Genomic DNA, 72089 nt, shown 5'->3' with positions numbered 1-72089 from the left:
ACACCTCCCCCTCCTGAGGGGAGAGGAGCTGCCATACAAATGAAACATAAGCTTATCCATAATCTAACTAATCAAGCAAATGGAACCAAATTTGGCATATGAAGGTTTTAGGAGAGCAAGAAATGAAGTTTCGACACTCCTCCTCCCTTTTTAAGAGCGAGGAGTCTCTGCAAAGTGCTAAGCGTAAAACTTGAGGAAGGAATCGTCCGATTTGAGATGTCATCATTTCTTTATATTTTCTTTATCAAACATGTATTCCATGTAAGGGAGAAACATATTATTTGGAAGTGATTGAAAAATCTTGTAAAATTTATAGTAAATGGAAATAGTAAAGGGCCAAGATTAATCAATGAACAGTTCTGCGATTGGGCCCATGAACGTTCGCTTCAAAAGAAAACGTGAATGTATGAAGGTATTGATAACAAAAACTCCATTCTTGACGAGACGAAGTTTGCCGGGTCAGCTAGTAAACAATAAATAGTTGTAACAAAAGGGAAGCACAACGCTGACTATTTGGTTGTATGGAGGTATTTTTCCTGCTTGTTACGGTATTCTTGAGCTGTTGCGCCATTTTCTATTTTCAGTGTTTCAACAAAAAAATAGCATTGATTGTAAATAATGTCTGATAAAAATAAGACATGGATTTTAAACGTGTAAACGTAAAATAACAAGAGATTCAGCGATACTGCGTAGTTCGGCGATCTGGAGAAATGAACACAGAATATGGCGCAAAATTATGCTCGAACGCACTTTTGACTTTTGAAATACCTTTCATCAAGTTTTGCATAGTAGCTGTATTCCTGGATATTGCTCTCCATTTTGACGTAGAACTACGTCTTTCAGGAAGGGTGCAAAATCAGAACGGTCAAGGTCACGTTTTTATGAAATAAAGTTAACGTTAATTACTATTTTCACTGTGAACGAATTCACATGATTTGCATACCAATCGAATCGGAAATTCTCTAAGATTCGTATGATATGCTATACATTACAATTTGCTAATCTCTAAATGGTTTAAATTCAAGAAAACTGGAAGTACCTCCCTTTCCCCATACATTTGTTATGCCGATTTGTGTGCTATCCCTACCCGTATTTCGAACGCTTACAACTCGAACATTTCTTAGCAGATTGGAAAGTTGTTTGCATCAATTGATAGGAAATATTTCTACGCGTCTATCACAATTAATAAAATGTTATTTTCCATGAGATGAACAATTGAAAAACTGTAAAATGACAAGCGTTATTTAAACGCCATAACTGCCAAGTTTTGATTGGCCCGATTTACGGTTTCCCCAACACAGACTTCAAAATCTATGTACCTGTAGAAATCCGCTCTTTCGAATATACATGCAAATCGGGGGTATTTTTGTTCCCATCGTGCTGTGTTTCCCTAACACAAACTTCAAAATCAATGTGCCGGGGGAAATCCGCTTTGTCAAAACATGCAAGTCGGGAGTATTTTATGGTGTTGAGTACTTTTGTTCTTGCTTGTCGTTGTGCAGACCGGAATATGTATCCCTAAAACGTACTTTCAAACTGAGAATTCTGGGAAAAATCGTCATTTCAGATACTAGAGGTGAATGAACTTTCGCAGTTCGAGAACTACGTAAACATGAGGTTTGCAATAATTTCAGAGGGAAATGTAAAATACAATGATCGTTTGACAATTCTTCCGTTCAGATATTTTGGTAGTCCTATGCATCATATCAAACGTAAAAAGACGTTCATAAAATTTATTTGTAACGTAGAACATAATCTATTACACAATAATGTTCATCAAGGCAGATGCTAAATCGGGCCAGAAGAGAGGGGGAGACTGATTCTTTTTATAGAGGGGCAGCATTTTTTTCTTATTCAAGCATTCATCTTTGTAAATTTGAGCATTGACTGTACCTTTTATGAAGCAAAAAGGAAACCGCAGACCACAAGTACAAATAACTTGCCAAATTAGAACCTTCTCACCAATTTTTTCCAGCGCAATCGTGCATTCAGCATCGTCCACCTCTTCCTCCGACAATTTTGTCTAGAATCGCGACCCTGGAAGCGTTCTTGAATCCTGTTTGATGTATGTTTCTTGGTCCGTCAGGATGCACTGGTTGCTGTTGTCTAGTAGCCGGTTATACAGTTTTCGTGCCTTGTTTTGACTCGTTGTTCTGCGGTTTTCCTAAGAACCTTCCGCTTTATGTATGTCTTCAAGGAGGTCTTGCCCAGATGATTTGAATCATTCCAATGCTGGCTTAAAACTTTTTGGCCAAATCACGCGTTGATACCGATCGGTGTCGTTTGATGTAAGTCACTACTGTACGATCCAACATGAGTTAACTGGAATCAGGTTTTCTACCGGATCTAGGCATATCATTCAAGGAGAACTCGTTGTCATACTTGTGGATGATATTTTTTTTTCACGCTTGTGTGGTGCACTTTAAACCGTTTTGCGATTTAGTAGAAGATAGCACACTTTTCAGCACACCAAGTGCGCAGAATTTTCTTTCTTGTCTCAAGATCAATTCTAGTCATAGCGAAAACGAACAACTTAAACGGAATGAATCGATTGCACATACTTTTATTGACAGGCAAACAAACTTTTGCTTGCATGCACACTAATACAAGTTCACCCATTTTTGAGTAGAATCATTATAATTCTAATATAATGATAATACAATTCTTATAATAGACATGAACCAAATCAACTAATAGAGAACAAATTAAAAGAGTCGTACTGCACAATTCAATGCTCGAAACTCAAAGGCGCAAAAACAAATTAGAATTACCCTCTGTTATATATTTATTTAGCGGCATCTATTCAAATTTGCAATTTTCAAACAATCTTTGCTTGAAGAGATGCGTATTCATAAGCATGCATGAGCCCTGCAATGATATCCTTGGAATGTCGTTTCCCTTCTATTTGTATTAGCCATTAGAGACATGAATGGCATCCGTCGGAGATATTTTCTAGCTGACACGTTGTTGTCTCCAAATGCGTGCTTTATTGATGTCAAAGTCAATTATCTTCACCTACGACGCTCGAGGGGGCTTCACCCGATGGCGAACATCTTCAATACCTACGTCATCGTTTCGGCATTCGAAAAGAATGACCAGTTTGACTGATGTGATGCCTATAGGACTTTTGATTCGTTTTGCTAAACGGAGCTAGAGTATTCACGAATCGTCTCCACAGTGGTCAACTGGAAGATCAAACAGCACGTGACAGGCGTCAAATAACTCAATTATAGCCCCCTTCGGGATGAACATCGGATGAAACTGATTTAATTGATATTATTTATGTGTTGATATCAATTACTGCTGATGTGCTTCATTATGCTTCATGATTATATAATCAGTATAAAGATATTTGGTTTTTGATATCTTGTAAGAAACATGTTGGGATTGCATAAATAATTTAACCCGAAATGGATCTTGACCCGGATGTATTCTTTTCTAGTTAAAAAATCAACATGGTTACAGCATTTGTTGATAGTACCTGTTTTGTCAAAATGATTGCGTTTACGATTAATTGAACTTGTTAATCGGAATGCGCAATTTGTCTGATAAAGTACAGGTCTTCTTTTTCTACTTCAAGAAGACAAATGGGATTAACTTACTAGAGAAGTTAACGCAACGTGGCATAGCTGTGGAATTTTGATTGGTTGTGAACTTTGGTAGGGTTTCCGCTACTATATGATTGAATGAAATTTTGAGTAACAAGCGATTGGACATCGGAGAGCTTTCTATGAAAAAGAAACCCTTCGCTTAGAACTTAAATCGAACCCGAAGCTTACATCACGATAGTTGTGGTTAACACTGACCTCGCTGACCGCACAGCCATGAGAGCCACATAAGGTACCGACATTCCTCGGCGAAAGAGCCGTTCTAATATCTCCCGGCTGTTTCACACGCTCACCGGCCACCGAAATGTAAATTAATCACTATAATAAAGCAGATAATATGCATGTTTAACAACGTTTTAAACATCCGCCACTCTTCAAAGCAATTCTTAACGAGAGATGAGCAATATTTGAGAACATCGTTAACCTGACCGTGGCAAATCGTCAGCGAATATGAATATTTTATCTGCGCACCACACTCTCTTTATTAAAAATATCCCCAAAATGTGATGCTCACGGTGCGTTTAAAACCACAATCGAACCACCAAACGATGCAAAAGTGCATCCCAGACGGCGGCAAGTCCCACTAGCAATACGTGTAATTTTCAGTGTTTGAGTGTTTGCAGACTATTCGTGGCCAGAAGGGAATTTATTGAAAATATGGCACAACACAAACTCTGGTTTGCAACAAATGCTTATGAGCGTAAAATTTGATAAAGCAAAATACTTGATAAAATCTGATTAAAGTCACAAAACATACCGAGGGCATGAACATTTGGTGTCACAGTCGCATGTTCATGATTTTCGCTCGTTTTAGGCTGGAAAAAAAGAATACGAGTATAATAATCTCTTCATGACGACACATACCACACAGATTTATACCCTTGAGGGCAAACAACCACTCCACTTCTCAACCACACAAGTGCTGCAAATAGGGAACAAAGTGGTTGTGTCGGGGAATAATGTTTATCAAGTCGGGAGCAGCGCCATGTATGACTAATTTTACCGCAGGCTTTTGTAAAACATGAACCTGAATGATGGTATTTATCATAATGAATGAACATAACATAAACAATATATAAAATGAATGATAAGATGAAAGCTGACATCTCAGGTTACATTTTTTTTGTAAACAAGCTTTCGCTATTCACTAATCGTGTCAAGAGTTATATTGATTTGAAAATAAATTTCTGAAGAAATGCGCTATACTACATGGGCTGAAAACTCCCGAGATTTTTCAACAGATGACGCCACTACAAAATGAACAAGATTTGTTTCAAGAAGTTCATCTGTCACTAGCTTATGTGTAAAGTTTCACGAAATTTCGTTTATTTGTTCACAAACTACAGTTGATTAAGTGTCACTACCTGAGCATTTGTACAGACAATTGAAAAACAGGAATATCGTATTTTGATTAAACATTGTTTTTTTTATGGGAAAAACTCCTGAACAATCAATGCAGCGGTTGATGAAATGTTATTCCACTTCTGATCTTTCGAGAACAACAGTTTATTGGTGGTTTAGTGAATTTAAAATGGGCCATACAATCACCGCAGATGTACCCCGCTCTGGAGGACTAAAAGAGGCTACGAATCCAGAAATCGAGAAACAAGTGCGTCGACTCATTTTGAACGAACGTAAAGTGAAGTTACGCGAATTAGCTGAGGCCGTAGGTATTTCAAAAGAACGAGTGTAATACATTTTGCACGGTATTTTGGACATGAAAAAGCTAACCGCGCGATGGGTGCCGCGTTTGCTGACCGTCGATCAAAAAAAGCGGCACGTTGATGATTCAACAGCTGGTTTGGCGTTGTTGAAGCGTAATCGAGTGGACTTCGTATTGTGACAATGGATGAAACGTGGATCCATTACCACACTCCTGAGTTCAATAGGCAGTCTGCAGATTGGCTGACAAGCCACGAAAGCCGGTCAAAGCGGCCGCGGACGGTCGGCCGGGAAGGTTTTAAAGGGTGTGTCACATCAAATTGCATCACGGAAAAAAACGCTGTAGAAATTTAATTTTTAGGAATTATATCTTCAGCTTTCGCTTATAATCAGATAATGTGCGTATAGATCACGTTGGCCATGCTTCACTGTCAATTTTTCGTAAATTTGGAAAAATGTCGTCGAACGAAAAAGAGCGTCGTGAATTAATCCTGTGCACTCATTTCGAGAATCCGGAGTTGTCACATCGGGACATCGGTAAGATGCTGGGAATCGTCCAATCCACGGTCTGTAGAGTACTATCGTTTTAGAACCTAACCATCGACCGGAAGGTGAAGAACGGCAAAAAATGGATGCTCCGTCAGTGAAAAAGATCACAAGCGCGTAGTTAAGCAGTTTAGACGTGATCCGAGAAGTTCGGTCCGGGATGTCGCCAATAAGCTGAATTTGTCAAGTTCATTCGTCCAGCGGACCAAGCAGCGGGAAGGCCTGCGTACATACAAGGTTCAGAAGGCTTCTAACCGCGACGAAAGGCAAAACATGGTGGGGAAGACGCGAGCCCGGAAGCTGTACACCGAAATGCTGACGAAGCCGCATTGCCTGGTAATGGACGACGAAACCTACGTCAAAGTGGACTTTCGTCAGCTGCCGGGCCTGTTGTTCTTCTCCGCAGAGGACAAATTCAGCGTTCCGGAGGAGATTCGCAAGCAGAAACTATCCAAGTTTGCCAAAAAGTACATGGTGTGGCAAGCGATCTGCTCTTGCGGAAAGCGGAGCGCCCCCTTCGTGATGATCGGCACGGTAAACGGCAGGTTTACCTTAGGGAGTGCCTACAGAAGCGCTTACTACCACTATTGAAGCAGCACGAGGGCCCGACCATCTTCTGGCCGGATCTCGCTTCGTGCCACTATTCAAAGGACGTGTTGGAGTGGTACGAAGCCAACGGGGTCACCTTCGTGCCAAAGGAAATGAACCCGCCCAACGCGCCGGAGCTTCGCCCAATAGAGAAATATTGGGCGATTATGAAGCAGGCCCTCCGGAAGAACCCAAAAGTTGTCAAATCGGAGGCGAACTTCAAGAGAAAATGGATTTCTGTTCAAAAAAACTACAACCTGACGTTGTACAGAACCTTATGGACGGGGTAACGAGGAAGGTGCGAGCATACGGGCTTGGGCTCGAAGTATGAATAAAAAGAAAATGCCAAAAGTTGTTTAATAGTTTTTATTTTACTGTCTAAAATTTTCAAAAGGATCGGTCTACTGGGCGAATTTCTACAGCGTTTTTTCCGTGATGCAATTTGATGTGACACACCCTTTAGTCTCCGTTTTTCGGGATGCGTTTGGTATAACCTTCACCGTTTACCTGCAGAAGGAAAAAACAATTAGAGCTATGAAATAACATAAAAACGTATTTATCGATTTAGATTTCATTGGTGTAAGAATCAGAACATATCATAACTGTGTACTCGAGACAAACATATATTTTTACATTTCGTACAGTTGTAGCTTGTTTTTCGGATCTTTTTTCGATGAGCAGAATGTATAACGACCTTCTAGATAGTTACCAGATGATGAAGGTTCTGGAATTTCAAGTTTTCATATTTCTAATATTCTTTGTCTCTTTGTTCTTGGTTAACAAAAACAAAATGTCTGTTCTTTGATGATTTCTAGGAACTTCCTGTAACTGTAACTGTAAAAAATAACCATAAGTCACCGATTAGTTTATAGCTTATAGTTTACAATTCTTCCACAACTATACACAACAACTATACGAAAGTCAAACATTTTTCTTCTTCCTTTTGGATTTAAGAGGGTTTGAATTCAGTTCATTCGCCTCTAGATAGTTAAACATTTGTATTTTACTTTTGGACGTATGAATCTAACGATGAATATATCGACGAATAATATATGAATCAGTTCAATCCGGTGACAAAAAGGACTAAAATCAAATAATGTCCGTAATCCGTAATAAAATCAATAATAAAACCAAATAATAGTCCAGTAATGATTCTATGCATTATCTATATAAATAAAAATGATTTGGTGTCCGTTCCTCACGATTTAACTCAAGAACGGAGCAACGGATTTAACAGTCAGTGTCAGGATTGATGCGTCTTAGTCTGCGTCAGGTTTATATGCCAAAAAATCATAAAAACCATTCGGAAAGTTGGGAAATTTGAGAGTCATTTTTTTAACAGATTTTGTAAGGAAGTTGAAAAACTGGAAATCACTTTTTAGCAAATTCGATGATTTGATTTGAAAAATCATTATCAGGTTTGATCTGCATCAGGTTTATATGCCTCAAAAGTAATTCTGTACCACGAATATAGATCGCGTACAGAAAAATAATTTTTAAGGGAACTTGAGTGTTCGAAATTATTAAAATGAAAATATCAATTGTTGGTGGGACGAAGTTCGCCGAGTCAGCTAGTATTCAATAAATATTACACGCCACTAACATTAATTTTTTCACATTCGGTAATCGGTAGTCATTCGTATCGGATGTATTTATTGATAGCTCCTGCGGTGGTTAGAACGAAAACGTCCATCATCGTTCTTTCTTAAGTCGAAGTGGTTTCTTTTGTTGTGGTTTCTTTTCTTTCGCATCAGACTGTGTTAGAACAATTGAGTTGGTGAATTGAGTTAGCCAGTGGTGCGTTCCGTACACGAAAGCGAAAACGCGCCCCGACTGCGTGCACCGGACCACATACGTGAATAAGTGGAGTGCGCAAGCAAATCTAAGTCAACGAGAGGAGAAATTATTCCACAGCGAGCGCTGTAATCTTTTGTTCGTGCATCGGCATTGTGGAGAGCGTGGTCAGCGGAAGCAGTCATTGAATCATACGCACTGTGTGCAAATTTAGGTATAGTCATAAAAAATTAATTATAAGATAGTTTTTTTTTTTTTTTTCATTATTTTTATTTCATTATTATTTTCTATATATTATATACAAAAATCATAATTAGAATTAAAGTTCCACGTAATGGCAGAGGGTGGTGGGGAGTCTCCTTATATGGAGATCTCCGACATGGAAACAAGTGACTCCTCATTATGTATGAAAAAGGAAACAGGAAGAGCACTCAAACGCGATAACTCTTCCGGGGACGAGTCAACTCACCCTACTAAGCCCCCCTCGAAAAAACTCGCAAGTCTCCCTCCCCAACTTTCCGATTCTCCCACTCTCCCTCCTCAGCCCTCCAATACTCCCACTCTCCCTCCCCCTTCCTCGGTTTCGCTTCCCCCTTCTGATATTACCGTTACAACTCAATCCTCGTCCTCGTCTTCTCCCTCTGTTGTCTCCGCTCCACGTATCAGAGTCTATCCAGAAGATGCACCAGGAACTGGCCCGTGGGTTGTTTTCTTCCGGCCAAAACCAAATGGAAAAGGCCTTAACGTGATTCAGATCATGAAAGATCTGACCAGATACACTTCCGTAGAAGAAATTTTCAAGGTCAGACCGAACAAATTACGAGTTGTCGTGTCTGAACGGAAGGATGCAAACGAGATTGTTGCTGATAAGCATTTCATCCTCGAATATCGCGTATGGATTCCCTCCAATGACGTAGAAATCGGGGGGGGTGATAACTGAAACGGGTCTGACGTGCGAAAAAATTAGAAGTGAAGGAGTTGGCAAGTTCAAAAAGCTCCCTTCGGCGGAAGTCATAATCTTGGACTGTCGCCAACTCGGTAAAGTCTCCCAAGAAAAGGAAATAACAAAATTCACGCCGTCCGACTCGTTTAGAGTAACTTTTGCTGGTTCCGCTCTCCCGGACTACGTTATGGTGGACAAATTAAGGCTACCGGTGCGACTCTTCGTGCCAAAGCCCATGACTTGCCAAAAATGCAAGTCAGTCGGCCACACTTCAGCTTATTGTGGCAACAAGGAGCGCTGTGCAACTTGCGGAGAGCAACATGTGGGCGAATCTTGCAGTGCGACTGAGCATAAGTGTCCATATTGTGGGGGGACTCCACATGTGCTCTCAGCTTGTGAAACTTACAAGAGTCGCTGGGAGAAACAGAAGCGCTCTTTAAAGGAACGCTCGAAGCGCACTTTTGCGGAAATTTTGAAGGGCGCTTCTCCACTGGCCCAACAACAACAACAATCAATATCGACACACAATACCTTTTCCACGTTGCCAGTTGACGAAATGGAAGCGGATACAGCTAGCGGGGGCACACCGTGTATTTTCAAAGGGAATCCCCGGCGCAAAAATGTGACCACTCCCAAATTTCAAGAACAAGTCCCACCGGTGAAAACCCCTGTTAGTTTGCCTAAAAAATCGAGTGCAGCGGACAAGCCAAATCAGGTTCCTCCTGGCTTCCGTGGGAATAGTTCACCTTCGAACGACCCAGCACTCGAGGGGACATCAAAAACCCAAACTGTCCCTATTTGTCCGTCCAGCTCAACTTCCCAATCGGGATTTATAAAGTTGACTGACCTTGTGGATCAAATCTTCACGTGTTTTAATGTTTCCGACTCCATCAGAACCATTGTCATCTCAATGCTTCCAGTATTAAAGACAATTCTGCAACAATTGATGCAAACATGGCCCCTCCTTGCAATGATTATCTCTCTTGATGTCTAATTCAAATAGAGAGGTCGGAGATATCACTGTTTTACAGTGGAATTGTCGTAGTCTTATACCTAAATTGGATACGTTCAAATTTTTAATTCATAACTTCAACTGTGATGTTTTTGCTCTGTCCGAAACTTGGCTCTCTTCTCAAAATGATCTCTCTTTCCACGATTTTAATATTATACGCTTGGACCGTGATGACAGATACGGAGGGGTGCTATTGGGGATCAATAAGTGCCACTCATTTTTTCGAATTGACCTTCCACCTATTGGAGGGATCGAAGCTGTTGCTTGTCATGCAAACATCAGAGGCAAAGACCTCTGTATTGTCAGCTTGTATTGGCCTCCGAGAGCTGCGGTTTGCCGCAAGCAACTTGCTGACATGTGCTCACTCCTTCCTGAGCCACGATTGATATTGGGAGACTTCAACTCTCACGGAACTGCCTGGGGGGAACAGTACGATGACAATCGTTCATTGTTGATATATGACCTTTGTAACAGCTTCAATATGACCGTTTTGAACACTGGGGAAACAACACGTGTACCTAAACCTCCTGCTAAACCAAGTGCTCTTGACCTCTCGCTTTGCTCGAATTCACTATCGTTAGATTGCAAGTGGAATGTAATCCAGGACCCCAACGGTAGTGATCACTTGCCAATCAAAATTTCCATCACCATTGGTTCGAATTCTTCTGAATCTATAAACATGGCATATGACCTCACAAGACACATTGACTGGAAAAAATATGCGGACGCGATTGCTCTAGCCATCAATTCCAGAGATGGTTTGCCTCCATTGGAGGAGTATAACTTCATTTCTCGTTTGATATATGACAGCGCGGTTCGCGCTCAAACGAAACCCATCCCAGGCTCCACTATTCGTCGAAGGCCTCCCAATCCATGGTGGGATAGCCAATGTTCCAAGCTTTATCAGGATAAATCGAATGCATTTAAAGCTTTTCGGAAACGTGGAACCCCTGAAAATTTTTAAACGTATTTAGCCCTTGAGAATCAGTTCAAAAATTTGATCAAAGGGAAAAAACGTGCTTATTGGCGAAATTTCGTGGGAGGTTTATCACGAGAAACGTCAATGAAAAAATTATGGAAAGTGGCTCGAAACATGAGAAATCGCTCTTCATCGAATGAAAGCGAGGAATATTCACATCGATGGATTTTTAATTTTGCACGGAAGGTTTGTCCTGATTCCGCACCTGTGCAAAAAATTGTTCGAGGTATACCACAAGATAGGTACGATCTTGATTCCGAGTTTTCGATGGTAGAATTCTCTCTTGCTCTCCTTTCTTGTAACAATTCTGCTCCGGGATCGGATAGAATTAAGTTCAACTTGCTGAAAAATCTCCCTGATGTGGCGAAACATCGCTTGTTGAATTTATTCAATCAGTTTCTGGAGCATAATATTGTTCCAGATGATTGGAGACAAGTGCGAGTTATAGCTATTAAAAAACTCGGAAAACCCGCGTCCGACTTCAATTCGTACCGCCCAATAGCAATGCTGTCTTGTATACGGAAATTGTTGGAGAAAATGATCTTATTTCGCCTTGATCGTTGGGTTGAAACGAATGGCCTACTCTCAGATACACAATATGGGTTCCGCAGGGGCAAGGGGACGAATGATTGTCTTGCGTTGCTTTCTTCAGAAATTCAAATGGCTTACGCCGAAAAAAAACAAATGGCTTCAGTATTCTTGGACATAAAGGGGGCCTTTGATTCTGTTTCAATAGAGGTTTTGTCAGACAAATTACACTCTCGGGGTCTGCCGCCTCTATTGAATAATATGTTATATAACTTGCTTTGTGAGAAACATTTGAACTTTTCTCACGGAGATTCGGCAGTAAGTCGGGTCTCTTACATGGGACTCCCCCAGGGCTCATGTTTAAGCCCCCTTTTGTACAACTTCTACGTAAGCGACATTGACAATTGCCTTACACAAAATTGCAGCCTAAGACAACTTGCAGATGATGGAGTGGTGTCTGTCGTAGGATCAAACGAATCCGACCTGCAAGGACCCTTACAAGATACTTTGAACAATTTTTCAACCTGGGCCATTGGGCTAGGGATCGAATTCTCCACGGAGAAAACAGAGATGGTGGTTTTTTCTAGGAAGCATAGACCAGCAAAACCAAAGCTTCAACTTTTGGGTAAACCGATCACTCATGCTATGTCATTCAAGTATCTTGTGGTCTGGTTCGACTCCAAATGTACTTGGGGGGCCCATATTAGGTATCTGAGTAAAAAATGCCAACAAAGAATAAACTTTCTCCGTACAATTACCGGCACCTGGTGGGGAGCCCATCCCGAAGATCTTATAATGTTGTATCGAACAACTATTCTCTCAGTGATGGAGTATGGCAGTTTCTGTTTTCAATCAGTTGCCAAAACACACCTCATTAAACTCGAGCGAATTCAGTATCTTTGTCTCCGTATCGCGTTGGGATGTATGCCCTCAACGCATACCATGAGTCTCGAGGTTTTGGCAGGCCTACTCCCACTAAAAGATCGCTTCAATTTATTATCTCTTCGGTTCTTCATCCGGTGTAAGGTCATGAACCCATTGGTGATCGGAAATTTTGAGCAGCTGATCGAGCTAAATTTTCACTCCGGATTCATGAGTTCATATCATGAATTCATCTCCATGCAGGTTGATCCTTCTTCGTATATTCCCAACCGTGTTTGTTTCCCTGACTACATCAATTCCTCTGTGCATTTTGATCTGTCCATGAAGCAAGATATCCATGGATATTCAGATTACCAACGATCGAGGATCGCTCCAACGATCTTCGATGAAAAATATAGGGGTATCAATTGTGATAATATGTACTTTACTGATGGGTCCACTATAAATGAGTCCACAGGATTTGGAGTGTTCAACGAATTTTTTAGCACCTCACACAGTCTTCAGAATCCTTGCTCAGTGTATATTGCTGAATTGGCAGCAATTCATTGGGCGCTGGACAGCGTCGCCTCACGACCTGTTGAACACTATTACATTGTAACGGATAGTCTTAGCTCTGTCGAAGCTATCCGTTCAGTGAGGCCGGAAAAGCACTCGCCGTACTTCCTTGAGAGAATACGAGAAATTTTGAGTGCTTTATCCAGACGCTGTTATGTCATTACCTTTGTCTGGGTCCCTTCACATTGCTCCATTCCGGGTAATGAGAGGGCTGACTCATTAGCAAAGGTAGGTGCAATTGAAGGCGATATTTATCAGCGTCAAATCGCCTTCAATGAATTTTATTCTTTAGTCCGCAAAAATACCATCGCTAACTGGCAACGCAAGTGGAATGAAGATGAATTGGGCCGGTGGTTTCACTCGATTATCCCTAAGGTTAGCCTCAATCCGTGGTTCAAAAGTCTGGAATTGAGTCGGGACTTTATTCGCACCTTCTCCCGACTCATGTCCAATCACTGTTCTTTAGATGCACTACTCTTTCGTTTCAATCTTGCCAGCAGCAATCTCTGTGTTTGTGGCCAAGGTTATCGCGACATCGAGCACGTTGTTTGGTCGTGCGAGGTGTATCTGGTCGCCAGATCGAATTTAGAAAACTCCCTTCGGGCCCGAGGAAGACAGCCCAATGTGCCGGTGAGAGATGTGTTGGCTCGGTTAGACCTTGATTACATGTCCCATATATATGTTTTCCTTAAAGCTATCGATCTTCGTGTGTGATTGTCCCTATGTCCTTATACCCTCCTTTCCTTCCTTTGCGGGTAATTCGTCCCCTTGCTATAAATAGTAGAATAAGTTGAAATGTAAAAACACTATAGATATACAAACAGATTTAAGAATTGAGTGTTCATCAACATTGTTACAGTTTCCTTATACCCCATCCTTCTCCTAAAAATATGTCACCCTTCTAAACTCGAGTACACCGCGAGTAATCGGTTTTCCACCTTACTAACCATAGATGTAAGAAAATTGTTTATATATATATAGTTTTAAAATTATATTTAAGAATTCGGCTCCTTTAAACTTAAGTTACTGAGCCTGCAAAAATAAACGAATTAATAAAAAAAAAAAAAACATTAATTTTTACATTTCATTGAACAATATTCTAAAGTAGGAAAAAAACTAGGAATGTGTTATATCTTTGATATGACCGCAAAGTGGACGTAGAACCAACGGTGACTTAGCAATAAATAAGTAACAAGCATATAAATCTTAGACATTTCATCTTTCGAATAAACTGATTATCATACCCCTTCATTTAACCGGAAAAGAATTATTAACGTTTAAAGGGGGAATCGATTCCTCCTCGGAAATACCCAGCGCAAATAATTCCCACTCCTCGAGACCCGACAATTGGAATCATCGTTGATCCGAGGCAGGATTACTAACACTTGATAAGGAATGGAATCCTCCTCGGAATTACACAGTAAAAATCCAACCTTCCCAACAATTCCAACTTCCCAATAACGACGATCGATTGCAGCATTCGTAAACAAATTTTGATATGTAATATAATATTCACTTCGATAATATCCATAATTATCATCGATACCTCGGTTTTCGCTGAATGCTCCGTTAGGTCCGACTGCAGAGGAGAAATGGAATTGAAAAACGACAAACGGGAGAAAGAGATGTTGAAGGTTGAAAGGAGATTGGCAAAAAACTTAAGCATTTTATCTTTCGAATATTGTGATTATCATACCACTTCGTTTTGCCAGAAAGAAATTATAAATGCTCAACGGAGGAATCGAGTCCTCCGAGGAAATACCAAGCGCAAATTAGAATCGACTATCGATTGCGGCATTCGTACACAAATAACGCACAAATAATTGGAAAAGAAGACCATAATCCATAGGCGTCTGGGTGCGACCGTCCTCATCTCACATCGCCGCATCAACTGAATGGATTTCCAGAGCGTATGCGAGTTTATATACGGTTTCAATAACCTGTTTTCTAAGCAATTTCAAAGCTATTGGAACAAGTTTTCGGGCCAACAATTAACAATCATATAACTCGTGGACATTTTGTGTTTCGAAATGAAATGATTATCATACCACTCCGTGCAGCCGGGGAAGAAGTATTGACGTTCAAAACCTTGTGGTCCAGCGTCACTCTCTCGTTTTCGAAACTATGAACTTACACCCCGGTACAGAAATGAAAGACATAATCCTACGTCAAAAATCACTTGTCCAAAAAAGTTACTCCTATACTCGCGTCGGTGTCTCAGACCGAAAATGGTAAAAAGTGATACACGTCCCCTTCGTACCAACTCATAAGATATGCTAAACAATGACGAACGACAAATGATGAAGCTAGAGAGAATTGCAAGGCCGAATTATTGGTCCATAGAAGGACTCTTATTTCAGGCTCTTTACTTTTGATGAATATCTCCATTTTCCTCGTGAACGTGCAATCGAATCTTAGCAGTTGGAATGGTAGTGATATTTCGTATCGTCTTCGACTTTAAAAGCAGTACAGACTTAACTATCATATTTGTCTTATTCTATTTCTAAAGGTATTTTTTGCAATATTGAAGTCAAATTCGTCTATCACTTCGTTGAATAGCCTGCTTCTAACAATCAGAGACTTGAAATAGGCGTACTGAGTAATTTGAGCAGAAACCCACAAGAGGACTCGAGTCCGGAGATTTCGCACAGGTGCATGGAAGTACAAGTTCTCTAGCAAGTAGCAGCAATCTATACGGCAGATCAGATCGATTATAAACAGCCTGCGCAAAATTATCCGCCGCTTGGCTAACGTCTCTAAATTAATCAACTTACATCGATCCTCATATGCCGGTAATATTACGGGATCGGTCCAGGGTAAGCGGCGCAACGCATATTTGATGAACGCTGGACGTTTTCGATTCGAGTAATTTGCTCAATGGGGTATGGTGCCCAAACTTGTACTGCATATTCTAGTGTGATTCTTACTTTCTTTTGTTCTCTAAAATAGGGTCTTCAAAGTATACACATCGTTGAAGTCGGATGTAGCCCAGCAAAGCGTACGCTTTAGCAGTAATCGCGGAGATGTGCTCGTTAAATTTCGCTTTGGAGTCTATCAGTATGCCTAGATCTCGGATTTTCTCAACGCGTTCCAGGTTGCTCGCGCCCATTGTGTGAGCGAAATCGATTCGAGAGCGCTGACGAGTGAAAGACATGACCTTACACTTCGAAGTGTTGACCTGCATGCCATTTCAAGAGCACTAGTCTAGTAGTGAGTTTAGATCTTCCTGAAACACACAGCAATCCAGCGACGGGGACACGACACGGTAGATCTTCAGGTCGCCCGTATACATCAAACTATCGCAGCCAGTGTTGTAAACGGTCGACATTTCTCATACTGCTCTTGTGCGAGAGTCACGGCTCAATATGTGTTGCGAATGTGACCAATAATGCGTTGCTCGGTTCCAACAGTCACCTCAGAAATAAACGGACAGCTGCAAACACGACCATCAATTGAACGTTCATATATTCTCTCTTTCTGTCGAACGTACCCAGAAGAGCAGTGAAAATATGTTATTTCCATTCTACCATTCGTGCTCGTAACCATCCTTTAATTCCGGCTAATATGACTGTAGTTTTGATGTCATTTGACATTAAAACTGCAGTGGTATGCATTATTTTTCGCTCTTTATTCTGCATTCAAGCGTAGCTGCACGCATACATCCACATTCTCACTCACACATCCATACACGATGTATGATTAGACGAATTACTTAGATTAAAGCAACCGAAGAACTCTACCCTATCAAGTGCGAATGTGTTGAATGAACGTTTTAAGCGGTGAGCGTTCCCCGTGAACACTGATGTTTAATTACGGGACGAGGAATAGCTAATGAATAAGACGGGAAGAAAACGAAATGTCATATGACATTTTTTGGTCGACGGCACTTTGACTGTTTTTTTTTCCGGCAGACTTATCTCACTTCTTAACTAGGCGAACCTAGCCAGAATTTTCACCTGCCCCCGGGCTTCTGAATGCCAAAGGGGGACTAGGCTCTGCGGAATGCACGTATCTGCATGCTCGTGCTGTTTCAGTCCTGACCGAGAAATTGTCGGACAATCGCGCAGGTGCTAAGGATGACCGACTTTTGGATGCCGGCCAATTCCTTCTCGATGTTCAACACCTTTAGCGCTTCCAGAAGTGTCTTCGGGATAATTCCAGTTCCAGAGAGAACGACTGGAACAATTCTTGGGACCTCCCTTAGCCCCCACAGTTCCTTGAGCTCCACGGCCAATGGTCGGTACTTGCAGATTTTGCGACCGTGGGTCTCCTCCAGATTCTGGTTCAGTGGAATAGCGACATCGATGATGGTGACTTTGCGGTCGCTCTTGTCGTAAACCATTATATCTGGGCGGTTGTGGTGGATCGAGAGGTCGGTCAGAACAGTGCGATCCCAGTACAGCTTGAAACGGTCATTTTCCAGGACAGGTGCAGGCAGGTACCGGTAGTTTGGTACGTTGTCTTCCAGTAGAGCACATTGGAGCGCCAGTTGTCGATGAACAATACGGGCCACGTTGTTGTGGCGCTCGGTGTAGGCTGCGTTGGCCAAAACGGGACAGCCTCCCATAATGTGTTCTATGTTTTCACCTGGTTGATGGCACATTCGGCAAATGTCATCAACGTCTTGATGCCAGACGTACCGCCTGCAGTTTCTCGTTGGCATTATCCTGTCCTGGATGGCTATCATGTCGGCTTCTACTACTGAAGAGAGTTCACCACGCGTTAGCCACAGATTAGATGCGGCCTTGTCGACGTGTGGCCGATCCAGTTGATGGGGGTGGGCACCATGCACTGCCTTCTGCTTCCAAGCTGCAATCTTCTCCTCCACTGTCTGCAGATTGCAGTTGAGTTGGTACTCCGCTTGCGCCAAGTGCAGAGCGCTGTATCCTCTGTCGGCGGCGCAGACAGCCCGGTATAGCGCGTTTTGGTTGGCGCGTTCTGCGAAGTACTCGCGCAGTTGTCGTACCTGGGTAACACACAGTGCAGAAATGTCGACGATTCCAAGTCCCCCTTCTTTGCGTGGTAGTGAAACTCTCTCCAGTGCCGATTGAGGATGGTGCATTCCGGCCTCTTTGAATGCTTTCCTCATCCTCATCTCAAGGTCCTCTAGGTCAGTTTTGCTCCATTTGACTACACCAAAACTGAAGGTCAGCAGGGGAACCGCGAATGTGTTGATCGCGCGTACCTTGTTCCCCGCGTTGAGGAAAGTCCTCAGGACACAGTTCACTCGACTCAAGAACTTGTCTCGCAGCTCCGTCTTGATGTCGGAGTGGCGAATCCCGGTGAGCTGTCGGAATCCAAGATATTTATAGGATTCGCCACGAACCATGTCTCTTATAAACTCGCCGTCATAGACCTCGTAGCCTCCGGATTCGGTAAGTTGTCCTTTCAGCAGGTGGACACAGCGACACTTGTCGAACCCGAACTACATACAGATGTCCCTGCTTATGTCTTCGACAACCCGGATAGCTACACCTAGACGCTGACGTGAATCAGCGTAGACCTTGAGATCGTCCATGTAAAAGGTATGGGTCACTTCTTCGTGGGCGCCGTCGCCATACCTTATTTTATAGCCATGACCGTTTCTATTGAGCGTCCTACTGAGGGGGTTCAGTGCCAGACAAAACCAAAGCGGGCTGAAAGAGTCGCCTTGGAATATCCCCCTCTTTATCTGCAGCGTTCTAGACTGCAACACATTTTCCCCATCACTAAGGTGCAGAGACGTGCTCCACTGCCTCATCGCATGCTGCAGGAACCTAACGACGACGGGATCAATTTTGTAGAGCTCCAATACCCGGACGAGAAACGAGTGAGGTATGGAGTCATAAGCCTTCCTGTAATCGATATAGGCCATGCTTAGGTTCCGCTGATTATAAACCGCCTGGCCGACTATGGTTGCGTCGATGATGGCCTGGTCTTTGCAGTCATGCGTATTTTTTCTGCATCCTTTCTGCTCTTCTGCGATGATATGGTGTTGTTCGCAGTGGGCAGAAACTTTGGCGGTTATGATGCTGCTTAATATCTTGTACAGACTCGATAGGCACGTTATCGGCCTGTACTTTGATGGGTTCAATGTGTTGCTGTCTTTCGGGAGGAGGAATGTGACGCCACGGGTGGCGAATTCAGGAAGGTTGTGTGGGTCACGTAGCACCTTGTTGAAGCACTCAGCTATCTTTTGATGTGCGACGGTCAGCTTCTTGTGCCAGAAGTTCTGAACACCATCGGGGCCCGGTGCTGCCCAGTTCCTCAGGTACCGCGAGGCTTCGCGGACATCGTTCTCTTCGACGATGATAGCTGGCATCTCTCCAATTTCACCACAACTCTCCTCCTCCCGTCTTAACCACATTTGCCCGTCGCGATGTTCTACTGGGGTCTCCCAAATACCAGCCCAGAAGTTCGTCACATCGCTAATATCTGGCAAACCTTCGCGGTAGTCGGGCTTCTCGTCGCTAATGTGGTCGTAGAACGCTTTTTCGTTATCTCTGAACATCCGATTTTGTTCCTGGCGCTTTGCAGAGTCAGAGTAACGTTTCAGCCGTTTAGTTAGGACGCTCAATTGCTGTACCAGTGTGTCGAGTTTTTCCGTCAGCTGGTGAGCTCCCAGCTGGCGAAGTTCAGTAGGCCGCACGATCACAGCAACTTGGCGACATAATTTCGCCGATCTGCTGCCTCTTTTGTACGCCATCAGTCTTCCAATTGCGGCGCGCTTGTTTAGGATCCGTTGCTCCAATCTCCTTCGCCATGGAGGCTCACGCCTTTCACGGAGATGTTGGAGCAGTCCGCCTCTTGGCCTAATACGGTATCCTAAACTTTTGGCGGTCGCCACAGCAGCACAGTAAACTTTCAGTTGCAGCTCCTCCATGTTCTCAGCATCAACCAAGTGCAGCGGAAGAACGTGCTCGTTCATGAGCTTTACTGCACTTGTCAGCCTGCGGGAATGCTACAACTTCGGAATCCTGGGGCGCGACAATGGGTCTGTGTCGCGGAACTGTGAGATCGCCTCGTCGTAGTGGAAGACCAGATCGCGTAGTAGTTGTTGATCTGGCTGTGGGTCTTCCGGCTCAGGGGGTTGTAGTACTGTGGCCTCCACTGGTGCTGATTCGCGTGCCCCACTCGCGAATGAATTGCTCAGCCGTACTGAACTTCGTCTCGACACATCGCTTGCTCTGTTGTTCCTGGAGCTTATTTCTCTCTGCACCTGCTGCTTGATCTCGTCGATTTGCGTTTGGGAGAGCATGTTGTTGCGTACTATCGCTCTACGCCTCGCGTTCATCGCGTTCTGATCAAGCCTCCCGACGAACTCTGGATACGCTTCCTCGAACATTGTTAGTATTCGAGGGCGACCGCTCATGTCCGTCTCCAAAGCAGTGCAGATGTAATAGGCGCGGATCACGAATTCATTCATTTCGTGTGTCCACATGATCCGGCGCCTAGTGGTACCCACAAGTGTGGACGACTGTCGTCTGGCAGTCGCAACACGTCTCGTAGGCGCAGCGTTTCTTGGGTGATGTCGATGGCTGCTGTTTCCGTGTGGCGGTAGCTCTTCGGGTTGAACCCGGCTGGTGGCCCGCTCTTGCACATCGCCCTCCAGCCGCTGGCCGCTCGCTCTTACGCCCGTTCCAGGACCAGCTCCAGTTCGGGGACCCTCCTCGGGTGATCGCATTCTAATTACTCTTCGTGAACGTAGCTCCATTTTCTGGGTGTATCTCCTTTGCCCGGGAGACAGCGGGTTGGGAAGACCTCCATGACCCGGGAGGCCTTCCCCGGGAGAGATATAGCGCTCTGACTCGCTCGCACCCCCTCACTTAGCCACTTTCGACACCCGTTCTCGGAGCCAAGACCAGGTGTGTGTTTCCAGTTCACGCCCGATCTAAAAATGTCGTCATATGATCTTCGTGGAGGCGTGAGATAGGAACATTTGAGACCAACAGGCAGGCTCCTACCCTATGTTGATCCCCATTTGAGAACCTGAGATTTTTTTTTTTGGCAGACTTATCTCACTTCTTAACTAGGCGAACCTAGCCAGAATTTTCACCTGCCCCCGGGCTTCTGAATGCCAAAGGGGGACTAGGCTCTGCGGAATGCACGTATCTGCATGCTCGTGCTGTTTTAGTCCTGACCGAGTAATTGTCGGACAATCGCGCAGGTGCTAAGGATGACCGACTTTTGGATGCCGGCCAATTCCTTCTCGATGTTCAACACCTTTAGCGCTTCCAGAAGTGTCTTCGGGATAATTCCAGTTCCAGAGAGAACGACTGGAACAATTCTTGGGACCTCCCTTAGCCCCCACAGTTCCTTGAGCTCCACGGCCAATGGTCGGTACTTGCAGATTTTGCGACCGTGGGTCTCCTCCAGATTCTGGTTCAGTGGAATAGCGACATCGATGATGGTGACTTTGCGGTCGCTCTTGTCGTAAACCATTATATCTGGGCGGTTGTGGTGGATCGAGAGGTCGGTCAGAACAGTGCGATCCCAGTACAGCTTGAAACGGTCATTTTCCAGGACAGGTGCAGGCAGGTACCGGTAGTTTGGTACGTTGTCTTCCAGTAGAGCACATTGGAGCGCCAGTTGTCGATGAACAATACGGGCCACGTTGTTGTGGCGCTCGGTGTAGGCTGCGTTGGCCAAAACGGGACAGCCTCCCATAATGTGCTCTATGTTTTCACCTGGTTGATGGCACATCCGGCAAATGTCATCAACGTCTTGATGCCAGACGTACCGCCTGCAGTTTCTCGTCGGCATTATCCTGTCCTGGATGGCTATCATGTCGGCTTCTACTACTGAAGAGAGTTCACCACGCGTTAGCCACAGATTAGATGCGGCCTTGTCGACGTGTGGCCGGTCCAGTTGATGGGGGTGGGCACCATGCACTGCCTTCTGCTTCCAAGCTGCAATCTTCTCCTCCACTGTCTGCAGATTGCAGTTGAGTTGGTACTCCGCTTGCGCCAAGTGCAGAGCGCTGTATCCTCTGTCGGCGGTGCAGACAGCCCGGTATAGCGCGTTTTGGTTGGCGCGTTCTGCGAAGTACTCGCGCAGTTGTCGTACCTGGGCAACACACAGTGCAGAAATGTCGACGATTCCAAGTCCCCCTTCTTTGCGTGGTAGTGAAACTCTCTCCAGTGCCGATTGAGGATGGTGCATTCCGGCCTCTTTGAATGCTTTCCTCATCCTCCTCTCAAGGTCCTCTAGGTTAGTTTTGCTCCATTTGACTACACCAAAACTGAAGGTCAGCAGGGGAACCGCGAATGTGTTGATCGCGCGTACCTTGTTCCCCGCGTTGAGGAAAGTCCTCAGGACACAGTTCACTCGACTCAAGAACTTGTCTCGCAGCTCCGTCTTGATGTCGGAGTGGCGAATCCCGGTGAGCTGTCGGAATCCAAGATATTTATAGGATTCGCCACGAACCATGTCTCTTATAAACTCGCCGTCATAGACCTCGTAGCCTCCGGATTCGGTAAGTTGTCCTTTCAGCAGGTGGACACAGCGACACTTGTCGAGGCCGAACTCCATACAGATGTCCCTGCTTATGTCTTCGACAACCCGGATAGCTACACCTAGACGCTGACGTGAATCAGCGTAGACCTTGAGATCGTCCATGTAAAAGGTATGGGTCACTTCTTCGTGGGCGCCGTCGCCATACCTTATTTTATAGCCATGACCGTTTCTATTGAGCGTCCTACTGAGGGGGTTCAGTGCCAGACAAAACCAAAGCGGGCTGAAAGAGTCGCCTTGGAATATCCCCCTCTTTATCTGCAGCGTTCTAGACTGCAACACATTTTCCCCATCACTGAGGTGCAGAGACGTACTCCACTGCCTCATCGCATGCTGCAGGAACCTAACGACGACGGGATCAATTTTGTAGAGCTCCAATACCCGGACGAGAAACGAGTGAGGTATGGAGTCATAAGCCTTCCTGTAATCGATGTAGGCCATACTTAGGTTCCGCTGGTTATATACCGCCTGGCCGACTATGGCTGCGTCGATGATGGCCTGGTCTTTGCAGCCATGCGTATTTTTCCTGCATCCTTTCTGCTCTTCTGCGATGATGTGATGCTGTTCGCAGTGAGCAGAAACTTTGGCGGTAATTATGCTGCTCAGTATTTTGTACAGACTCGATAGGCACGTTATCGGTCTGTACTTTGATGGGTTCAATGTGTTGCTGTCTTTCGGGAGGAGGAAGGTGACGCCACGGGTGGCGAATTCAGGAAGGTTGTGTGGGTCACGTAGCACCTTGTTGAAGCACTCAGCTATCTTTGGATGTGCGACGGTCAGCTTCTTGTGCCAAAAGTTCTGGACACCATCGGGGCCCGGTGCTGCCCAGTTCCTCAGGTACCGCGAGGCTTCGCGGACATCGTTCTCTCCGACGATGATAGCTGGCATCTCTCCAATTTCACCACAACTCTCCTCCTCCCGTCTTAACCACATTTGCCCTTCGCGATGTTGTACTGTGGTTTCCCAAATACCAGCCCAGAAGTTCGTCACATCGCTAATATCTGGCAAACCTTCGCGGTAGTCGGGCTTCTCGTCGCTAATGTGGTCGTAGAACGCTTTTTCGTTATCTCTGAACATCCGATTTTGTTCCTGGCGCTTTGCAGAGTCAGAGTAACGTTTCAGCCGTTTAGTTAGGACGCTCAATTGCTGTACCAGTGTGTCGAGTTTTTCCGTCAGCTGGTGAGCTCCCAGCTGGCGAAGTTCAGTAGGCCGCACGATCACAGCAACTTGGCGACATAATTTCACCGATCTGCTGCCTCTTTTGTACGCCATCAGTCTTCCAATTGCGGCGCGCTTGTTTAGGATCCGTTGCTCCAATCTCCTTCGCCATGGAGGCTCACGCCTTTCACGGAGATGTTGGAGCAGTCCGCCTCTTGGCCTAATACGGTATCCTAAACTTTTGGCGGTCGCCACAGCAGCACAGTAAACTTTCAGTTGCAGCTCCTCCATGTTCTCAGCATCAACCAAGTGCAGCGGAAGAACGTGCTCGTTCATGAGCTTTACTGCACTTGTCAGCCTGCGGGAATGCTGCAACTTCGGGATCCTGGGGCGCGACAAAGGGTCCGTGTCGCGGAACTGTGAGATCGCCTCGTCGTAATGGAAGACCAGATCGCGTAGTAGTTGTTGATCTGGCTGTGGATCTTCCGGCTCAGGGGGTTGTTGTACTGTGGCCTCCACTGGTGCTGATTCGCGTGCCCCACTCGCGAATGAATTGCTCAGCCGTACTGAACTTCGTCTCGACACATCGCTTGCTCTGTTGTTCTGGAGCTTAGTTCTCTCTGCACCTGCTGCTTGATCTCGTCGACTTGCGTTTGGGAGAGCATATTGTTGCGTACAATCGCTCTACGCCTCGCGTTCATCGCGTTTTGGTCAAGCCTCCCGACGAACTCTGGATACGCTTCCTCGAACATTGCGAGTATTCGAGGGCGACCGCTCATGTCCGTCTCCAAAGCAGTGCAGATGTAATAGGCGCGGATCACGAATTCATTCATTTCATGTGTCCACATGATCCGTCGCCTAGTAGTACCCACAAGTGTGGACGACTGTCGTCTGACAGTCGCAACACGCCTCGTAGGCGCAGCGTTTCGTTGGTGATGTCGATGGCTGCTGTTTCCGTGTGGCGGTAGCTCTTCGGGTTGAACCCGGCTGGTGGCCCGCTCTTGCACATCGCCCTCCAGCCGCTGGCCGCTCGCTCTTACGCCCGTTCCAGGACCAGCTCCAGTTCGGGGACCCTCCTCGGGCGATCGCATTCTGAGTATTCTTCGTGAACGTAGCTCCATTTTCTGGGTGTATCTCCTTTGCCCGGGAGACAGCGGGTTGGCAAGGCCTCCATGACCCGGGAGGCCTTCCCCGGGAGAGATATAGCGCTCTGACTCGCTCGCACCCCCTCACTTAGCCACTTTCGACACCCGTTCTCGGAGCCAAGACCAGGTGTGTGTTTCCAGTTCACGCCCGATCTAAAAATGTCGTCATATGATCTTCGTGGAGGCGTGAGATAGGAACATTTGAGACCAACAGGTAGGCTCCTACCCTAGTGTTGATCCCCATTTGAGAACCAATTTTTTTTTTTTTTTTTTTTTTTTTTTTTTTTTTTTTTTTTTTTATAGAGGTGAGGAACGCTCTACCAGCCTTATCTGGGAAGGGTTAACCCAGACGTTGAGTGGGGATCGCACCCACAAAAACCAAGCCCTCTACTCGTTGCCTTATTCCCCCTGGGACCACATCTAGGCGACTACTTCAGGGGGCGGCTGTGCTCATGCACTCTTCGAGTTTTCAACGCTGACTAGCGTTGTCCTTCCCTTTTTCTCAACATTTTTTTCTCTCTATTCGCTTTTCATTCCACTGCGCTTATGTCCTCTTCGCAGGCATCCATTTACCCGTCGAGACGTGTACCGATTAGGAATTGCCCTCCAACTTGACGCGCAACCCGTCACAGTCACCCTCGCGGGATTTCTCACCTGTCGAGACGTGCACCGATTAGGAAGCGCCCTCCAACTTGACGCGCGCCCCGTCACAATCACCCTCGCAGGATTTCTCGTCCCAGCGGAGTGCCGATTAGGTAGTGCCCTCCTACATGACGCGCACTCCGTCACAGCTACTCTCGTGGGGTATACACCATTTTGATCACGGCTTCATCCTTCGCGTTGTTTCTCCATCCAGGCCACGATCAGGCGTTGCCAGGCAGGCATTTTTGCTGTTCTCCGCGGCAGTATCCGGTTACCTGTCGAGACGTGCACCGATTAGGAAGCGCCCTCCAACTTGACGCGCGCCCCGTCACAGTCACCCTCGCAGGATTTCTCTCCCAGCGGAGCGCCGATTAGGTAGTGCCCTCCAACATGACGCGCACTCCGTCACAGCTACTCTCGTGGGGTATGCACCATTTTGATCATGGTTTCATCCTTGATGCTCGCTCCTTCGAAACGTTCGCAGTGTTTCTCCATCCAGGCCACGATCAGGCGTTGCCAGGCAGGCATTTTTGCTCTTCTCCGTGGCAGTATCCGGTTACCTGTCGAGACGTGCACCGATTAGGAAGCGCCCTCCAACTTGACGCGCGCCCCGTCACAGTCACCCTCGCAGGATTTCTCTTCCCAGCGGAGCGCCGATTAGGTAGTGCCCTCCAACATGACGCGCACTCCGTCACGGCGGCTCTCGGGGGGGGACTATCCGGTACTACAGCCGTCTCGATTATTCATCTCTTATGGTCAGGCGTTATCCGCATGCTGGTCGGTCCTCCACTTCCGCTGTAGCTCGGACATGATATGTACGATTGCACTGTTTACTGCGTTCCAGGTGCCCTCGTCACGACACATTTCCTCCACGATGTTCCCAGCATGAAGGGTAGGCAGCCCCTCACGCACTGTGGTGAATCTGGGACATTCAAATACGATGTGTTCCGGTGTTTCCTCTACATTTCCACACTCCGGACAAAGAGGCGATCTTGCGTGTCCGAACCGGTGCAGATACTGCCTGAAGCAGCCATGACCAGACAAAAACTGCGTTAGATGGAAATTTACCTCTCCGTGTTTCCTGTTCACCCAGCCCATTAGTGTCGGTATGAGCCTGTGCGTCCACCTGCCGTTTTGCGCGGCACTCCACTCTTGCTGCCACCTAGCCATCGACTCCGCCCTCATTAGCTTCCGGATTCCTCTGGTTCCCCTCCTCCTATAGCACTCGCTGTCCTCCGCCAAGATGATGTCTATGGGGACCAACCTGGCTATGACGTAGACCGCTTCTGTTGACACGGTTCTGTACACACTCGCGACTCGCATCGCCATGAGCCGGTACGTACTATTCAGCCTCTTCGTGTTCCGCTGAGTTTCTAACGCCGCGATCCAGGCTGGACCACCGTAACGTAGTGTCGATGAGGAGACACTAGCCAAGAGGTGCCTCTTGCTGCTGCTTGGGCCAAAGTTGTTGGGCATGATTCGTGTCAGTGCATTGATTGCCTTCGTTGCTTTTTTACAAGCGTAGTCGACGTGACTGTTGAAGTTCAGTCGATCGTCGATCTGCACCCCCAGGTATTTTAGGTCTCGCTTCGAGGTTATCGAGTGCTCTCCAATTGTGATTTCTGCACGTTGCACCGCCCTGCGGTTGCTGACAATCAGCATTTCCGTCTTGTGGTGGGCTGTCTGCAGTTTCACACTTTGCATCCACCTTCCGATCATGTCTATCGACTCGGTCGCGAGCATTTCGACCCGTTCCAAAGATTCCCCTGTCGCGAGAATAACGATGTCATCCGCGAAGCCAATGATCTCCACACCTCTGGGCAGATTCAGTTTTAGTACACCATCGTACATACTGTTCCAGAGCGATGGGCCCAGGATAGAGCCCTGCGGAACTCCCGCCGTAGTTTTAATCTGCGCCTGGCCCGTGTTTGTCTCGTACACCAGCACACGGTTCTCGAAGTAGCTTCTCAGTATTCTACACAGGTAGTCTGGGACTTTCATCGTGTGGAGCGCAGTCGCGATGGCCTCCCAGCTGGCACTATTGAACGCGTTCTTAACGTCGATCGTTAGCACTGCGCAGTATCGATTTCCTCTGAGCTTCTGTTTGGATGCTCTGTTGGCTCTTTCGACCACTATGCGAATGGCATCTACCGTGGATCTCCCTTTCCGAAATCCGAATTGATTATCGGACAGTCCACGAACTCCCTCCGTGCATTCCGTCAGTCTATTAAGGATGATTCTCTCCAAAAGTTTCCCAAGAGTGTCCAACAGGCATATGGGTCTATACGATGCTGGACCACCCGGCGTCTTTCCTGGCTTGGGCAGTAGTACTAGCTGTTGTACCTTCCATCGATCCGGAAAGTAGCATTCGTCTAGACACTTCTGCATGGCTGTCCTGAACATATCAGGGAATGCTAGGACTGCCGCTTTCAAAGCTACGTTGGGGATTCCATCTGGGCCAGGCGCTTTCTTCGTTTTTAGGCGTTTGATAGCTGCAACTAGCTCATCGTTCGTCACATCTCTGCGTTCGATGCTATCCTCATCCTCTCCATATGGCGTGGGTGGCCAGGTCGTTGGGTCGTGCTGCGGAAATAACCCTTCCACGATAATTTTTAATTTTTCGGGACACATTTCGGAAGGTGTCGTTGGGCCCCTGAGCTTCGCCATCACCATTCGATAAGCATTGCCCCATGGATTGACGTCCACGTCCCGACATAACTCCCTGAAGCAATTAGATTTGCTCCGCTTAATCGCCCGTTTAAGAGTGGATCTAGCCTCTCTGAATTCCACTCTCCGCTCTTCTCTGGTGTCTATGCTTGACCGTTGGAAACGTCTTCTGGCGCTAAGGCAGTTGGCCCGAAGCACGCCAAGTGCCTCGCTCCACCAATAGGCTGGAGGTCGCTTATACCTGGGTTCCCTTTTTCTTGGCATTGTTATATCACATGCTGTTGCTAGCGTTTCCGTCAGTTCATCCGCGTTCATGTTCAAGACGTCGCTTTCCACGCGTAGTGCTTCGATGAAAAGGTCCTTGTCAAAGGTTTTTGTCTTCCACCTGCGCGGGCATGTCCTATTTATCCGTACTGCCACGGAGTTTCGTTAGCCAATGGTATAACGGATGGCTTGATGATCACTGTGGGTGTATCCTTCACATACCCTCCACCTCATTTTCGTCATTAACGAAGGACTGCAGAAAGTCAAGTCGATGATGGACTCTCGACCCTCTCGGCGGAAGGTACTAGTGGTGCCCTCGTTGCACAGGGTAACATCCAACTTGGCTGCGGTCGTTGCGGTCTGCGTCCCGCGATACGCCTTTCGTAGTCGGATTTTCATCGGAACTTTGCCCAGGATGTTTTCCTCCTCCAACTTCTGACGTAGGTCTATCTCGGTGGTGAACAGACTGAGGTTCCTGCATTCTATCGATGCCTCGGAGGATAAGGCCCTTACGTTCGCTCCATCGCCGAGAACCCTTTCTACAAGATCCTTGAATGCTGAGCTCCTGATTTCTGGGTCTCTCTTCAGCTCGAACAGCATTTCGCCGTTCTGGGTGCGCCTGGACTTCACCACGCTCTCCTCCAGTTTCTTGAGGCCAGGGTCCTCTCGCATTTTTTTAAAGAGATCAGCGTATGATACGTTGCCCTTCGCTTCGACGATGAGTGCATCGCCTTTGTCTCTCGCCCGCCGAGGATTAGGCTTCTTGTCTTTTGGCCCCTGCCACTTTTCATTCTCTTTCTTATTTTTTTCCACTATTTTCACTTTTCTCTCCCTCTCTTTTTCTTCGTTCCTTTGTTTTTTCTTGTTTCTTTTCCTAACCGTGCTCCAGTCGTTTCTCTTGCTATCGGTGCTGATCTGGTCATCGCTGTCACCCAGCTCTTCGCTGTCGCCCTGGGCGGCACTATCGTCTTGATCATCGTTGTCGTGATCGTCCTTGCGTTTTTTGAACATTTCTTCTTCTGCTGGTGAATCCTTTTTTCTTTTTTCCGAACGGTTTCGACGAATCTTTGGCGTCACCTGTCCAGCTGCAGCTCTTTGCAACGCTTCTGCGAGTGCCTTCTCGGCGGTTTTCGTCCTTTCGACGAGTCCATCGTGCTCCTTCAAAGCTCGTCCCAAGAGAGATCTTATACCCGACATCCTGGTCTTGATCTCCTTATGCACGTTGGGTTTGTCCTGCACGAAGGTGTCGAGTTCTTTGACCCTCAACATGATCGTGCTCAGGATGCTATCTCCAGTCAGCCCTCCTTCCTGGGTTAAACTACCGCTGGACTTTGGCAGGAACAGGGGATTGATCCCCCGACTTTGCTGGGTCTCAGGTATTCCTCCATTACTGCCGCTAGGGCCTGGTGTTTCCACTTGTTTGAGTATTGGCGATCGCAGAAGCTTTTTACTACGAATGAACGCGTTGGCTTGGTCACCTGTATCCATCATACTCTCTCTTCGTTCTTCGTTGGTTTTGTAGGTTGTCTCCATTTTGGTTGGGTCCCAACTTCGGGCCGCTATCTCCGCTCGTTGTACATAGTCGCCTTTTTGTGATCCCATGGTTATCTATGCAAGCAGTGAGGCCATGCAGGGGTTGACACGGTCCTTCATGGGGACCGTGTTCAGAGCCGGATCAGCGCAAGTCAGGAATGTGACATCTGATGCCTAGTACCTAGTGCCAAGGCCTAGACGAGCATCGAACGTACCCGAAGACTTGCCAAGTTGTTACCGGGACGGGGGCAACCGTACTATTAACCCACACGCCATTTCAGGTAGGTGTCACCCTTCCTTACTCAGGGAGCAGAATAGCACGACTGTCGGCTTTTAGCATCGCATGTTATCCGTTTTCGTGTCTTGTCCGTTTTCCATGTCATACCAGTATGTCGTAATCAGGATCTTACTGGCTTCGATCCTGATGTGCTCGGCACTCCTCTCGTTGCTCCTGTACACGGTATTTCCCCCGTGCATTCTCCATAGGCTTTACCGCGCCCTTACTCGCGTTGTCACCCGATTAGTCGCCTTCTACGACAGGGACAGGGACGTAGACCCGAAGTGCTATTCTAGGCCGGCAGCTCCACGGCTCAAGGCACTTTGACTGTTCATGTTATGATGTTCATTATTGACACAGCACATACGTCTCCATGAATAGTCATACGATGGTAACCATTAGCAAGACTGATCGCACCGAAGAAGGCTGCAGATGTCGTTGACAAAAATGTCGAAAATGAGTGGTCCTAAGTAGCTGCCCTTTGGCACTCCAGAAGGGATGTTGAATATGTCAGACAAGGCACCATTGAACTTAACGAACCCCTCGCGACTAGTTAAGTAAGAGTGCGTCCATTTAGTGATCCAATCAGGCAGGCCTATGCCTCTCATTTTATCGACAACTGTCGCGTGCGGAAGTTTGTCGAAGACTTTGGCAAAATCTATATAAACTGTGTCTACCTGCTTCCGTTTCTCGAGCTTTTCAATCAGTTCATACACAAACGTCATCAGCTTTGTAGTAGTTGAGCGACTTTTCATAAACCCATGCTGTCTAACTGATATAACATGCCGAATGGAGCGGTAAATGACGTCATGAATAATTTTCCTAGACAATTCAACATTGAGATTGTGCGATAGTTAGCAACATTGTGGATGTTGCCGTTTTTGTGGATTGGTGAAATTGATGCGATCATCCATGCCTTCGGGAACACTCCATCAAATAACAACTTATTGAAGAGAATCGACACGGGGAGCGACAACGATGTGGCGCATTATTTTAATAACAATGGTGGTAGGCGATCGGGTCCTGCACCTTTAGATATATTCACAGATAAAAGCGCCGTCTGAACGTCACTAGGTGACAATGCAAGGCGAGGGAGATACATTGAGAAGAGTTTAGTTCGTTTTCAACGACGGATGGCTCATTGGTGTAAACGCTGCTAAAGAAGTCTGCGAAAAGGTTGGCAGACTCACAGTGGTTGTTGGCTTGGCGCTCGCCGTAGAACAAATCCGAAGAGGCTGCATGATTCCTACTCTTGATGAAAGTTCAGAAAGAGGACGGATCGCGTTTAAAATTTCTTTCCAAACGGTTGATGTAGTTGCGAAATGCAGCGTTCTTCAATTCATTATACGTGCTTTACGCGCTGGAGAGCTAGCTTGTTTTCTGCATAACGATTCTTGAAGTAACGTTTGCGAATTTTTCGAAGTCTATTGCGATTCTTTCCTCATTCCTTACACTACCAGGGGCATTTGTGGTGCATTTGCGATTTTTTCCTGAGCGGTACCTTATCTATTTGAGCTATTTGAGCATTAACGACTTCATAGAAACGGGAAACAGTAGTGTTCACTGGGCAGTCAGACAGAAGGAGTGCCCAGTCCACAGTAGCCAAAGCTCCGTTATAATAAAAGGCGTCGTCTTGGTCTTCATTCGAAGGGGGAGAAACGTCACATGTTGAAACGAATGGTCTATGATGTACGTCGATCTTCCATGGTTCCATGGAGATGGTTCCAAGATTTGAAATAGTTTAGTGTCATTTATGAAAGACAAATCAAGCAGGTGGCCATTAGCGTTGAGGAGATTGCAGATTTAAATAATCCAGAGCCAAGAATCGTAAGGGTGATTTCTGACTCAGAAGAAGTGTTAGCGGGTAAATAGCTGTTCAACTGTTCATCGAAGTGCCACGAAAGGTTCGGTAAGTTATAGTCTTGTTTTTGCGATCGGACCTTACCTAGACAATTCAATATTGAGATTGGGCGATAGTTGGCAACATTGTGGATATTGCCGCTTTTGTGGATTGGTGTAATTGATGCGATCTTCCATGCCTTCGGGAACACTCCATCAGATGCGTACCTTGTTCGTTGAGGAAAGTCCTCAGGACACAGTTCACTTGACGCAAGAACTTGGCTCGCAGCTCCGTCTCGATGTCGGGGTGGCGAATCCCGGTGAGCTGTCGAAATCCAGGATATTTATAGGATTCGCCACGAACCATGTCTTTTATAAACTCGCCGTCATAGACCTCGTAGCCTTCGGATTCGGTAAGTTGTCCTTTAAGCAGGCGGACACAGCGGCACTTGTCGAGGCCAAGCTCCATGCAGATGTCCCTGCTTATATCGTCGACAATCCGGATAGCTACATCTAGACGCTGACGTGAATCAGCATAGACCTTGAGATCGTCCATGTAAAAGGTATGGGTCACTTCTTCGTGAGCGCCGTCGCCATACCTTATTTTATAGCCATGACCGTTTCTATTGAGCGCCTACTGTGGGGGTTCAGTGCCAGACCAAACCAAAGCGGGCTGAAAGAGTCGCCTTGGAATATCCCCCTCTTTATCTGCAGCGTTCTAGACTACAACATATTTTCCTCATCAGACGTGCAGAGACGTACTCCACTGCCTCATCGCATGTTGTAGGAACCTAACGACGTATATCTTCCTAGGCCATACTTAGGTTCCGCTGGTTATATACCGCCTGGCCGACTATGGCTGCGTCGATGATGGCCTGGTCTTTGCAGCCATGCATATTTTTACTGCATCCTTTCTGCTCTTCTGCGATGATGTGATGTTGTTCGCCGTGAGCAGAAACTTTGGCGGTAATGATGCTGCTCAGTATTTTTTCACAGACTCGATAGACACGTTATCGGTCTGTACTTTGATGTATTTTTGGTGTTTTTTTTAGATTTTTTTTTAAATTTTTTTAAAATTTTTTTTTTAGATTTTTTTTATCGCAATACACTAAATTAAGATCTCTACTGTCAACAAATGAACCGTTTGAAGCTAACGATTGACCAGAAACGTTCTGAATTGGCCAACATAGGATGTGTTCTGTTCCTTCAGGACAACGCAAGACTACATAACTCCGGGAACTTGATTGGGTTATTTTGATGCATTCGCCATATAGTCCGGACCTGGCATAAAACGATTACCACCTTTTTCTCGCATTGCGATTTTTCCAGAGTGATTAGAAATTGGGATCAAGAGAAGATTGTATAAACCTATTGCTAGAGTTTTTTGCCAATAAAGACCAACCGGTGTATATTTGACCCAAATCGGACAATATAAAAAATAGCTTTGGATAAATAAAAGTTAAAAATAGTAGTAGCTCAACCTAATATGTGCACAGTCGTTTGAAAAATATAAAAATACCTGAAACGTAGTGTTAATCCCACCAACTGACAGTATGCGACTAGCGCCATCTCAATGTCGACGGGGAAGTCGCATAAGTTTATTTTTGAGTCATTCCGATCTCCATTCAATCTTCCCTGCGATGTTTACGTTGAACGGAAATGCAAACCTACGGAACAAAAAAATAAAGAGGAGGACAATGAAGTGGGAAAGGGAGAAAAAGTTTGGAGAAAAAGAGAGAAGGAGAGGTCGAAAAGAAAGATTGAAAAGCCAAGCACTTTTGTGGGAAGCACCAAAGCCGTGAGTGGTGAGAATTTGAAGCGCGTGACGGAAGTAAAAAGAGTTACCCGAGTGAATTGTGGGAGACTTTCCCACTCGACCAGGGGGACCTCCAGGAGGTGCGAGTTCAAGGACGCAGTATCAGTTTCCCCGAGTTTCCTTCAACTCAGAGCCGCAACATCCGGTGACTGTCAGTCTCTACCAGAGTGCCGTGAGTAACCTCTATTCAGAAGTGGTCAACAAAAGCTCTATACCCCCGTAATGTCGTCTTCCCTCCCCTTCTGGGTTGCCTCATTGTGGGAAGGAACGCTTCTGTGCATTGAACCCGCATGGAAGAGGGTGTTTGAGACCCGTGAACAGTCCGCCCTGCAGGTCTCTAGCTGGACCTCTGTCTGGTAACAGCCTTCCTCGGCGTTAGTGGCTTGTCACGGTCAGGAAACGTTCGTTACATACCTTAGTTTTTTTAAAGTAATGAGAATATTAACGTAAAAAATCAGACATAAGTCCAGGTCGGAATCAAATGTTCATACGGGAGTAGTGCAAGTAGGCAAGTAGTGTCTTCGGAAGAACTTTTGACAAGTTCATAGAACTTCGAACAAACAGAGACGGAAAATTAATGCTCACTTCTGTTGGGATTGGTGCTTTCAAACCATCTAGCATTTAGCCGAGAGGAACATGGGCTGGTGAAAATTGATGTTGATTTACACAAAAGTAACTACTACTTGATTTAGGGGCTGTCCACATACCACGTGGACAGAAAAAGCACGATTTTAGACTCCCCCGTCCCCCTCCGTGGACAAGCGAGGACATTTTCATACCCCTACCCCCCTTTGTCCACGTGGACATTTTTCCTTTTTTAATTAAAATAATTAAGGAAATAACTGAACTGCGCCTAAATTCCATCTTAGTTTATTTTATTTCAAATTTTACTAGCTGTACCCTGTTGTACCAGCTTTGCTGTGGCTCATTGTTGTTGTACGGTAGAGAAATGGGTAGCATAACAAAGCACATGTTTCATTTAATTTCGAAATTATTGTGAGTAAACTATATTTTTTTGTTTTACCATTATCAGCGAAGATATGCAAGCTATCTAGTATGCTAACACGCAAACTCGTAATGTACTGTTGACCAGGTGAAGAACAAGCCGCCATCTGAATATAAACTACACAACTTCAAAGATTGATCTTAAGCTTTACTAATTGTGATTGCAAGCGCCAATCGAATAAAAATAAATGGATTGAAAATCATTTTTTAATACAATTCAGGATGTTTTCAACACTTGCAGTAAAATGTGATGATATCAATACAATAGAATACATAGATACAATAATGTTAATTCAAGTTCACATCTTTATTTCAGAAGTGTACTTATTCCATCTGGAACATATTCGCCAGTAATAATCCAATTAACCTGATTGATTTGCTTCCATTCTTTTCATATGAAATTTCAGTAGAACCTTTTTCACATGGATATTCTCGATCGGATGGAAAATTATCCTTCCATTTTGGATTATGAATTTTTCATCGCACAGCAAATCGATGGGCAGTTGTGAAATGTGCTATACAAGACCCAATAATTGCTTTGACAAATGCATCGTTTTATGACAGAGTTACAGTGTTCCAAAAACCACTCAAAATTTTCGATGTCGCATTCTGGTCCTTTTTTGTTGAGTGCAGATCTTTGCCCACTCCGGAATATGATCGATCACAGTAAATGCCGATTCATCTTCACTCTGAATTTCCGATTCACCTTCAGTCGATAGCGCAATACGAAACCTTTTCCGCCATAGTTTGTAAAATTTTCAGAGGGTATTGAAAGCGTATTTATAGTTTTATTATTTTTCAAGTTATCGACCATTCTGCAATTCATTAACTCTTTGCGGTCGTATGTCTGCTATCAGCCACCACAGCAAGCAATCATATTAAATACTTTATCCTACCACATGCAATAATTTACACTTCATTTGTACGAATTTCAATATCTAGAGAATTTGATCACGAATCAATACGCAGTTTCTATGGATAATAGATAACGGACTTGGTGTAAACAAAAGATTATTAGCGTGGAGAAATAATACGATCTCATTCAAGGGAAATTATCACTCCTTCCTGAGCCACGGTTGATCTTGGGAGACTTCAACTCTCACGGAACCGCCTGGGGGGAACAGTACGATGACAACCGTTCATCGTTGATATATGACCTTTGTAACAGCTTTATATAGAAAAATCGAATGCATTTAAAGCTTTTCGGAAACGTGGAACTCCTGAAAATTTTCAAACGTATTTAGCCCTTGAGAATCAGTTCAAAAATTTGATCAAAGGAAAAAAACGTGCTTATTGGCGAAATTTCGTGGGAGGTTTGTCACGAGAAACGTCAATGAAAAAATTATGGAAAGTGCTCGAAACATGAGAAATCGCTCTTCAACGAATGAAAGCGAAGAATATTCACATCGTTGGATTTTTAATTTTGCACGGAAGGTTTGTCCCGATTCCGCTCCCGTGCAAAAAATTGTTCGAGATATACCACAAGATTTAGGAGTAAAGTCCAGTGTCGTTATTGTGCGTTGCCACTTTTACTATTGTGCGATTGGTATAGTGTACGAGTGAAGGTCATTGCTGTCCGCTTTCGAATTGACCTTTTGTGAAGTGGAACAAAGGAAGCAGCGCTCTTGCAGCTTGCAGCCCTTGGCGGCTGTTGAACATTGGCATAACGGGATCGCCATCATGTGGCTGTCGTTAACGGGAATTATCATCACGTGACCGTGTGAGCTATTCTTGCGCTATTGTGTTGATCCATAGCGCGTAGCCTCTGTCTCTCCCTGGTTAGGGCAGTAGAGCGCAGTATCGGAACAACTTTTATATTAAGGTACACATATTTAATATTAATATTATTGTTCAACTCATATGTTCATTGCTTAATATTATCATCATAATTTTTTGTTTGTTTGTTTTGTTATTTTTTTTTTTTGAGATTATTGTTAAAATCAATAATAGATTAGAAATAAGACAAAAATTTTTGTAAAATGGAGAATAGTGGAGGATCTCCAGAGATGGAGATCTCCGATAATGAATCCAATTCAAGATCTGGGAAAAAACATAAACGAGTCCCTCAAAAAGAAGATAATTCTTCTGGGGACGAATCTGCTCATCCTTCCAAGCCCCCCTCTAAGAAAATAGCAAGCCTCCCTTCTGAACCCACTGTTACTTCCACTCCCCCTCTCCCATCATCGATTTCGCTTCCCCCTTCTGATGTTTCCGATCCAACCCAATCCTCGTCCTCGTCCTCGTCCTCGTCTTCTCCCTCTGTTGTCTCCGCTCCACGTGTCAGAGTTTATCCAGAAGATGCACCTGGAACTGGCCCGTGGGTTGTTTTCCTCCGGCCAAAACCAAAAGGAAAAAGCCTTAACGTGATTCAGATCATGAAAGATCTGGCCAGATACACTTCTGTATCTGAAATTCGAAGGGTTAGACCGAACAAATTGCGGGTTGTCGTGAATGAACGGAAACACGCAAACGAGATTGTTGCTGACCAACACTTCACTCTCGAATATAGAACATTTATACCCTCCCATAACGTAGAAATTGAGGGGGTGATAACTGAAACGGGTCTGACGAGCGAACAAATAAAAAAAGAAGGAAAAGGCAAGTTCAAGAAGCTTCCCTCAATAGAAGTAAAGATCTTGGACTGTCGCCAACTCGGGAAACTCTCCCATGATGGGGACCAAACTAAATTTACGCCGTCAGACTCGTTTCGAGTCACCTTTGCTGGTGCCGCCCTCCCTGACTACGTTATGGTGGACAAATTGAGACTACCTGTGCGACTCTTCGTGCCAAAGCCCATGACTTGCAGCAAATGCAAGTCAGTTGGTCACACTTCAGATTATTGTGCCAACAAGGAGCGCTGTGCCACTTGCGGAGAGCAACATGAGGGGAAATCCTGCAGTGCGACTGAGCATAAGTGTCCATATTGCGGAGGATCCCCACACGCGCTCTCAGCTTGTGAAACTTACAAGAGTCGCTGGGAGAAACAGAAGCGCTCTTTAAAGGAACGCTCGAAGCGCACTTTTGCGGAAATTTTAAAGGGCGCTTCTCCACTGGCCCAACAACAACAACAACCAATCTCAACACACAATATCTTTTCCACGTTGCCAGTTGATGAAATGGAAGCGGACACAGCTAGCAGGGGCACTCCGTTTATTTTCAAAGGGAATCCCCGGCGCAAAAATGTGACCACTCCCAAAGTTCAAGAACAAGTCCCCCGGGTGATACCCCCAGTTAGCTTGCCTAAAAAATCGAGTGCAGCGGACAAGCAAAATCAGGTTCCTCCTGGCTTCCGTGGGAATAGTTCACCTTCGAACGACCCAGCACTCGAGGGGACATCAAAAACCCCAACTGTCCCTGTTTTTCCGTCCAGCTCAACTTCCCAATCGGGATTTATAAAGTTGTCTGACCTTTTGGATCAAATCTTCAAGTGTTTTAATGTTTCCGACTCCATCAGAACCATTGTCATCTCAATGCTTCCAGTATTAAAGACAATTTTGCAACAATTGATGCAAACATGGCCCCTCCTTGCAATGATTATCTCTCTTGATGTCTAATTCAAATAGAGAGGTCGGAGATATCACTGTTTTACAGTGGAATTGTCGTAGTCTTATCCCTAAATTGGATACATTCAAATTTTTAATTCATAAGTTCAATTGTGATGTTTTTGCTCTGTCCGAAACTTGGCTTTCTTCGCGAGATGATCTCTCTTTCCATGATTTCAATATTATACGCTTGGACCGTGATGACAGATACGGAGGGGTGTTATTGGGGATCAATAAGTGCCACTCATTTTTTCGAATTGACCTTCCATCTATTGGAGGGATTGAAGCTGTTGCTTGTCATGCAAACATCAGAGGAAAAGACCTCTGTATTGTCAGCTTGTATTGGCCTCCGAGAGCTGCGGTTAGCCGCAAGCAACTTGTTGACATGTGCTCACTTCTTCCTGAGCCACGATTGATCTTGGGAGACTTCAACTCTCACGGAACTGCCTGGGGGGAACAGTACGACGACAATCGTTCATCGTTGATATATGACCTTTGTAACAGCTTCAATATGACCGTTTTGAATACTGGGGAAACAACACGTGTTCCTAAACCTCCTGCTAAACCAAGTGCTCTTGACCTCTCGCTTTGCTCGAATTCACTATCGTTAGATTGCAAGTGGAATGTAATCCAGGACCCCAACGGTAGTGATCACTTGCCAATCAAAATTTCCATCACCATTGGGTCGAATTCTTCTGAATCTATAAACATGGCATATGACCTCACAAGACACATTGACTGGAAAAAATATACGGACGCGATTGCTCTAGCCATCAATTCCAGAGATGGTTTACCTCCATTGGAGGAGTATAACTTCCTTTCTCGTTTGATCTATGACAGCGCGGTTCGCGCTCAAACGAAACCCATCCCAGGTTCCACTATTCGTCGAAGGCCTCCCAATCTATGGTGGGATAGCATATGTTCCAAGCTTTATGTAGAAAAATCGAATGCATTTAAAGCTTTTCGGAAACGTGGAACCCCTGAAAATTTTCAGACGTATTTGGACCCTGAAAATCAATTTAAAAATTTGATCAAAGGGAAAAAACGTGCTTATTGGCGAAATTTCGTGGGAGGTTTGTCACGAGAAACGTCAATGAAAAAATTGTGGAAAGTGGCTCGAAACATGAGAAATCGCTCTTCAACGAATGAAAGCGAAGAATATTCACATCGATGGATTTTTAATTTTGCGCGGAAGGTTTGTCCCGATTCCGCTCCTGTGCAAAAAATTGTTCGAGATATACCACAAGATAGGTACGATCTTGATTCCGGGTTTTCGATGGTGGAATTCTCTCTTGCTCTCCTTTCATGTAACAATTCGGCTCCAGGAACGGATAGAATTAAGTTCAACTTGTTGAAAAACCTCCCTGATGTGGCGAAACATCGCTTGTTGAATTTATTCAATCGGTTCCTGGAGCATAATATTGTTCCAGATGATTGGAGACAAGTACGAGTTACAGCTATTCAAAAACCCGGAAAACCCGCGTCCGACTTCAATTCGTACCGCCCAATAGCAATGCTGTCTTGTATACGGAAATTGTTGGAGAAAATGATCTTGTTTCGCCTTGATCGATGGGTTGAAACGAATGGCCTACTTTCAGATACACAATATGGGTTCCGCAGGGGCAAGGGGACGAATGATTGTCTTGCGTTGCTTTCTTCAGAAATTCAAATGGCTTACGCCGCAAAAAAACAAATGGCTTCAGTATTCTTGGACATAAAGGGGGCCTTTGATTCTGTTTCAATAGAGGTTTTGTCAGACAAATTACACTCTCGGGGTCTGCCGCCTCTATTGAATAATATGTTATATAACTTGCTTTGTGAGAAACATTTGAACTTTTCTCACGGAGATTCGGCAGTAAGTCGGGTCTCTTACATGGGACTCCCCCAGGGCTCATGATTAAGCCCCCTTTTGTACAACTTCTATGTAAGCGACATCGACAATTGCCTTACACAAAATTGCAGCCTAAGACAACTTGCAGATGATGGAGTGGTGTCTGTCGTAGGATCAAACGAATCCGACCTGCAAGGACCCTTACAAGATACTTTGAACAATTTTTCAACCTGGGCCATTGGGCTAGGGATCGAATTCTCCACGGAGAATTGCTATGTCATTCAAGTATCTTGGGGTCTGGTTCGACTCCAAATGTACTTGGGGGGCCCATATTAGGTATCTGAGTGAAAAATGCCAACAAAGAATAAACTTTCTCCGTACAATTACCGGTACCTGGTGGGGAGCCCACCCCGAAGATCTTATAATGTTGTATCGAACAACTATTCTCTCAGTGATGGAGTACGGCGGTTTCTGTTTTCAATCAGCTGCCAAAACACACCTCATTAAACTCGAGCGAATTCAGTATCTTTGTCTCCGTATTGCGTTGGGATGTATGCCCTCAACGCATACCATGAGTCTCGAGGTTTTGGCGGCGTACTCCCACTAAAAGATCGCTTCAATTTATTATCTCTTCAGTGTAAGGTTATGAACCCATTGGTGATCGAAAATTTTGAGCAACTGATCGAGCTAAATTTTCACTCTGGATTCTTGAGTTCATATCATGAATTCATCTCCATGCAGGTTGTTCCTTCTTCGTATATTTATTTATTTATTTTCGTTCTTACGATCTTTAATGCAAAGTATGGGCGTATCAATTGCGATAATATGTACTTTACTGATGGGTCTTCTATGAATGAGTCCACAGTATATTGCTGAATTGGCAGCAATACACTGGGCGCTGGACAGCGTCGCCTCACGACCTGTTGAACACTATTACATTGTAACGGATAGTCTTAGCTCTGTCGAAGCTATCCGTTCAGTGAGGCCGGAAAAGCACTCGCCGTATTTCCTTGAGAGAATACGAGAAGTTTTGAGTGCTTTAACCAGACGCTGTTATGTCATTACCTTTGTCTGGGTCCCTTCTCATTGCTCAATTCCGGGCAATGAGAGGGCTGACTCATTAGCAAAGGTAGGTGCGATTGAAGGCGATATTTATCAGCGTCAAATCGCCTTCAATGAATTTTATTCTTTAGTCCGTAAAAATACCATCGCTAATTGGCAACGCAAATGGAACGAAGATGAATTGGGCCGGTGGCTCCACTCAATTATCCCTAAGGTGAGCTTCAAACCATGGTTCAAAAGTCTGGACTTGAGTCGAGACTTTATTCGCACCTTCTCCCGACTCATGTCCAACCACTGTTCGTTAGACGTGCTACTCTTTCGTATTAATCTTGCCGACATCAATCTTTGTGTTTGTGGCCACGGTTACCACGACATCGAGCACCAAACGGTCGTGCGAGTTGTATCTTGTCGCCAGATCGAATTTAGAAAACTCCCTTAGGGCTAGAGGAAGACAGCCCAATGTGCCGGTGAGAGATGTGTTGGCTCGGTTAGACCTTGATTACATGTCCCAAATCTATATTTTCCTTAAAGCTATCGATGTTCGTGTGTGATTATCCTTATATCCTTATATCCTTTGCGTGCAATTGGTCCCCTTGCTACAAACTGTAGAATAAGTTGAAATGTAAATACACAATAGATATACGAATAGATTTAAGAATTGAGTGTGTGAGATTATCATTATTGTAACAATTTCCTTATATCCCATCCTTTTCCTGAACAAATATGTCACCCTTCTAAACTCGAGTAGACCACGAGTAATCGGTTTTCTACCTTACTTACCTTAGATTTAGAAAATGTTTATGTATAGTAATAAAAATATGATTAAGAATTCGGCTCCTTTAAACTTATGTAACTGAGCCTGAGCCTGTAAAAATAAACGAATTTAATAAAAAAAAAGGAAAATTATGACGACTTGTGGTGCATGAATAATCATAGACAATTTATACTTACACATTAAATCCTAGGAATTGAAAACAAAATTTCCAATAGTTTGAAAAATTGTTACTTTTCGAGAAAAGTAATACAACAAATTTATTTTACACGTCATTCCGCATGAAAAACTATACAGACATTTTTATTCTAAGACTAACTGTTCTCGAGATAGAACAAAATCTATAGAAAATTATATTTTATGAAAAAAGCATATTCGTAATATCATGAAAACTCAACCACTATGGAATTGTTTAATTTTTATAGTATCTGGTTATAAACTTCTATGCGTAGCCTGTAACTATAAAAGTCATATGATCATAGGAAATAGCTCGGTCGTTCACAGTTTACGTGAGTCATTTTCAGAATATGAATTTCAGTGAAGAAGTCCAATGATTTAGTAAAAATATATGAAGCACTCTCAGGCAACTCAAACAGTTTATTGATACTTACGGAATACTCAGGTTGGGCGGAGTTCTAAAGTTCTTGATCACGGAACAATTTTTATTTATTCTAGAATGTATCGGTGATTATATTTGAAAAAATATTTATTATTCGTGTCCACGTGGATATAGTTTATACCCCCTCCCCCCTCTCCGTGGACAAGCGTGGACATTTTGATACTCCCTACCCCCCCTAAAGTTGTTCACGTGCTATGTGGACGGCCCCTTAATGCAACAGTTCCTGTCGTTACATTTCACTACTTGCTACTTGATGTCCTTACATGAAGAACAAACCAGTCGGCCTAATATCGTACTAATACCGCCATCCGACGTTCCATTCGGTTGAAAGCACTGCGTCCTGGAGCATTTGTAGCAACGAATATTGCATCAACATTCAATTGATTGAATGTAAATCGTAAAAATAATATCGAATTCAGGTAGCTCGCACCCTTTTTTTAAAATCGTGCCTATGAGAAAATGCGTTCGTAGAATAGTGCCTTCCTGAACGAACCACTGTTGGACCACTGTATTGAACTGCTTCAGCATGACCAAGATGTCCTAGCTTTATTTTGCATCCTGCGATAACAGACGGAATAAGATTTTGTTTAGCAGCCATGACAAAATCATGATTCGGTAAATTAACGCGATATTCGAGATGCATTAATCAGTACCTGCTTACTGTCTGCTGTTAAGCCCATTATAACACGTGCTTTATTATCTTGGCTCTGGAAACACCCTCATTCGGTCCCAGCGTCGAAGCTAGAATTTATTCAGGAATAAAAAAATGTTACGTAACGATCGCGGTTAACCGTATTGATCTTTCCTGTGATCGATATAAACATCTCTGTAGAAACGTTTCGGAAGGAAGATCAGTCGAGGAAATGATTCATTATCATCAGTAATGCTCAAAACCCACCACTATTTGAAACGCAGTACAAAAACAATGTAACAGTTAAATAATATTTTTAAAGCATTTCCTTATATTAGAACTAAAGCGTAACGATCTCATTGGAAAATTTGCAGCGATTGCCTCCCAGAATGCCGCTCAATTTTAGGAATATCATATCAGCCCAGCCATTCTTCGAGAAACGTCTATATTCAATTAAAAGCATTCAAAGGCGGATCCGAAGGTAAATTGTATGAAGAACTACCTGTTATACCAGATCGAAACAATTAGTTTTCTTTCCATAGAATCCTTTATTTATATTGTAGGTCATCGGTTAGACTCCCAAAGGGAAAACAAACAATTTATCATGGATGTCATGAAGGATCCTGAAATGGATACACAGAATGCCTAACAAACGTAAACACATAACGGATGGTTCGACGAATTCCGTTGCTCGTGTTACAATTAATCATTTTATGAATTGAGCGGCTTTCCACAAGTTATGAAACCTAAACAACGCGATTTTGACGCATTCGATCGCTTTGACGCATTTGAACAGGTGGAATAATGATTTATGAATGTGGTAGGATCCACAGGATGAAATGTGAAAAGGCTGTTTTTCGTTTTCTATTCGATCAAAATATCATCGTTTCACTTATTTAGTTTCCAACGAGATCACAGGGATTGCTGGCCGTAGCCTTTGATATAGTCGGAATTGATTTTCTTTAACGACAAAGCAACAAATTATAGACATATTTTCAATATTCACATTCTCAAATGGTGTCATTATTTTATAGCATACACTACAGTGTAAATAAATCTATTTTTGCTAATTACTCGCTTCATTTTCTTCGACTTATGCCTAAAACATAACTCACATTAAACTTCTTTGGACAACTGAAACGGCACCCACATTTTTGCATTATTTTAATTCCATTTCTTGGAGGAAAAAATCATCATACATACATAAATTAATTTAATTAATTGAGCACACAGTAAATTTATGTGGCGAGCATTTCAAGTAGCTGCAGGCAATACAGGATAATCTTCAAAACCCTCTGCAGTGAACGCCAACCGGTAACCAAGTGTGATAGTCTATTAAAGGCAGTGTATATATCACTCCCTAATTAATATGTACATAAATATCTACTACTTACTTGTAAGAAATAACGTGAGATCATATAAATTGTAATTTCCATTTATCATCATTCCTCTACGAACATATTGATATATGAACGTGGCGGCATGTTTTAGTAGTGAACAACACACGCTCATCTTCACACATTTGTTCCAGACTGACAATTTCTTTATTCATGTGCCATGTTTATGTCGATGCGTTATTAAATTACAATTAATAATAATTTGGACTGAAATTATCACATGTTGTTAAGTGAGAATTATTACGTGACCACATAGTTTGTGTGTATAAATCAAGCTAAGTGATAATTTATGTCTGTTCTCTAATGCGAGTCATCAATTAATCGTGTAGCACGTACAATCACTCTGAAGTAATAACGTTGTATATCGTTGAATTACACAATATTTGTCGATACAATAGCATCTCGCATTTCACAACATATCTGAGAATTGTTGTCCATACAAAGATTTGCATCATATTAATAAAGTCGTTATATCACACAGGCAGTTTGAAAGGCATTCATACCGGTGCTAATTTTACCCCCAATGATATCGTATTTGGGTTGTGGGAACATGAAAACACAAAAAGGGAATACACAGCTTCACACATAAAGATAAAATTTGATTTAATAACATTTAAATGTTTTATGTGTGGTCAAGGGAGAAGCATGAAAAATAATCAAAAAATAATGAAAACATTTTTACGCACGAGGAAAGAGAGGAAGTTAATGGCTATAATTCCGAAGCGCTAAAGTGTCTGATGGACTTTAATGTATGTACTACGAAATTGATGCATCGTGAAAAGAAGTAAAATTTCATAGCATGTATAAACCTGCACTATAATGATAATAATTGACGTATACAGTCATTATCGTGACCAAAACGGCTGCAAAGATCAATACGAATTTGTTCCACATCACAGTTTCCAACAAAAATGAAACGTATTCGATCGAGTACAAAAAAAAGTTTTTTTGTTATTCTAAACAACTGCTAGATGTCTTCAGACATATAAATCACGTTAGTACGAAATACGTATGTAAGATATTCGATAACTAATACGATAGTAGCTACTTTAGTGTTCTAGTGAAATAATGTCGTCATTGTCCTCTACTTCCACTTCACCATCGAATCAATCTATTGGGTTGGGAAATAAGTTCATACTGTTTTTTATATTTCTTTTATTTTACAATGATTTGTTTGCTGTTTGGCAAAAGGTAAGTATTCATTCGATAGAACTCTTCCTGCTCTACAAAACTATATTAATTGTATTTTTGAGTTATTTGCTGTTTTATTAGTTTTGGAGCTTAGATATGGAATACCCATGAATCCAAAAATCAACATTTTCGATACCTACTCTCCTATGCTTTTCATCGAGGTCAAAAAGCCGCCGAAGCAGCCCGGGATATTTGCGACGTGTATGGAGAAGGTCTGCAACACGGAAATGGTTTTATGTATTTATTTATTTATTTATTGATTTATTTATTCATTTATTTACAATGATGCTACATCCCTTGAAGAGATTGCTGTTCATAGCTGCAGTTCTCCAACTCCCGACTGCGTTGATTCTTGTCAAGTCCTGCCCCACCTGGTTCAACCACCTCGATCGCTGAACTCCTCTCTTTCTGGTTCCCACTGGATTCAATGCGAACATCATCTTTGCAGGGCTGTTGTCCGGCACCGCACTCGTCCAGTCTGGTGACTTTTTCGATGCTGGGCTCGCCGTAAAGTTACGTCAGTTCGTGGTTCATTCACAGTTAGTGTTTTGTCTTGTCTCGCGTCGCGTCTTAGTGAATGTCGTGAAGTTCTTAAGTTGCACAATAAATCGAAATAAAAAGACGGGTGGGTAATGTCGGAGACATAACCGGAGTGACGTAGGACTATTCAAAGGGGACCTTTGTTAAATATATTTTGAAATATATTGTTTTTTTACACAATTTCTCAATTCTTTCTCACTATCTTTTAGTTTCTTCTTCTTTTTCTTGATTTTTTCTGAAGCCTTTGTACTTAAATGTGCAATGCCAGGCATGTTTTTGCGTATGCACATATCGTACAATCAAAGTGATGGCGGTGAATGCATAGGTGGTCATAAGCTCTTTCACTATTGAGCACATTATCGTACCTTAAACAGTAAATACAGGGACAAATGACCTTCGGATTGAAGTCCTTTAACCCTTTCATTACGGCAGTGTGCTCCGCCGAAGTGCTACCCCTGTACGGAGCACTGTGCCGAAAAGTATGCACATCGCGCTGGTGTGATCGAAGAGCAGTATGAATTTCATTCAATTTCATTTTGAACGCCTTCGATGCCGCCTTGCGTAGGATGCTATCTGGTATTGCTGCCAAAATCGTAATGAGCAAATCAGTTAGTATAATAAACAAACTTTTTGCTAACGCTCCCTGCTGCCGTTTAGCGTTTGGTTCAAATTTAGAAAACCTAATACTCGCGGTTTTGACATAAAAACCGTTTCGAACACCCTCGATGCCGCCTTGTTCTAGATGTTAGCTGGTGTGTTCTGTTCAGATGGCGGGTTTTCTGGTTGTCGCAGGCAGCTTTGCCAGTGCTCGTACTTCGGCGGCCGAAACTCTATAACCGCGGCTAGGTAGACTGGAGCACCGGCACCAACGCGCTCAGCCTTGCGGAGCAATTGGCTAATACATCCTATGGAGGACCAGCACGGTTCGAGCGGGACTTTGCCTTTCCCTTAACATTTCCTCCGTTGCCACGTCCAGACATGACTGCTTATGTTGTCTTTCAGATGCGATGCACTGATGTACGGTTTGGAAGAGAATGATATATTTTTAGGGGTCCGCACGTTTTGTACTCTAGCGGTACACGCTCACAGGATAGAGACAAATCGGGATATTCAGCCAAAAGGGCGGATCCAGCGAGACGAACGATCAAAAACAAAAGGAATCGACAGCAAAAAAAATTCAGTATAATTTGTTTGGTCGTTGGATTTTCTCATCAGAAAACACGAACTCTTGACCTGTGTACCGCGAAAGTATCAGTTTGGCTCCGTCCAGCCTCTTCTTCGTTGTAGCCTTCGTTACCTCGTGAACCTTGCGTTTCTTGTACGGCTTGTATCCCAGGTCCTTCGTCATGATGGTGTGGGCAGTCCTTATCGACACATCCAGGTCAGATGCGGATCGAGCGGTTCATTTTTTGACAAACCCGCTCCCTCGCCACCTTGATGGCTGCTGGCATCCTCGTCGAACGCGGCCGCCCGGATCTCGCACGGTTCTTGACCGAGCCCGTCTCCCGGTACCGACGGATGGTGGTACAGTTGCAATTCCGCTTCAAGCCCGTGGGATTTCAACCGCCGGAATATATCGCCGGGTCGCTCACCGCTCGCAAACATCTTTACTACGACGTCGCGGTACTTCATCGTGCGGGGTAAATAATCAACAAATGACAGCAAGATGACACCGTGCGTGTCGGTTGGCCTAGATATGGAGCTAAAGCTGACACCAATGTCAATACACCGAATGCACATGATTCGTACCTACACAACGATGAAAAGTTGTATTCAAACTTATTGAACACCCTGTGCAGCTTTGCCTTTAAACCTGCGAAAAAACGAAGGTTCGTTCACTCTTTTTGGCGAACTAGTTCTTTTGTACCGTTCGCGAACGGATTCCCCATCTCTATTTCACACAACCAGAGCTTGATCTGCTTAACAGAGGGTTAAATTATGCGGTTTCCCCCAGTGTGCTCCACTTTCTTATATAGCAGCCATTCCATGCCAAACCAATATAGTGTTTCTCAGATTTCCGTGAAAAGCGGTAGTTTTGTTTCTTATCACAAAATATTAGACCCGTATTTTTTTTTTATTAGGGTGCCCATTTACATTTCAGGGTAACAATATCATCAGGCGTCCTAATTTCGACACCTATTGCACAATCAGAATGCTGAAAAGTAGTGATGTTATTTACTCTCGTGCCGATAAGGGGAATGCTGTTGATAACGATTCACGCGTCCTTGACATGATCGATGCTGGTCCATATGAATGGCATGATCGAAGAAGCAAACTCTGTCAGACACAGCGTAGCACGGCTGATGGGTGCGGAAAAGCTCGAACGAAAGTTTCATGTTCCCAACCCTATGGTAGCATTACTGTACTGTTTACCGAAGATCCACAAAAACCCTGTAGAAATGCGGCCTATCTCCTCAAACGAAAAACACCAACTGTAAATAATGGTCGGGTGGTTAGTAGAGGCGACGAAGGAATATCCCGTGACCCACGGGAAAAGCTTCAAAAACTCCGTGGATTATGTCAAACAGCTTGATGGATTTAAGGTAAGACGCGGGGAAATTTTAGTATCGTTCGACTGCAGCCCTTTTCCCTAGCGTACCCGTTGTAGAAGCTTCAAAAAACCTACACCGACACTTGATCGAAGTCATGCGCCACATCATCACATCGGGGCTTACCTTCTTGTTGCCGAAGTATGTATGAAGATTTTTTTCGCATTCAGGGGAAACATTTACAAGCAAACGTTTAGTTTAAGCATAGGCCGTAAACTTTCACCTCTTCTGGCGAATATTTACATGAGCGACTTTGAAGTTGAAATTAAATAAAAACTTTTCCTTTGAACATGGAAACGATACGTAGATGACATTTTCGCATCGGTGGAAGAACGCTACCTAGGCAAAACGCTCGACAGGCTGAATTCACACCACAATTCGATCATATTTCAAAAGAAGGTGGATGGAAAACTGCCTTTCCTGGACTTGGATATTACCAGGAAAGAAGACAACATCCTGAAATTTGGAATCTACCGCAAATCAACTTCCACTGACCGTTTCATAACGAGCGATTCGAATCATTTTGGTGCGAAAAACAAGCCGCCTTGCGTTCCATGACACATCGCCTTAGAATGGAAAGCGGCATCCTCCCCATCGAGAAAAAAATGGGTGGGTTGTATCTATGATACAACCGCAAGGTTGACGTGGGACTACCTTAGGTTAGCAATCATTCGTTTAAATTCTGGATTGAATGAAACAGTTTCCAAATTCAATTGAATTCAATGCTTTGTGAGTAAAAAGATTGTATATTGCCATGTAAGGTCAATCATGCATTGTGATAGATTATGTTCTTCGTTACAAGTAAATTTAATGTCGTACCTTTTACGTTTGGTATGATGCCTAGGAAAAAATATATGTACGGAAGAACTATCAAACGATTATTTTATTTTACATTTCCCTCTGAATTTTACATCTCTCAAGTGTACGTACTTCTCAAATCGCGAATTTGCTTGAAACTGGAAAGTTCATTCGCTTCTAGTGTCTGCACGATTTTCCCAGGTTCCTAAGTTTAGAAGGTCGTGTTAGGTCAGACATATTCCAGTCTGCAGAAGGCAAGCGAGGACAAAAGTACAGAGCCGATTTCCCCAGAAACATTGGTTTTGAAGTCTGTGTTAGGGAAACACATTTCAATCGGAACAAAACTACCCCCGATTTACATGTATCTGCAATGCCAATTTCCCCAAGCTCCTAGATTTCAAGTCTGTGTTAGGGAAACACATTTCAGTCGGAACAAAAATACCTCCGACTTGCATGAATTTGAAATGCCGATTTCCTCCAGAACACATTTCGGTGGGAACAAAAGCTCCCCCTACTTTCATGTGTTTGCAATGCCGATTTCTCCATCGCTGCTTGGGTTTGAAGTCTGTGTTAGGGAACATTTTTCGTTGAGAACAAAAGTCCCCCTACTTTCATGTATTTGCAATGTCGATTTCCCCAAGGCTGCTTGGTTTTGATGGCTGTGTTAGGGAAATCGTAAATCGGGCCAATCAAAACGAGGCAGTTAGGGCGTTTAGATAACGCCTAATATTTTACAGTTATTCAATTGTTTATCTAATGAAAAATAACATTTTGTTAGTTGCGATAGATGCGTAGAAATATTCCCTATCAATTGATGCAAACATCTTTCCGATCCAGTGAGATATGTTCGAGTTATAAGCATTCGAAATCTTGCATTTTTTCCTGCATGTTCTGTGTTCATGTTTTAATTTAACCCTCCATATATTCCGGTTAGACGTAGTCCCACGTCAAAAGAAAAAGAAAATATTTACAAAGCGGCCACAGTAAATGCTTAAGGGAAGGAATTTGTAGAAAGCAACACTACAACCGGAGATAGACGACATAAAGAGAATTACTTTGCCATTCGACCCCAAAACAACGAAATCCGGATTTATGAAATACCGTGCCGAGACTTCAGCTGAAAAGCTTATAAGGTAAAACTATTTTTTGACGTGGGACTATGTCTAACCGGAATATATAGAGGGTGTTGGGGCTGCAGTGGATTGTAATTGCGCCGGTCGTTAGTGTGCTCGCGTTCCCAGTGGGAACCAAGCCGGGTGGGAGCAGGAACCGCTGTGTTCCTTCCCAGGAGGGCAGCTGGGCCGGACTCCTTGGGTTGGCTTCGCCTCATGAAGCCAACGACGCAGTTGGACTGGACTAGCTTGGCTAGCAGCAACCGCTTTTACTCGAAGAGCCTTGAGAAAGGCTTTCCCAAGACTCTGTTAGAAAACTTTTACTCTTTTGGTGCGGCAGAAGTGGAGGATTGGATGTTCCGGCGGTCGGACGCAAACACTGGAGACTATCACGTTTTACACTATTTTATTCATGTTAACGTTTTCTCTTTGTATTTCAAATTTATAATTCACTTTGATCTTCACACTCTGATGGTTTGGTAGCGACTGATGCGCTCCGCTGCGGGCGCGTTACTTTTATTCGGTAGCACTGAAATGGTTTTCTTCTTGCCGGCGGTGCAGCTTCTTACTGCTAACTGTGCAGTTTCATTGCTGCTGCGACTGCTACAGCTGCTGCTGGTGATGATGTTTTTCTCCTACTCTGCTGATGGTCTCCAATGTTCACTGCACCACGGCTCACGCAAAACTGAATGCCGTGCCGCGACAAGCGTGCGTTTTTATGCCGTCGAGCACAGCGTGTTTTAGTGATGGCTGGCTCATAGTTGCGCTGTGGGAGGGGTAATCGTGGTTTGTGGTGTCGTGTGCAAATCATGCGTGCTACTAGATGCTGTCGCTTCAGTTCGGTTGGCGTAGAACTGAACAGAGGGTAAAATGAAAACCTGAACACAAAACATGCAGATTGAAAGATTTCGAATGCTTATAACTCGAACATTCCTTACCGGATCGGAAAGATGTTTGCATCAATTGATAGGGAATATATACAGCGATTATAGCGATCTAGCAACTTGATACCATGTTTATAGTACTCTTTCGGTAAAAATCAACTTTTTCCTCTTTTTTCCAAAAATGACTTTTTTCAAAAATTCATAACTTTGAACTACTAGATTATTGACGTAGAACTACGTCTTTCAGGAAGGGAGCCAAATCAGAAAACAGGTCAAATTTCTATGGAATAAAGTTAACGTCAATAACTATTTTCACTGTGAACGAATTCTCATGATTTGCATACCAATCGAATCGAAAATTCTCTAAGATTCGTTTGATATGCTATACATTACAATTCGCTAATCTCTAAACGGTTTAAATTCATGAAAACTGGAAAAACTTCCTTTTTTCCCATACATTTGTTCTGCCGATTTGTGTGCTAACCCTACCCGTATTTCTAATGCTTATAACTCGAACATTTCTTAACAGATCGGAAAGATGTTTGCATCAATTGTTCGACGCGTCTATCACAATTAATAAAATGATATTTTTAATGAGATGAACAATTGAATAACTGTGAAATTTCAAGCGTTATCTAAACGCCCTAACTGCCAAGGGTTGATTGGCTCGATTTAAGGTTTCCCCAACACAGACTTCAAAATCGATGTACCGGTAGAAATCCGCTTTGCAAATATACATGCAAGTCGAGGGTATTTTTGTTTCCATGTTTCCCTAACACGGACTTCAAAATCAATGTACCTGGGGGAATCCGCTTTGTCAAAACATGCAAGTCGGGGGTATTTTTTCCCACTGAGCTGTGTTTCCCTAACACGGACTAATGTGCCTGGGGGAATCTGCTTTGCAAATACATGCAAGTCGGGGGTATTTTTTGGTGTTGAGTACTTTTGTACTAGCTTGTCGTTGTGCAGACCGGAATATGTTTCCCTAAAACGTACGTTTGAATTGAGAAACCTGGGAAAATTGTCACTTCAGATACTAGAGGTGAATGAACTGTCGCGGTTCGAGAACTACGTAAACATGAGATATGCAATAATTTCAGAGGGAAATGTATAATACAATGATCGTTTGACAATTCTTCCGTTCACATATTTTGGTAGTCCTAGACATCATATTAAACGTAAAAGGACGTTCATCAAATTTAATTTAACGAAGAACATAATATATTATAAAAATTTCGATGCATTCTAAAATAATATTCGAAGTGTTAAACAAGTGGATTGCATAATATAATTGCGTAGTTCTACGTCGAAAACATGCGGTCGTGTCCTAGATACAACCCCTTACATTTTTTTCTCTATTAGAGTGACTTTCAACACATTTCAGCTGGTTCGTCACTTTTGCTTCCATTTTTGGAAGAATGTCGGGAGTGAGAATTGAACTCGTGATCTCTGCCTGAGAGGTATGGATGTTACCACTACGCCAGATCGCCTCCATACCTATTCAGATTATCGACATATCAAATTAAAGCCAATCGCCTGGTCTTTTTTGGAAAAATACTATACCTGCAGAAAATTCGAATCCTGCTCTAGTTATTAGTGATTGTATTCGTTTTTTATTGTTTTCATAGTGTCGGGACCAAAGGCGCTATATTTTTTTATATTTTTTTGTGGAAAGCTGAGGATCTTTCACATAACTTATGTCGAAACCAGAGAGGCGTTTTTTTTCGTTTTTTAGTTATGATTTTTAAAGTTAACCGATGGTTCGAAAAATGATTTTTTTCCTCTTTTCTCCTACACAAAAATTCATTACTTTTGATCTACTGGATTTTGATTTCGTAATTATATATTGTATTAGTTTTTTATAGTTTACATAGTTTCGGGACCAAGGATGCTGTATTTTTTATATTTTTTCTTGAAAACTGAGGTTTATTACATAACATATCCAAGTGGTTCTAGTGGTTCAAAAATTTAAAAAAAATTGAACAAAGTCATTTTTGGTAAAAAAATGAAAAATGATTTTTTGGACCATTGGTTAACTTTGAAAAATCATAACTCAAAATCGAAAACAAACGCCTCTCTGGTTTCGACATATGTTATGTGAAAAAATACAGCGCCTTTGGTCCCGAGACTATGAAAACAATAAAAAACGAATACAATCAATAATAACGAGAACAGAATTCCAATTTTCGGCAGGTATAGTATTTTTTCAAAAACCATTATCAAAAAAGGTGATTGACTTTAATTTGATATGACGATCATCTGAATCGGTCTAGTAGTTCAAAAGTTATGTATTTAAAAAAATAATTCATTTTTTCGAAAAAAAGAGGAAAAAGTTCATTTTTCGGACAACCAACCCTAAAATGGACATGGTCACTGTTAAGGAATGAAATAGTTATGCCAAGTTGGTCACCCTAACGTGATCCACACTGTTGTACTAAAGACAACACAGTCTTTCTCTTTCGCAACAATGATCGCTCGCTCGCTGGTTGCCAATAGGAGAATTGTTCTATATTCACCACTGACCATTGGTATCGTATAAAATACCAGTGGCAGTGGCAGTCAAGTCAGTCACAAATAGAACATCGGATAGATCACATCTCGAATTTATTAAACTCAGTTATAACCGTTTCGAAATACAGTGTTTCTTTGGACCGCGAAATCAAATAGTTTTTTTTCCAATTGTGGAATCCAACGGCTAGATCTAATCTTGAACATTTTTGGTCCTTCGAACCGGATGTTCGACCGGTGGACAGATTAGCCGTTGGATTAGTTTAGTGGAAAAAAGTAGTGAACAAAAACTTTCGAGTACAATCGTATTGTGCAGTGCACAATAGTATTGTGTTGTTCACAATAGTGGCACATATTGGCACAATTCTGGCCTTTGTGCAAGAACAATAGTGACTTTCATCACCATTGTGATATCCTGAAAAGGATCATTGTGGTAGAACAATAGTGATCAATAGAAAACACTAGTGAACTAAAGAAGCCAATAGTGAAGAATAGTGGTTTTCATCCCGATAAAAGTTTATCGGATAGTGCAACGATAGCAGGAAAGAGTGAGCAGGGTTCGACAGTCGCAGCGAATCACCGGATACGAAGCAGCAGAAGATCCTGAGGACCTGGACACGCAGTTTTGGATAATTGGCAGAGGGAAGTAGTTTTCCATGTGCATGGTTGGTCTGTGGTGTCGTCTTGCATGTGGCGTATACTTTCTCTCGAGTGAAATGAAATAAAGTTTAAATAAAACCTTCAAAGAAATTTCCATTGCATGCGAATTGTTTTTTGGGAAACTGTTGGTCCTTCATTTCACGCATATTGACGGTTGGTCTTGGTTTCTGCTGGCATTTTTCGGCTTGTTTGTTCGCTTGGTCGGTTCCCCTCGCTGAAGTCCGCTCGAATCGATTCTACATATTTTCAATATCGTTGATATTCCAATTCTCGAGAAACGTAAAAAATAACTACTGAATCATACGTCATAAAATTACTATCATTTGTTCCGATTATCTTTCGAATATTGTGTGAATTATTCCAAAGTACGAAAATGAGCAATGAGATGAAAGATTTGAAGAAGCAGCAACGACAGGTCCAGAACACATTCGACGCTGTGCAGCAGTTTATACGGAAGTTTAAACCAGAGAAGCATCAGTTGCAAATCCAAGTTAGACTGGAAATGTTGGAGTCAGCCATGAAGAAATTCTACGCCGTGAGAAGAAAATCAACCCTACAGAGTCTACAGTCCGATTTACAAACGTCATCATCCTCCTCTTCGAAGATACAACCGTCGGATCAATCGTGTGTGCAATCACGTGTCAAACTTCCAGAAATACGACTGCCAAGCTTTGGAGGCAAGACACGAGATTGGGTTACATTCCGAGATATGTTTAGAAGCCTCATCCATCGGAACGAACAGCTTACCGAAATGGATAAGTTCACGTATCTTCGGTCATCCCTCACAGGTGAAGCGCTCCAAGAGGTAAATTCCATAGAAATGTCAGCGGTCAATTATACAGTTGCGTGGGAAGTGTTGGAAACCCGGTACGAAAACAAGAAGCTTATCGTCAAGGCTCACCTAGATGCACTATTTGCAGAGGAACCAATGAAGAGGGAGAATTACGAAGCATTGAATCATCTTCTCAGCGAATACGATCGAAACTTACAAATGCTGGAAAAGATTGGTGAAGCTCCATCTAACTGAAGTACAATTTTAGTGTACATGGTATGCTCTAGACTCGATCCTGTAACTCTCCGCCACTGGGAATCGCATCACAGCTCAAAGGATGTGCCCAGTTATGATGAATTGACGGCTTTCCTCCGTGCACATTGTTCAGTACTACAATCCATAACACCCGCTAAGTATCAGCAAATTGAAATCAAGAAAACGAAATTAGCCACTAGTCATACGTTCATTCAATCAGCGAATCGGTGTCCGTTTTGTGGAGAAAGTCCGCACTCAGCATTTAAGTGTCAAAGGTTTCTGGCTTTGAGAATACCTGAGCGGTATGACAAGGTGAAACGAAATGGGCTATGCTTGAATTGTTTCTCTTCCTGACATCTAGTTCGAGCTTGTACAAGTGGAGTTCGTCGTCAATGCAAACAAAAACATCACACCTTACTGCATATGGAATCAACAAATAGAAATGTATCATCGTCGTAACAAAGTACTTTGGTCGCACGATCACAAAATAGAACACCACCAGCGAACAAGCAACAAACACAGTCACTTGCCCAGAACCAGACAACACGTACACCACTTCCTGGACCCAGTACAAATTCATTTCCCATCACAAACACGAATTCGCTTCTACACAATCACTCGCCACCCACCACAGATCCAATTCCATTCGAGCACACTAATGAATTGTCAGCAACCATGCTGACTCCTTTGCGCCAAGTTCTACTATCTACTGCCTTGATTCGAGTGACAGATCCACATGGAAATACTCACTTAGCGAGGGCATTATTGGACTCCTGCTCGGAGTATTGCTTTATAACGACAAACCTTTCGCAAAAACTAAGACTGACGGAAGCGGTCAGTCACCTGTCTGTTGCAGGAATAGGAGGTTTTACTGTACGATCTACTAAAATGGTAGAGGCATTTGTTGGTCCCCGTTCTACCAGCATTTCGCCATACACTGAAAGTTTGCAGATGCATGTTCTTTCAAAACTCACGTCGAAGCTACCGACCCAATCGATTGATGTGAATCAACTATCATTTCCGAACGACATCACTCTGGCGGACCCTCAGTTCTTCAAACCTGGTGCCATCGATATTATAATAGGACACTATTACGATCTTTTAGACAACGGCAGAATCAAATTATCGGAAAATGGTCCCATACTCCAGAAGACCGTTTTCGGCTGGGTTGTCTCAGGTCGCATGTCAGAGAAAAGCGTGGATAATCGCAAAACGGTGTCTCATCCTTGTTCGAATGTCGAACTACGCGAATTACTGACAAATTTCTGGGAGTTAGAATCATGCAAAAGCACAAGCATCTTTTCTGTTGAGGAAACCATGTGCGAGGAGATTTACGATTGCACAACCGTTCGTGATGTTGATGGAAAATTCATCGTTACTCTTCCCAAGAAAGAGCACATAATCAGGCAGTTGGGAGATTCACATGATATCGCATTGAGGAGGTTCCATGGTATCGAAAAGCGTTTTGCAGCAGACAATAATTTGAAGACTCAATATACCGAATTCATCGAAGAATACTTGGCAATGGGACATATGATAGAAGCGCCTGACGAAGATTCCAGACAGCCTTTGTACCATTTACCGCATCATGCTATCATAAAACCCGACAGCACCACGACCAAGCTACGGGTCGTATTCGACGCTTCCTGTCGCACTTCAACAGGAGTCTCGCTAAACGACGGACTCATGGTTGGACCAGTTGTGCAGGAGGATTTACTCTCCATCGTATTACGATTTCGATTCCGAAGGTTCGCTATCATAGCCGATATTGCGAAAATGTATCGCATGGTGAAGTTGAATTCAGCAGATCAGCCACTCCAGCGCATTCTCTGGAGAAATTCTGCCAACGAACCGGTAACCACCTTCCAGCTGACGACAGTCACATATGGCACAACCTCCGCACCATACCTGGCGACGAAGTGCATTCAACGGTTGGCGAATGATGCAAAACACACACATCCTTTAGCAGCAGAGGTGGCTCGGAATGATTTTTATGTAGATGATCTTCTGAGTGGTACAGACAGCATCGAAACTGGAAAGCAACTTGTCTGCCAACTCATCGATATGTTCAACTCTGCCGGATTCAGTTTGAGAAAGTGGAGCTCTAACAATTTGGAGCTTATCGATGATGTTCCTTCAGAACTTCGCGATAATCGCTCAACCTTTGAGATTGATTCATCGTCTACTGTGAAAACCCTAGGGCTTATTTGGGAACCATCCGTCGATAAATTCAATTACGCCATACCTCGTTGGAGCTCTGAACCTACAATCACCAAGAGAGTTGTTGGGGGTCTTTGTAGCCACTTGGTTACGCGTTCGCTTACTAAGCGATCGATCGTGAGTTCAAACTCAGGACCCTCAATTGACCATCTTTGTGTTGTTATAGAATAACTACGTCCAAGCAACCATCATCAGCGATGGAGATCGATCCACGGTCGAAATAAGATCGATTTTTCCATATAACTGCTCTGCTCTGCAAGAAACATCGGGCTACTGTTCTATAAATAACCCAACAATGATCAATATCAACTGTCTCCGCTGTCCGGTCTGCTGAACAATGGAAGAACAGAAAGAATACCCTTACGCCTAAATGGCTACTACTGTGTAATTTACCATAATGTAATGGAACAGAAAAACCTAACGCCTAAAAATGGCTACTGTGTAATTTACAATTTATAGAAACATAAACATATGTACATGTACACGATTAAAACTCGCCTCTGTTACAGATAAAATGCTAATGGGCCTAATAATAAATAAATGGGATAAAAAAAGAGAGTTGTTTTGGGAGACATAGCTCGCATTTTTGACCCACTTGGTCTCATCGGTCCTGTAGTGGTACTGGCGAAAATATTTTTACAAGAGCTGTGGAAACTAAAGGGTGATTGGGATGAGCCATTATCCGTCAGTCATCAGGAGTTCTGGTTAACGTACCGCAGAAATTTAACTGCCCTCGAGTCACTCAAGGTTCCTCGATGGATTGGATTTACCAGTGATGCGAGCCACGTGGAAGTCCACGGCTTCTGTGACGCATCAGAAGCAGCGTATGGTGCGTGTCTATATTTACGCTGCACCTCACTTGATGGATCAGTTAGCGTTCGTCTCATCACGGCCAAATCAAAAGTTGCGCCAATAGAAGATATCAATCGAAAAAAGAAAAAACAAACCATCCCACGTTTAGAACTATCATCCGCTTTATTGCTGAGCCATTTATACGAGAAGGTTCGCAAAAGTATACAAATCCCGTCCCATGCATATTTTTGGACCGATTCGATGATAGTGAAGTGCTGGTTATCATCGCTTCCGTCTCGTTGGCAAATCTTCGTAGCCAATCGAGTTTCGGAGATACAGCATATCACGAAGGACGGATGCTGGAATCATATAGCTGGCGAAAATAATCCCGCCGACATCATCTCACGCGGAATGATTCCCGCTCAATTACAATACCAATCTGGTTTGAAGGTCCACTTTGGCTGCGCTTCGATCGATCCTTGTGGCCGATATCTACTGACACCATGTCAGAAGGAGATGAAGCTCTATTGGAGGAAAGGTCTACCACGACTCTCGCTACTCACAATCAATCTACGAACGAGTTGATTCTTCTACGATCCTCATTTCCTGAACTAGTCAGATTAATAGCATTGATTCGCCGATTCATCCTGAACGCAAAAACGAAGGGACGTAACAGTAGACATGTCGGTTTGCTGACGCATACAGAGCATGAAGATGCCTTGCAAGTTTTAATCCGCTTAGCTCAACGGGAGAGTTTCCCGACTGAATTGAAAGACCTCTCCCACGCTCGTTCGATTAATCAATCATCGAAAATCACATCTTTGAATCCCATTCTGGTCGACGGTATAATACGCGTGGGCGGGCGGCTGGCAAACGCACCAGTGTCCGAAAACAGGAAACACCCCATGATTTTACATCACCAGCATCCATTGACTAAACTAATTATGGAACATTACCATCGTAAGCATTTCCACGCTGGCCAGCAATTCTTGATCGCCTCGGTTCGGGAGCGTTATTGGCCGACGAATGTTCGCAGTCTCGCTCGCAAAGTCGTTTTCGAGTGCACATCATGTTTCCGTAACAAACCTACGGTTCACCAGCAACTGATGGCAGATCTCCCAGCAGATCGTGTAAACCCCGCAGCAGCATTTATCAAGACAGGGGTAGATTTTTGTGGTCCCTTCTTTATACGCTATCCTGGTCGTCGTAGCACATCAATAAAATGCTACGTGTCAATCTTCGTCTGCCTGACGACGAAAGCAGTGCACATGGAGGTGGTTGCTGACCTCACAACCCAGGCATTCCTCGGAGCCCTTAAGCGGTTCGTTTCTATACGTGGAAAACCGTCAGTCATCACCTGCGACAACGCCACCAATTTTGTTGGAGCCAATCGAGAGCTGGAACTACTTCGACTGCAGTTGTGCAATCAACAATTTCAACATACTGTTACTCGCGACTGTGAAACTGAAGGGATCCAGTTTAAATTTATCCCACCAAGATCTCCAAACTTCGGCGGACTGTGGGAGGCCGCCGTAAAATCGTTCAAAACGCAGTTTCGTAAAACGATTGGATCCAGAGTTTTAACATATGACGAGATACACACCGTGGTACAGCAGTTAGCAGCAATTTTGAACTCTCGTCCTTTAACGCCACTCAGCAACGACCCCAACGACTATGAGGCCTTAACACCAGGGCATTTCATAGCGGGAAGACCTCTTGTGTCAATTCCCTCACCAGATTTGCAGGAAATTCCTGAGAATCGCTTATTCTTGTGGCAGAAGTCGCAAAGTTATGTACAACAGATTTGGCGGAAATGGAAAACACACTACGATGGTCTGTTCAAGAGAGGCATCTCAAAAATTTGTGTGCTTCCAGTTCGAGACAACTTCTCACCACCAATAGCAGAAGAGTGTAAACCTCTTCCATCGTAGGTGCTTCGGCACCGCGGAGACTTCCTAATGGAAGTTCTCCGCCGTTCAGTTAAGTATTTGTTTCATTGTATATTTCAAAAAGCTCAAGGAATGTTCATCCACCATAGACAGATTTCTCCAGGTCCCGAGTGGGACGATCACCCGCGTGGTATCATCATTTAGTTAACAGTTCACACCAGACCGTCAATTGTATTTCGGTGAAGGTCTACAGCATGTTTCTCCATTACTCTCGTGCATGTTCCATCCAAGGCAATCTTACTACCCTAACCAGCAAGAAGATACAATAAATTATCTCGTAGCAGAATCGTGGCAGTTTGTTGAATATTCCTCCATCCGAGCATTGGTACCATTGCTCGGACAGCTGTATTCGCTCACGACAGGTCATCAGAAGGACTGGCCATCTTACCCTGAAGTCCATGTCATCGCAGTCAGCATCGTATGAAATCCACAAGGCAGCTCATAATCATCAAGCATCCATTCAGTCGTCGTCAATGTCATTGGTGCCTAGGGCACTCGCGGAGGCCAGGAGGCCTCCGCACCAGGCAAGTCTCGTTAGCATTCAAATTTACTTGATAAAAAGCGCGTATCATTTGTTCCAGTATTGATCCATCGTCACCCGCATCAGTGGAAATTGCCCAGGAGAACATGTTGTGTAGATGTCAACATTGGAAACCATCGGTCTCATCGTATTTGAAGTTTATCAAACAGAAGAAGAGGAAACATCGTCACATCCCCACATCAACCAGAAGAGGAAACATCATCGCATGTCGCAGCCCCATCCGACCATTCAACAACACGTAGTCCACGTAGGAAGCAGAATCACCATCAGAAGAAGTCAAATGGATACAGTCTCCATCATCATTTCGATTATAAAATTAGTTAGATTAGTATGAAATATTGAAATCCTATGATTTCAAGGCGGGCGGCATGTTAAGGAATGAAATAGTTATGCCAAGTTGGTCACCCTAACGTGATCCACACTGTTGTACTAAAGACAACACAGTCTTTCTCTTTCGCAACAATGATCGCTCGCTCGCTGGTTGCCAATAGGAGAATTGTTCTATATTCACCACTGACCATTGGTATCGTATAAAATACCAGTGGCAGTGGCAGTCAAGTCAGTCACAAATAGAACATCGGATAGATCACATCTCGAATTTATTAAACTCAGTTATAACCGTTTCGAAATACAGTGTTTCTTTGAACCGCGAAATCAAATAGTTTTTTTTCCAATTGTGGAATCCAACGGCTAGATCTAATCTTGAACAGTCACCCTACTGAAAACATAAAAAAAATACGGGTCAAATATTTTGCATTCTTCGGCATAAGCTTCGAGTAACCGGTCATGTGCTGTGAGCGTCTCCGTTAAAGCATTGTTTTCGGTTACCGTTGGCTGTTATTTTTTTTTATCGCCCGGGTGTGCTTTTTTCGCGCGTTTTCGAACTGTTCGAGATATCGTAAAACGCAGTGTGAACTCGGAATTAGTGAGAAAAGCAGAATCATCAAAGCCTGGCAAGGCCAGCCGGCTTTCAGTTTTCGCCGATTTGTCGCCATCGCAATCGAAGTCGGACATCGGTGCTCAGTTGCACGCACACAATACCAGCGCGATTCGCTGTTCACTTACAGCAGTGTGAAGGAGAGCATCACTTCTTAGTGGTGTGTGATAGTGCCGAGCGCTCAAGCGCTCCGATTGAGAAGCAAGCAGCGGTTGCCAGTTCATCAGCACTGGGTACATTGTGATTAGAGGTACCAATTACGGAATGGCAGAAGGAGGGGCAGGATCTCCAGATATGGAGATCTCTGATGATGACTCCCCTCTGGTTGAAAAAACAAATAAAGGAACAGCGAAGACACTTAAACGCGTTCCTACATCAGAGGATGTTTCGTCCGGGGACGAGTCTGCTAACTCTAGCAAGCCCCCCTCTAAAAAACCTACAAATATCTCCTCTCCAACCCCCCTCGCTCCTACCCCAGCTCAGATTTCGCCTCCCCATCCTGTTGTCCCCGATCCCCTTCAATCCTCGTCATCTCCTTCTCCTCCTGTTGTCTTCTCTCCACGTGTCAAGGTCTATCCTGAAGATGCACCTGGAACTGGTCCGTGGGTTGTTTTCTTCAGGCCTAAGCCAAACGGAAAAGCACTTAATGTTATTCAGATCATGAAAGATCTGGCAAGATACTCCTCCGTGACAGAAATTACGAAGGTTAGACCGACCAAACTGCGTGTTGTCGTGGCTGATCGGAAAGACGCAAACGGTATTGTCGTCGACCAGAGGTTTACCCTGGAATATCGTGTCTACGTGCCTTCCCATGACGTAGAAATCTCGGGGGTGATAACCGAAACGGGTCTGACGTGCAAATCAATTATGGAAGGAGATGGCAGATTTAAAAAGCTGCCTTTGATTAAGGTTAAAATCTTAGAATGCCGACAACTCGGCAAAGTCTCCCAGGAAGGGAAAGAATCGAAATTTACGCCGTCCGACTCGTTTAGAGTCACTTTTGCTGGCTCCGCCCTCCCTGACTACGTTATGGTGGACAAATTGAGGCTACCGCTGCGACTCTTCGTGCCAAAGCCCATGACTTGCCTGAAATGCAAGTCAGTTGGTCACACAGCAGCTTACTGCGCCAACAAGGAGCGCTGTGCCACTTGCGGAGAGCAACATGTGGACAAATCCTGCAGTGCGATTGAGCAAAAGTGTCCATATTGCGGAGGAAATCCGCACGTGCTCTCGGCTTGTGAAACTTACAAGAGTCGCTGGGAGAAGCAGAAGCGCTCTTTAAAGGAACGCTCGAAGCGCACTTTTGCGGAAATTTTGAAGGGCGCTTCTCCATTGGCCCAACAGCAACAACCTTTAACCGCAAACAATGTCTTCGCTTCGCTGCCAGTTGACGAAATGGAAGCGGATACAGCTAACGAGGGCACACCGTACATCTTCCAAGGGAATCCCCGGCGCAAAAATGTGACCACTCCCAAAGTTCAAGGACAAGCCCCTCCGGTTATACCCTCTGTTAGCATGCCTAAAAAATCGAGTGCAGCGGACAAGCAAAATCAGGTTCCTCCTGGCTTCCGTGGGAATAATTCACCTTCGAACGACCCAGCACTCGAAGGGACATCAAAAACCCCAACTGTCCCTATTTTACCGACCAGTTCAACTTCCCAATCGGGATTTATAAAGTTGACTGACCTTGTGGCTCAAATCTTCACATGCTTTAATGTTTCCGACTGCATCAGAACCATTGTCATATCAATGCTTCCAGTATTAAAGACAATTTTGCAACAATTGATGCAAACATGGCCCCTCCTTGCAATGATTATCTCTCTTGATGTCTAATTCAAATAGAGAGGTCGGAGATATCACTGTTTTACAGTGGAATTGTCGTAGTCTTATCCCTAAATTGGATACATTCAAATTTTTAATTCATAACTTCAATTGTGATGTTTTTGCTCTGTCCGAAACTTGGCTTTCTTCGCGAGATGATCTCTCTTTCCACGATTTTAATATTATACGCTTGGACCGTGATGACAGATACGGAGGGGTGCTATTGGGGATCAATAAGTGCCACTCATTTTTTCGAATCGACCTTCCACCTATTGGAGGGATTGAAGCTGTTGCTTGTCATGCAAACATCAGAGGAAAAGACCTCTGTATTGTCAGCTTGTATTGGCCTCCGAGAGCTGCGGTTAGCCGCAAGCAACTTGTTGACATGTGCTCACTCCTTCCTGAGCCACGATTGATCTTGGGAGACTTCAATTCTCACGGAACTGCCTGGGGGGAACAGTACGACGACAATCGTTCATCGTTGATATATGACCTTTGTAACAGCTTCAATATGACCGTTTTGAACACTGGGGAAACAACACGTGTACCTAAACCTCCTGCTAAACCAAGTGCTCTTGACCTCTCGCTTTGCTCGAATTCACTATCGTTAGATTGCAAGTGGAATGTAATCCAGGATCCCAACGGTAGTGACCACTTGCCAATCAAAATTTCTATCACCAATGGGTTGAATTCTTCTGAATCAATAAACATGGCATACGACCTCACAAGACACATTGACTGGAAAAAATATGCGGACGCGATTGCTCTAGCCATCAATTCCAGAGATGGTTTACCTCTATTGGAGGAGTATAACTTCATTTCTCGTTTGATCTATGACAGCGCGGTTCGCGCTCAAACGAAACCCATCCCAGGCTCCACTATTTGTCGAAGGCCTCCCAATCCATGGTGGGATAGCCAATGTTCCAAGCTTTATCAGGATAAATCGAACGCATTCAAAGCTTTTCGGAAACGTGGAACCCCTGAAAATTTTCAGACGTATTTGGACCTTGAAAATCAATTTAAAAACTTGATCAAAGGGAAAAAACGTGCTTATTGGCGAAATTTCGTGGGAGGTTTGTCACGAGAAACGTCAATGAAAAAATTATGGAAAGTGGCTCGAAACATGAGAAATCGCTCTTCATCCAATGAAAGCGAGGAATATTCACATCGATGGATTTTGAATTTTGCACGGAAGGTTTGTCCTGATTCCGCTCCTGTGCAAAAAATTGTTCGAGATATACCACAAGATAGGTGCGATCTTGATTCCGAGTTTTCGATGGTAGAATTCTCTCTTGCTCTGCTTTCATGTAACAATTCTGCTCCGGGATCGGATAGAATTAAGTTCAACTTGCTGAAAAACCTCCCTGATGTGGCGAAACATCGCTTGTTGAATTTATTCAATCGGTTTCTGGAGAATAATATTGTTCCAGATGATTGGAGACAAGTACGAGTTATAGCTATTCAAAAACCCGGAAAACCCGCGTCCGACTTCAATTCGTACCGCCCAATAGCAATGCTGTCTTGTATACGGAAATTGTTGGAGAAAATGATCTTGTTTCGCCTTGATCGATGGGTTGAAACGAATGGCCTACTCTCAGATACACAATATGGGTTCCGCAGGGGCAAGGGGACGAATGATTGTCTTGCGTTGCTTTCTTCAGAAATTCAAATGGCTTACGCCGGAAAAAAACAAATGGCTTCAGTATTCTTGGACATAAAGGGGGCCTTTGATTCTGTTTCAATAGAGGTTTTGACAGACAAATTACACTCTCGGGGTCTGCCGCCTCTATTGAATAATATGTTATATAACTTGCTTTGTGAGAAGCATTTGAACTTTTCTCACGGAGATTCGGCAGTAAGTCGGGTCTCTTACATGGGCCTCCCCCAGGGATCATGTTTAAGCCCCCTTTTCTACAACTTCTATGTAAGCGACATCGACAATTGCCTTACACAAAATTGCAGCCTAAGACAACTTGCAGATGATGGAGTGATGTCTGTCGTAGACTCAAACGAATCCGACCTGCAAGGACCCTTACAAGATACTTTGAACAATTTTTCAACCTGGGCCATTGGGCTAGGGATCGAATTCTCCACGGAGAAAACAGAGATGGTGGTTTTTTCTAGGAAGCATAGACCAGCAAAACCAAAGCTTCAACTTTTGGGTAAACCGATCACTCATGCTATGTCATTCAAGTATCTTGGGGTCTGGTTCGACTCCAAATGTACTTGGGGGGCCCATATTAGGTATCTGAGTAAAAAATGCCAACAAAGAATAAATTTTCTCCGTACAATTACCGGCACCTGGTGGGGACCCCTTCCCGAAGATCTTATAATGTTGTATAGAACAACTATTCTCTCAGTGATGGAGTATGGCAGTTTCTGTTTTCAATCAGCTGCCAAAACACACTTAATTAAACTCGAGCGAATTCAGTATCTTTGTCTCCGTATTGCGTTGGGATGTATGCCCTCAACGCATACCATGAGTCTCGAGGTTTTGGCAGGCCTACTCCCACTAAAAGATCGCTTCAATTTATTATCTCTTCGGTTCTTCATCCGGTGTAAGGTCATGAACCTATTGGTGATCGGAAATTTTGAGCGGCTGATCGAGCTAAATTTTCACTCCGGATTCATGAGTTCATATCATGAATTCATCTCCATGCAGGTTGATTCTTCTTCGTATATTCCCAACCGTGTTTGTTTCCCTGACTACATCAATTCCTCTGTGCATTTTGATCTGTCCATGAAGCAAGATATCCATGGATATTCAGATTACCAACGATCGAGGATCGCTCCAACGATCTTCGATGAAAAATATAGGGGTATCAATTGTGATAATATGTACTTTACTGATGGGTCCACTATAAATGAGTCCACAGGATTTGGAGTGTTCAACGAATTTTTTAGCACCTCACACAGTCTTCAGAATCCTTGCTCAGTGTATATTGCTGAATTGGCAGCAATTCATTGGGCGCTGGACAGCGTCGCCTCACGACCTGTTGAACACTATTACATTGTAACGGATAGTCTTTGCTCTGTCGAAGCTATCCGTTCAGTGAGGCCGGAAAAGCACTCGCCGTACTTCCTTGAGAGAATACGAGAAATTTTGAGTGCTTTATCCAGACGCTGTTATGTCATTACCTTTGTGTGGGTCCCTTCTCATTGCTCAATTCCGGGTAACGAGAGGGCTGACTCATTAGCAAAGGTAGGTGCGATTGAAGGCGATATTTATCAGCGTCAAATCGCCTTCAATGAATTTTACTCTTTAGTCCGTAAAAATACCATCGCTAACTGGCAACGCAAATGGAACGAAGATGAATTGGGCCGGTGGCTTCACTCGATTATCCCTAAGGTTAGCCTCAAACCATGGTTCAAAAGTCTGGACTTGAGTCGGGACTTTATTCGCACCTTCTCCCGACTCATGTCCAATCACTGTTCGTTAGACGCGCTACTCTTTCGTTTCAATCTGGCCGGCAGCAATATCTGCGTTTGTGGCCGAGGTTACCACGACATCGAACACGTTGTTTGGTCGTGTGAGGTGTATCTTGTTGCCAGATCGAATTTAGAGAACTCCCTTCGGGCTAGAGGAAGGCAGCCCAATGTGCCGGTGAGAGATGTGTTGGCTCGGTTAGACCTTGATTACATGTCCCAAATATATGTTTTCCTTAAATCTATCGATGTTCGTGTGTGATTATCCTTATATCCTTATACCCTCCATTTCTTCCTTTGTGAGTAATTGGTCCGCTTGCTATAAACAGAAGAATGAAATGTAAATTCACAACTGATGTTCGAATAGATTTAAGAATTGAGTGTGTGTGATTATCAACATTGTAATAATTTCCTTATACCCCATCCTTTTCCTGAGAAAATGTCACCCTTTTAATCTCGAGTCTACCACGAGTAATCGGTTTCCCACATTACTAACCATAGATTTAAGAAAATTGTTCATATATATAGTTTTAAAAATATATTTAAGATTTCGGCTCCTTTAAACTTATGTAACTGAGCCTGTAAAAATAAACGAATTTATAAAAAAAAAAAAAAATATATTTTGCGATAAAGAACAAAACTACCGCTTTTCACGGAAATCTGAGAACCTATATCGTTTTGGCATGGAATGGAATGGAATATATATAATACCTCTACGACGGCAGTCGAACAACTGAACCGCTTAGAGACCAAAACGCTTGATAGTTGCAGCGCGATCGTTATTTTTTCTCTCTGTAGTAAGAACAATAAGTGTTTTGCTTGTCTCGCGTCGCGTTTTAGTGAATGTCATGAAATTTTTACGTTGCACAATAAATCAAAATGAAAAGTGATTCCTTCTCCATACTCCGTTTTCCTTTACACCACCGTATATTGTTCTGAACACTCGGTGTTTGAAAACACCAAGTGCTTGTCCCCTTCGAACATTGTCCGTGCTTCATGCCCATAGAGAACAACCGGTCGACTTAGAGATTTGTGCATGGTACACTTCGTAGTTTGTAGTTCGGAGTTTTTGACGTAGGACTACGTCTTTAATTTCTATACCGGGGTGTAAAACCAAAGTTTCGAGAACGAAAGCGTTACGCTGGAGACCGAGATTTTGAGCGTTAATAGCTCTTAAACAACTGAACGAAATGGTATGATAAACACTTCATTTGAAAGATAAAATGTCTACGCGTCATATACTTGTTACTTTTTGATCCAAAAACTTGTTTCAATAGTCTTAAAATTGCTTTCAAAACAGGCTATTGAAATCACCAATCGGTATATAAGCGAGCGCCGCTCGTAAACCCACTCAGTTATGATTGAATAGCGATTGGAGCATGTTGTCGCTGTTGTTGTGAAGCTAATTTCGTTTATCATGAAAACGCTGATGAACGGTGTCACCAAGAGCCTGTTTGTGCACCTAAGGCCAAAAGGGAATCCATCAGGAGGAGAGTGATGCCACGGTTCCGCTTGAAACATCGGAGCAGCCGCCACACACACACACACATACACGCGCGGAATTCTCGTTGCTATCATCGTTGCTGAAAAATAATCTGCCAGTTCCCCTGGGAATTGAAAAATACATTCATGCGAAAGAGTTTATTTTAATGTTTTCTATCCATATAACACTGTGACCAAATACATTTGGTTTTGTTATTTTTCAATCAATCGCAATTAACAGGAAAGCTTCTGAATATTTTTTTTTCCCCATCAGTGGAAATTTTCGTATCCAATATTGGATACATAACATGAAAAACGGAAAATGTTTCACATCGCGAAAATCAAGTCATTTTCGAGCGATTATTTGCTTTCTACTCATATAATGCTGCGACCAAATACATTTCGTTTTGGATTTTTTCAATCAAGTGCGATCAACGTAAGACCATGTCTTTCAGCAATTTATTAGAGGTGCAATGAATCTTTAGGAATTCCGCTCTACGCGCACTGGCAAACAATGTTTACTCAACAATTTCTCAAACGAGAAATGGGTGTTGTGAGAAAGGATTAGCGAACGCGAAAACGACAAACGGGAGAAAGATACGTTTGGAGGTTGAAGGAAATTGGCAGAAAACTTCTTCATTCTATCATTCAAATAATGTGATTCATACCACATCGTTTTGCCAGAAAGAGATTATTAATGTTCAAAGGAGGAATCGAGTCCTCCGAGGAAATTACCCAGCGCAAATTAGAGTCGACTATCGATTGCGGCATTCGTACACAAATAATTTTATAATGCAGTTTCACCAAAGTGATTTCTTCGGATATATTCACTACATCATGTCATGTATTTCATATTCTTCATTAAGAAATCCATATCCATGGCACCTATCGGTAACGAATTATTATCGAAACCACGATTTTCGCTAAATGCTCCTTTCAGTTCGGCCTGTAAAAAACTTTTCTGTACTCTAATCCATCAAATTTGGAGCCCTGAAATGGGCCGTTGATTATATGCTAAGCTAATATAGCACGCTCTCCTCGGATACGATGGGCCAGCTGGATGTCCTTGGGCATGATGTGACGCGTTTTGCATGGATAGCACACAAATTGGTATCTTCGAATAAGCCTCCTGCAGCGTCATAGCCGCGGAACTTTGGAAGCGCAAGTCGGTTTTGAAGTCCTGAGCAATTCCACGATCCAAATGCTGCAAAGGTAGCTGCGGATCAGCAATTCGGTCGACTTCTGATAGCGATGAATTTCACGCAAAGTTCCCGGTCGATAGCGATGTGGCTTCTCCACCTATCCTGCTACTGGTGCGCTTATCCGAGCTGACTTCGTGTGCCTTACCACCGAATGACTAACGAGCTGTCTGCGAAAGACTAACGAGCTCGAGTCCTCACGGTGCGAGAGTAGAGTAAGAAATGAACGAAAGCAAAGGAAGCGTCATTTTATAAACCATAAAAGTATAGAATCTAAATCCCACCCTTATTATATTCGTGAGTATACAGTAAGCTTATATAATAAAGAGGGTGGGGTTTACATTCGATTCTTTTATGTTTTATAAAATGACACTTCCCTTGCTTTCGTTCATTTCTTACTCTACTCTCGCACCGTGAGGACTCGTTTCATCGGGACTAAGCAGACAGCTCGTTAGTCCTTCGGTGGTAAGGCACCACGAAAGCAGCTCGGATAAGCGCACCAGTAGCAGGATAGGTGGAGAAGCCACATCGCTATCGACCGGGAACTTCGCATGAAATTCGTCGCTATCAGAAGTCGACCGAATTGCTGATCCGCAAGCTACTTTTGCAGCATTTGGTTCGTGGAATTGCTCAGGACTTCAAAACCGACTTGCGCTTCCAAAGTTCCGCGGTTATGACGCTGCAGGAGGCTTATTCGAAGATACCAATTTGTGTGCTATCCATACAAAACGCGTCACATCATGCCCGAGGACATCCAGCTGGCCCATCGTATCCGAGGAGAGCGTGCTATATTAGCTTAGCATATAATCAACAGCCCTTTTCAGGGCTCCAAATTTGATGGATTAGAGTTCAGAAAAGTTTTTTGCAGGCCAAACTGAAATGAGAATTTTCGTTTGGATGCCATACAGCATCGAGAAAATTCCGGAAAGATCTAATCGTTGCTGAAAAATAATCTGCCAGTTCCCTGGGAATTGAACAATACATCAATGCGAAAGAGTTTATTTTAATGTTTTCTAATTATATGGCGAACACAGCGACCAAATACATTTGATTTCGTAATTTTTCAATCAAGTGTAATTAGCTGGAAAGCTTCTGAAGATTATTCTTTCCCATCAGTAGGATATTTTCGTATCCAATAATGGATGCATAACATGAAAAACGGAAAATGTTTCGTATCGCCAAAATTATATAATTTTCAATCGATTATTGCTCAGTCGCCGAAATTTTCATACTCAGAGAGTTCATTCTCCTCTAGTTTGCCTTCCAAATTGCCATCGTAAACCACACCTTCTCTCGATTCAATCACGCACGAAAAGCATACTGAAATGATATTCTGGTGGTGAAACCGATTCATTTTTCGTGAGGCGTCGTGCACAAATTACGTAACGCGATAAGGGGGGAGGGGGTAGATGTTGCGTTACTTTCTGTTTATTAGAGATAGGAAATTGCGTTACGAAAGGGGGGGAGGTTCAAAATCCGGATTTTTGCGTTACGTAATTTGTGCACGACGCCTGAGGACATCGACAAGACAACATCGTTACTGAACGAGCTGAACGGCGAGGGATCGAGGTATTCATTACCTGGCTTGACCTGACCTGAAATGCAATCAGTTTGTTTTAACTGTGAGGGAGCGCAGAAAAGCCGATCGATCAGAAGGAGAAGAG

At 43.7% G+C, this 72089-nt stretch overlaps 3 protein-coding genes across 3 annotated transcripts; all 3 read left to right on the top strand.

The window, feature by feature from the left end:
- The first annotated feature begins 55404 nt into the window (after positions 1 to 55404).
- Positions 55405 to 56058, top strand: LOC129766302 (uncharacterized). Its single transcript, XM_055766824.1, has one exon. It carries the CDS (start codon positions 55405 to 55407, stop codon positions 56056 to 56058), a length of 654 nt encoding a protein of 217 aa, XP_055622799.1.
- Positions 56059 to 56946: 888 nt separating this feature from the next.
- Positions 56947 to 59655, top strand: LOC129766301 (uncharacterized). The gene is made up of 2 exons (XM_055766823.1): positions 56947 to 58338; positions 58834 to 59655. Exons 1-2 carry the CDS (start codon positions 56947 to 56949, stop codon positions 59653 to 59655), a joined length of 2214 nt encoding a protein of 737 aa, XP_055622798.1.
- A 320-nt stretch (positions 59656 to 59975) lies between these two features.
- On the top strand, positions 59976 to 61001 carry LOC129766300 (uncharacterized). The gene has a single exon (XM_055766822.1). It carries the CDS (start codon positions 59976 to 59978, stop codon positions 60999 to 61001), a length of 1026 nt encoding a protein of 341 aa, XP_055622797.1.
- Positions 61002 to 72089: the final 11088 nt, after the last annotated feature.

The sequence above is a fragment of the Toxorhynchites rutilus genome, chromosome 2, assembly GCF_029784135.1.
Source record: "Toxorhynchites rutilus septentrionalis strain SRP chromosome 2, ASM2978413v1, whole genome shotgun sequence".
In the NCBI taxonomy this organism is placed as follows: Eukaryota; Metazoa; Arthropoda; class Insecta; order Diptera; family Culicidae; genus Toxorhynchites; species Toxorhynchites rutilus.
Note: the sequence above shows the minus strand (reverse complement) of the source record. Positions and strands in the feature narration are given on the sequence as shown.

Bases quoted from the DNA above. Each gene is read 5' to 3' on its own strand.
- LOC129766302 (XM_055766824.1), top strand. From the start codon at position 55,405: ATGAGCAATGAGATGAAAGATTTGAAGAAGCAGCAACGACAGGTCCAG.
- LOC129766301 (XM_055766823.1), top strand. From the start codon at position 56,947: ATGGTAGAGGCATTTGTTGGTCCCCGTTCTACCAGCATTTCGCCATAC. The intron at 58,339-58,833 runs GTTGTTGGGGGT...GGATAAAAAAAG, and splicing joins AACCTACAATCACCAAGAGA to AGAGTTGTTTTGGGAGACAT.
- LOC129766300 (XM_055766822.1), top strand. From the start codon at position 59,976: ATGATTTTACATCACCAGCATCCATTGACTAAACTAATTATGGAACAT.